Source organism: Chenopodium quinoa, unplaced genomic scaffold (assembly GCF_001683475.1).
Source record: "Chenopodium quinoa cultivar QQ74 unplaced genomic scaffold, ASM168347v1, whole genome shotgun sequence".
In the NCBI taxonomy this organism is placed as follows: Eukaryota; Viridiplantae; Streptophyta; class Magnoliopsida; order Caryophyllales; family Amaranthaceae; genus Chenopodium; species Chenopodium quinoa.
In genome coordinates, this window is record NW_018744502.1 from 7172581 (window position 1) to 7239295 (window position 66715).

Below are 66715 nucleotides of genomic sequence, written 5' to 3' on the forward strand. Positions count from 1 at the left end.
ATATTTTGTTTTTGTATCATCGCTTAAATAATTATCGTAGTTTTTAATTGCAATTAGCATCGTATTTGATACTCATACCATTATGTGTTGTCCAATTTTCTCTAATCTCCATCTTATTACTTATTATAATATTCATCTAAAATATTCTAAAAACCTTTGCTTAACAAAGTTGTAATATATACCTCCGTTACAGGTTACGTGCAACGATTAGACATTTTCCCTCTTTGCTTTATGTCAAATCGTTGCACATGACATATAACGAAGGTAGACGTAGTAATACTTTTATAACATTTAGACGAATTACAACATTTAGACGAATTACAGTTTACTAAGGTGGACTCTTTTGAGTTTGCCTCAAACGGTTTACCAAAGCTTAATTCCGACTACAACTGGATCTAATATAGGTTGCACAACTTAGCTTTTGGTGGATGAGTCTCTCGTTTTCTGTATTTGGTGATCCGTTAAGCGATATCAAATTGCTTATCATTTAAGTTAACTGTTGTTGGCTACTAAGATAGACCGACAATTTAAAAAACACCTAATTCAAATTATTGATCATGGACAATTGTAGAATTGGTCATCAATGTTAATGATAAAAGGGACATTTATTTATACGGTATCTTTGTTGGAGAGTTGTAGGTGTGGACATGATAAAATTGCCAGGACAATGACAAACAATTAAACAACAAATCAATCCACCAATACAGCGGCCACGTGACACGTCTCTAGCTACCTGAAAGCAATTTGGTTGACATATTATACTTTGCTGAACGAGTTGAGGGGATTTGTTTCTTTTTTTAAAAAAATAGAGTCGAGGGGATCGGATCAAACCACGTGGATTAGGCGAAATTGGCGGAGCTTTTATTCCAAGAGGATCATTCAAATCATGATTCATGATGTTTAGGATGCGTCTTGTCTTGTTGATTTTATTTTCACTTATTTTAAGGTTAATAAGTTTAGATAAAATAAGTTTAAATAAGTTATGATAAGGGTTATCAAGTTTAATTTATAATTAAAATAAGTTCTAATAAAGGCTAATAAGATCAGATAAGTAAAAAACAGGTGAATAAAACACACCCATATATATTCAGTGCTTTTTTTTTTTTTTCTTTTTTCTATACCACCTGCTAGTCTGCTACACTCGGAGTCGGATGTTGTTAATTTATAGAAACATTTTTTTTTTACTGAAATTTATAGATACATCTAAATAAACATAAGTATGCCAAATTTTTATTATACTTTGTTAAATATTTGACATTTGGCATCCATAATACTTAATACTACATTTTATTTTTATTTTTTATATAAAATGGAATTTTTCTAATGCTATAACTAAACTTTTGTTTTGTTTTTTTTTTTATCTTTCTTCCAAATAATACTATTGAATTATTCTAATAGCTATAGTAAACCTACTGTTAGTTAGATTTAGAATTTGATTAGTTTTTTAATTAAATTCAGTTTGGCTCAAGTGTTTAAAATGGAGCTCGATTAATGGCTTGGCTCAAGTTCAAAATCTTAAAAGTTTGATTTTGAAATAGGCTCGTTTAGGCCCATAAATACATAATCTATGCCACATAACTTACTTAACTACCTAAGTTTTTGAAAGAACCTGCAGCTTAGCAAATATTATAGAAATCAACCAAAATCAGCATCAGTACAAAGAATCCCCTGTATCTCAAGAGGACACTCCTCAAGCCACACTCAGTACTCACTGAAATTAAAACTTAAGTTTACTAAGCTATGTGCAACGGTGTGTTACCCGATCTTCAGACAAAAGAGAAAGAAACATGCTGGCAGCCACGAGCAAGAAGAAGGATATCCCTCACTACTCCACCAAAGGCACAAGGAGAAGTAGTACCTTTCTTCATATGATGAAAAAGCTTCAAGTTATCGGTTTCAAGAATGAAGTTCCTAAAGCCCGCTTCCATTGCAATTTTCAAGCTCGATCTCATAGCAATTGCTTCACCAACATCAACCTCAACTCTTCCATTCTCTGTCGAGCAGTAGGCTACCATAGCCTCTCCCTCCGCATCCCTTAAGATACCCCCAACACCCGGAAACTGCCCCTGGAAGGCTACATCCGAGTTTAGCTTGTACATACCCGCTGCTGGAGCCTTCCACCTTGAACTGAAACGCTGCTCCTGCTTCCCCATCTCCTCCCTTTCATTCGCCTTCTCAAAGTCCCCCACCATGCCTACAGCTTTATGTAAGATATCGGGTACCCACTTCTCTTGTTTTTCAAAAACCCACACATTCCTCTTGAGCCAAATACCCCAAGCCAAGCTCCAGAAATTGTGCCACCACTTCTTTTCCTTGACTTTTACAAACATAGCATTACACCATCCACGAAAGCCATCAGACTCAACTAAATTTACATCTAAACGCAGGACAGAATGCCTCCAAATTGAGCTTACAGTTGGGCATAGAAGCAGCATATGAACGGTTGTTTCTTCACCCTCCCCACACATTGGGCAAATGTGATCCACACTCAAACCCCTTGCCACCAGCCTACTCAAGACAGGCAGCCCCTCCCTAACACACCTCCACACAAAGAGCTTAATCTTTGGAGGAATACCAGCACTCCAAATACTCTTCCAATTGAAGGAAACACTGCCATTAGATGTAGAAGCTTTACCCCTTACCTCTTCTTCAACAAGCAGATTATATGCGCTTCTTACACTATATAGACCATCCTTCGAATAGTGCCAAGTCCATTCATCTTCTTCTTCAAACATAGCTATGGGAATGCTGCAGATTTTTTCAACTTCACCCTGTGAGAATAAACCAGCAAGCTTGGCCATATTCCACCTAAGTTATAATAGTAGGCTATTATTATTGTGCTTATTAACTTTTTTTAAATGTAAAAAAAAAAAAAAAAATTTAAAAAAAACATTTCTTTAAAAAATTAATTTGAGCAGCCCACGAGTTTTTTTAGTTGATTTTAGCATGACTTGTGTATCATCTCGTTTAGTCTCAAGCCATTCCGTGAAATTTACATAATACACCAGGGTGTACCATGAGCATGGTACACTTTGCCTTCCACGTTGGATTTTACATAAAAAAAAACAAAAAATTTAAAATAAAAACTTCCACAATTCATGCTAGCAGGGGAAAAAAAAGAAAAAAAAAAACTTCCACAATTCATGCATGATTATCTCCCTTGCTGTAACTTCCACAATTTAAATTGCACCAGGTTTTCAACTTTAATTATGGAGAGAGAATGTTTTGTTAATTTCCACCATTTTTAAATTTGAATTTAGAGAGAATTACAATTACAATTTTACAAACAATTATATTGACAACCCAAATTATAGAGAATTTAGCAATATAATGTCCTACCAATCCGAATTTTGCCATGATTCAGATTCGAGATTCGTCAATTATGATCTAGATAATGATGATATTGACAATGGAGGTGAATTTGAAGATATTGTAACCGATGGAGAAGGTAATTTTTTGGTTTTTGTATGATTTTTATTTTTTTAATTTTGGTTATTATGTCAACATAAATTTGTTATTATTATGTTAAGTTTCAAATCAGAATTTCTAATTTTTATTGAATGTTTTAATTCCTTATATTTAAGTATTTATATTATAGAATTTTATATACATTCGATTTTTCGATTTTCGGTTGGAGGTTGATGATGAAGTTCTTTTTAAGTGACCCTTATGTTCTTTGCTATTTTAACAGACTAATCAATAGGTTGTGTACTCTTCAAATTATGTTGGTTGATTGTAGGAGCTGAGTCATGTTCTTTTTAAATTTATATTACTTAAGTCAACGGTTTGTTGTGGTAAAGATTGATGTAGTAACTTTTTAAGGAATAATTTTATAAAATTTGATATAAAATATAATATTAAAGAATTTTTTTTGTTAAACATATAAGACATTTACATTACAGTAGTAATTATATGAACTATTTAGTATACTTATTTATTTTGCATTATTTTATGTTATAATGTACATTCATATGTTATATAACGAACATAGCTTAATTTATTTTTGTAGGTTTTACTGAGGCAAAAGAATCCGAATTGCTTCATAGAAAAGTGAAGTCAGACGAAGAGGCATATGATTTATATAATAGATATGCATTCAAACATGGTTTTGGTACACGTAAAGGAAAGTTGAATACTAGAGAAGACAAGGTTACAATTCGACAGCGATTTTGTCAATGTTCTTATGTTGGGTTCAAGAGGGTTAATAAGCCTGGTGCTGAACCAAAGGTGTATAAAAAAAGAGACTTCCGTACCGGATGCAAAGCCATGATTCAATTTGATGTAGACAAGGATTCTGGTTTGTTTGTTGTAGTTAAGCACCTTATGGAGCATAATCACAGCAGAGTCCCTGTTTCAAAGAGGCATTTGATCAGGTCACATAGAAAGGTTAGGGCACACTCATTAAGTTATTAAAGAACATTGATTTTATATTCAATGTACATTACTTTATTTCATAATGTACATTATATGATAACTAGCTGAACATTATTTGTTTAATTGATTATAGGTCACTGGTGAACAGGTTGCTATGCTTAGTAGTTTAACTGAGAATGGTATAACTATTGCTGAAGTTGTCCGTGTTTTGAAAGGTCAAGCTGGAGGTGAGGCAAATCTTAGTTTTTTGTGTAGAGATGCATATGGTGTTTTAGCTGCGGAGAAGAAAAAAAAAAATTGATGGTTGTGATACAAAGCAATTACTTAGTTACTTTAAAGAACGAAAATCTAAAGAATATGACTTTTATTATGATTTTGATGTTGATGAGAAGGTCATTTGCAATCCTTCTTCTTTCGTGATAGTAGAATGAAGGTTGATTATGAGGCTTTTGGAGACTTATTGGTCCATGATACTACATATCGTACAAATAAATATGCTATGATTTGCGGTCCATTTGTTGGTATGAACCATCATAATAATAATGTTATGTTTGGGATTGGATTTTTGATTAATGAAAAGTGGGAGTCATTTGTGTGGTTGTTCAATACTTTTTTGAAATCTATGAGAGACAAACATCCTGTCACATTAATGACTGATCAAGCTCAAGCAATGGCCAAGGCAATTAAGATTGTCTTTCCAAACACTCGGCATCGATTATGTACTTGGCATATTGGGGAGAATGCAAAGAAAAACATCAAAGGACTTAAAGCAAAGGATGGTTTCAATGACTTATTTGATATTGTTTTAAAGTACACCGATACTATGGCAGAATTTGAGCATTATTGGTCAAGGTAACATTATGCAATTTTTTTTTTCTTATAAAATATTCCGTTACATTTTAGTTGCAATTTTAGGATATAAAATGTGAAATGTAAAATATTATAGTTTTAATGATCTAGCTTTATCAACGATATGTTCTTTTTTTCTCAACGATATGTTCTTTTTCAATACAATGGATATACCTTTTTCCCAATATTGAATGTTGTACGGTTTTAGTCCTATGTGTCCTGTTTAATAAGATTCCATTTATTTTATTCATGTGATAATCACAATAAAATATCCAATCTACCTTACTAAATGAATGTTACTTAGTATAGATCCTATATATTTATTTATTTCAAATTGTAAAATATTTCGTACTATAACATAGTGTAGATTGGGTGAATTTGTTGTGAGAAACTTGTTTCGAACGACGGCTCCTATGCCCTTAGAGCAGAGTGAAGCAGAAATTCCCTCGCCCAGGAGGCTGCGGTCAAGATAAATAATAGTACGCACGTACATTCAAAGTTTTTGAAGCTATAAATTCAAGGAATTAAAAGAAACTTTTAACAAAACCTTGAATTTAAAGAAACCTTCCTTATCGAAGGAGGCAGGAAAGGAACGCCCTCATCCCATTTCCTACCAGAAATGGTAAGGGCGGATAGCAACATTAACCACATTAGCTACATTAAGAAGGAACGCGACCCCCCAACCCCACGGGGGAGAAGTTTACAAAAAATCTATTTAGTAGACTTCATTTCAAAAAGACAGAAGATTCAAGTCTTTTTGAAATCATCGTAAGTGACCATTGAACCATTTCGAGGCTGCCTAATAAGCAGGAACATTCACAACAACAGGTCATAGACTTATAAGTGTGAATGAATGACTCGGAATGACAAGACGACAATGGTTGTGTAGCCGATGCTTTACCGGCCCTTTCAGAATCAACTCACGAATTCACTAAAAGCCCCTCCGAGAACCGCTACCTATTGCAAAGCGGGGGCTTTAGCTTAGGGATTGAGGTAATTCGAAGGCTACACGTGAAAGGATTCTTTAGATGTATGTTTCCCTCCTTGGACATCTGAGAAGGTATACTACTTGACGTAGCAGGACGCGAGGCAAGGCTTATCTGCTCGGGATAGACAACTTTTTACCCTTGCACCCTGTGAAAAGGTTGGTACCCGAAAAAAGACAAGCGTGTAAACGCGTTGATTCGGGGGTTATAAAAGGTCCAACTCGCTGTAACCAGAGGAATTTAAAAATTCGCTCTCGGTTACCGGACTGAAGCCGTAAAACCTAGCTCAAAACACCAAAGCCCCAAAAGGGCCCTTGCGAGCCTTAGCCATTTAGGAAAGGGCTCGTTCCGGGGAGATACTTCGGATGAAGAAGGGGAGACCTTACTTTCACACGCATGAAAGCGAACGACGCGACGGGGGTAACCAAATATAGCAGCTTCCAGTCCCTTATTTTCCTTAAAAAACTGGAAAAAAGGGACAGTTCGAAACAAGTTTCTCACCCGACAAGGCAACTGAGAAAACCGAATTCGCCCCAACCTCGAATTTGGATTTTCGAACCCCAACCCACGGGGGGAGCACAGACACAGCGGAGGAGCGAAGCTACGACTTGTGAGTGAGAAACTTGTTTCGAGACCAAGTAAGCTGTCAGAACCTTCGGTCGGAGCGTAAAGCTGTTTACTAAAACAGTTCAAGCCTTAACCGAGGAAAGTTCGAAAAGCTAAGGAAGCAAGGCAAGCATCAGCTTATATCCTCAAAAACCGTATACTTAAAGAAAGGAATAGATGTTGTAGCTACCGCTTTCTAAGAAGTGAGTGAGACCGGGGCGGGCTCACGAACGTTTAAGTATAAGCTTGAAAGAACTAAGCTTCCTCTTTAAGGGACTAAGCTGGGAGTTTGTTCTGTCTCAATAAGTCGAGGAAGGATTATTTTATGAGCCTCTTCTCATTGGATTTCACGATCCCGGTCGCTTGTTTCTGCCCCCGCTCCTTTCCCGGACTCCAAAAAAGGTAGGGAAAGAGAGCAAGGGGCAGCCTTATTGCAGTTCCTTCCCCCCCGAAGGGGGTCTTCGGGGGGGGGGGGTAATGGTCCGATTAATCGGCACGAAAAATCTAAAATACTGATGCTACGAATTACGGAAAGAAAGTCTCATCCTTCACTCCCTGGGGGAATATTGATGAAGTATACCGTCGTTTCGTTTTCGGGGCATGCGAAGGTGTTCAAGCTTGTAGGAGGGTCACTACTCTTTTACTAGTATAATTTATTTTAAACTATATTTTGTTGAAGTGCTACATGCTCCAGTTTAAAGATTTGTGTACGATCATTGATTATTTAATTCAATACATGTTCACTTAATTAATTTAATTTCTTCTTTTTGTTTTCACTTTATGTTCACTTAATTAACTAGTAATGTACTTTTTAATTTCAGCATGACTCAAAAATACAATTGCAAGGAGAACAAATGGCTTAGCAATTTGTATAATATTAGAGAGATGTGGTGTCCTGCATACTCGAAAGACTACTTTAGTGGTGGCATTCTCTCATCTCAAAGGAGTGAAACAACAAACAAATCGGTTTCTCATAGACTTCATGTCACTCATGGTCTTTGTGATTTCTACAATTCGTTCCTTGAGGTTGTTGATGAGTGGAGGAGAAAAGAAAGCAGTAAAGATTATGATAGTATGACAGGTAATCGACACTTAGTGTGGGCAGATGTGGGATTGTTAGAGCATGCAAGAAAGGTTTATACCATTCAAGTCTATCTACAATTCGAGGATAATTTTGTGAATGGTGTGCCTTGCACTGCAAAGGTAATAGCAATGCAACCTCCTCTTTATGAATATCATGTTGGGCATCCCAAAAAAGATTTGATAATGCATACAGTTACTTTTGATGAATCAACGGTAACAGTTGAATGTACCTGTAAGCACTTTGGCGAAGTGGGGCTACTATGTAAGCACTCACTTCGTGTACTACACTTGAATAACATCACCTACATTCCGAAACGATATATTGTGAAGAGATGGACAAAGGCCGCCATGTGCACTAGGGTTGATGACAATGTTGTTGCTGAATCAGGTATCACTCCTTCTAATGTTTGGAGATTACATTCTATTAGGACCTTTATTAGGCTTGTCGATCGTGGGCAAAATGACATAACTACTCGAACTGTCATTGAAGAAGCTATTGATGATTGTACTAATAGAATCGATCTATTATTGAGAAAGGATGAAGAAGAAACCACACAATGTTCAAACGTCAATGATGAATCAGCTACACAATATAATGGTGACGGCAACCTGTTGGAACCACAAGATAATTTAGAGGAGTGTGTTGAAAGAATAGATGTGGGTGATCAAAAACAGGTTGTGGACGATATTGATGTTAAGGACCCTGTTAAGAGAAGGAAGAAAGGACAAAGAAACACAAGACTAAAGAGCACTCAAGAAAAGATATGTAACAAGCTTAAAGGTCAAAAAATCAAGTCATGGAAAAAAAAGAGTGCTAGAGGGGTTTCTAAAATGAAACAAAAGGCGCAAACTACAATCAAGGTATTGTATATTATTACATAATGTTCTTTTATTCTAAAGTTTATGTTCTTTTATTATGAATGTGCTCTTGTAAATTTGTGAGTTACAAAATGTTCTTTTTCATTCATGTATAAGTTCATTGCAGGGTATACTGGTATTCTTTTTTCGAAATATATCCTCTTATCATTACCTTCTATTCATTTCATTTTATTTATTTGTAGGACTCTATGGCAGTACCTCAAGGAAATATTTTGGCGCATTCATCTGAATTTGGAGGGTCCTTAGAGTACGTTGAGCCAGATGAATACTTTGGAATAAATATTAGTCCTTTCTAAGTTACACACGATAGATAGAGCACTAGTATTGATTTTTTTTTTTTTTAAAAAAAATTTATTTTACATTTTTTTATTTGGTTGCAAAAAATTGGATTGTCATTGACTTTTGAGCATGAGTATTTTATTAATTAAAGATTGCTAAATATTACTATTTTATAATTGCACATTGTACCTATAATACATTTTCCATGGGCCCACTGAAATTTGAAGTGCAATATTATATCAGTAAGAATACATTGATATATATCACTATTTTTGTAAGCAAAATTATCCTTTCTTACTATTTCCATCGACCGTAGTTCATGTTCATGTATTTATTAGTTCATGTTCTTCAATTTCGACCAATATGTTCCTTATCAAAGTACACTATGTACTTTTATCAAAATCATATTCATATGACTTTTATTTTTGTCTGATTTTTTAATACTTTGGTATTGAATTTCACACGTTTTACACCTTGAGGCGTTGTTGATTAAAATATAATGCATAATCTTTTCACAGCAGTTTAACTTATTGTTTAAAGGCATTGGAATGATAATTAAGTATAACACAAAGAATATAAAGTATAATAAAAAAGAATATACTTCACATATAAAAGTACATAGAAGTAATATCATGATTCCAACCAAAAACAACGCATTTCATAAAATAATTAATATGTTTTACATCAATTATACTCCAACTTATTGAATTATATTTCACACTTTAAAATTCCAAGAAAGAGTCACCAACTTCCATTGTCAAAAAGATAAACAAAAACACAAACTAGCCACATTGTTCAAAATAACAAAAAAAAATCAGATATATCATCATCCAATTTGAAAAAAAAAAATAAGATTAAAATATGCTTCTTTGCAAGATGATTGAAATCACCCATTGTTCCAAAGAATGTTTTAAGCCTTTTCAATTAAGAATCTCTTGGCGCGAACACGAACATCTGCATCGAATGGGTTGAGGTTGCTGGTGAGAAGCTCAAAAGTGTATCGTTTTTTCAACGCATCAAACTGAAAAACAAAATTAAAATTTATTAACATAAACAAAAAGTCCTAAAATAGCATCTAGTAAAAATTGAAATTACATAACCTACATTTTGGTAATCTAAACCACACTCCCATGATTTGTTTCCATTATAAGTTTCCATGTGACGCATGGTATATATGCCACAATCAACTTCATTATTCACAGTTTGCCAGGGCGTTGTAAACAACTTCACAGTGTACGATGGCATTTTTTCATGAAGTTTAATATTTTTCCGTCCAAGGTACATTTTAAACGCCTTCAACTGTAAAAAAATATAAAAAAAGCAACAGTTTTTAAAGATTACTGAAAATGTGTCAGAAATAGTCATTAAGCAAAATTTTGGATATATCTTACTATTTGTTCCGGAAAGTCCTTATATTTTTTTGCCATGTCCATACCATCTGGAATTGGACTACTATCAATAATCTCGATTGTTCTTGATTTAGTGTTGACGACCAAAACATAATAATGATCAAACGCGTACACGGAAAAGAAGAATTGAATCATTAAAATATATGAGTTATGGTTTGATATTTTAACAGTACTATAAACAAATATATATATATCAAAAGAACATGCTCCTAAATAAAAAGAACATGCTTTCTAAATGAAAAGAACATGCGTTCTAAATAAAAAAGAACATGCTTTCTAAATGAAAAGAACATACCTTCTAATTAAAGAGAACATGTCTTCTAATTAAAGAGAACATGCGTACTAAATGAAAAGAACATACATTCTAATTAAAGAGAATATGTGTTCTAATTACATAAAACATGCTAGTTGAAAAAAATAATATACATTTTTATAAAAACCTTACCAATTGGAAACCTTTGACTGACTTCATCTTATTATCAACCAACCAATCATCAATTGCTTCCTCAAACTTTTGTTGTTTCAACATAGGAGTGGCAACTTGACTATCATCTTTGTAAGCATCATTCATGCATAAGTAATTCTAAGCAAACATAATAAAAAATTGAATTTAAAAAAAAAATACAACAAAAGAAATTGATCATTACATATGTGGATAAAATAAATCAAAAAATTAATTAACCAATACTTACAAATGCACTATTTGGGAAGAAAATTCTCTTCTCATTTGATACAGAATTTTTATAATTAAGGTTAAACGACCAAGCATCCACAATTTCAATGCATATGCCCACATCATGACCAAGTGATTTGATTATCTCTCTTGATATCATTGTATGACCATCATCATACAATAATTCCCTGAATCATTAAAATAATTTCAATAACTTATAAATTCTAAAAGAAATGCTGATCGAAAATATGATATAGAGGAAAGCTTACTCATCATCCAAATGTTGATCATATGCATATTCCAAAATAGCATTTTGGAGGTCGTCCGATTGTTCTAGTAGATGCGAGTATCTAAAAGAATGTTTTCGGTTTTTTCCTCCACTTGATTGTCCACTCTATCAAACTCTCTATTGCATAAGAAGACCAATCATATTCTGGAATCTTCTTGGTGTCGGTCGTTGTACTCAAAAATCTATTAAAAAAGAACATCATTAACACAAAATAAATGAACAAACCATAGAATTACAAACAACATACAACATGCACGAAAAGAACATACTATGTAATCAAAATGAACATACTATAATAATGAAATTTTCATATTACATGAATTGACAACTAAAACAAGGAAGCTCCTTCGCCAGTCATCATCAAGTGGAGTTGTTTCCAAGCATAGATGTATTGCCAAGTCCGTCAAAGTAGGCACTCGACCTCCATGATAACCCTTGAATTGCCTTACCAATTCATCATACTCCTTTTCACCGGGCTTAGCTTCTACAATTTTTTTTCCTCCTAATGGTACTCCATATACCAGATGGACATCAATTGCCTCGATACTTAAAACCTGATTTCTACCACAAACTATGCACATCTCATTAATCTCCAATTTATCTACCAGCATAGTAGCAAACTCGGGTGAATTCTTTGGTAGATCAAGGTGTAAAAATCCACCAAACCCCATGTTCTTTATTGCTTGCAGCTTATGCACTTGATTTTCTAAAGCAACCACCAAGTTCATTAAGAGTTGTATTGTATGCCTAGGCTTCACAACACCTCTACCAAGAACATTGGATTTGTTCTCCTCATCCTCTTCTTCATCCTCATCTATTTTTGCTTTCTTTTTTCTACAAGTAGGTTTCACTTTTAACACCTCCTTTGGTATAGCAACTAGTGATGATGTCGTACCTGATTGGAAAGATGATTGTGTAACACCTACCATAGTTTTCTCAACAACCTCAAGGCTAGCCACTTCAATTGGTGCCCTCCTCTTCTTTAGCACCAATTTGTTTTCTTTTGGAGCAACATCTTTGAGTGCCTCCCTAGTAGCTGGATTCATTGGATCTGCATCACCTTCTTTTCTTTGTTTAGGATCACCTTTCTTACTGACTAAAAGAACATTGTATAATAATTTAAAGAACATACTTAATATTCATTAAGAACATCATATATAATTCATATGTACTTTGTGATTTGACAAATGTTAATTAAAAAAGTGCATATGAATTATATATGAGAACATATAATTAATAAATAAAGTACATTTTTCATACTTTAATACCTTTTTTTAGTAGCTATTTGCTTAAATCGATAATCTATTTTCTTTTTTGGCAGAGCCTGTTCTTGAGGTTGTGATGCCTTTTCGGATTTGATTGCATTGGGTACAACTTCGTCAACTCTGTATGACAGACTTACAAAATGAGATCTTGAATGAAAAAGGGATATATAGTGGTCATATAAATCTTAGCTTACTAGTTGATTTTTATTTTCAGCTTTAATTTAATAAAGTGATCTCAAAATCAATTCATACAGAACCTATCTCAATCATAACACTAATCACACTAAAATCAGATTTTATGGAATATGGGCATACAAATTCACCACACAAGTAGCTAAATAAGTAATACAGGATCAAAACACAAGGTGTGGACTAAAAGAATGTTTTCCGTGAGTCGTTTCCTTCATTGCTCATTAATATTTATACAAATATACACAGTATAATCTAGGCATAATCCTAGGCAAATATCAAGGAAACTAACTAAAACATATCCTATAAACTAGGAAACAATATATACGTTGACTAAGCTAATTATTTACATAATTATCTTAACACACCCCCGTAGTCAAAGCGGGAGGGCAACGGACGCTGAGACTATCTCAAAAATCTTCAAATAATATACGCGGAAGCCCCTTAGTAAAAATGTCCGCAATTTGATGACGAGTAGGAACATGAAGAACTCGAACATCACCACGCGCAACCTTCTCCCTAACAAAAAGTATATCCATTTCAATGTGTTTAGTTCGTTGATGATGCACTGGATTACCCGAGAGATTTATTGCGCTTACATTGTCACAATAAACTAAGGTAGCCTTCCTTAGTGGACAATGCAACTCAAGTAACAAATTTCGAAGCCAGCAAGCTTCGGACACCACATTTGCAACTCCCCTATACTCGGCCTCGGCACTTGACTTGGAGAGTGTAGGCTGTCGTTTTGATGACCATGATACCAAATTATCCCCTAGATACACACAATAACCCGACGTTGAACGCCTAGTATGGGGGCACCCTCCCCAATCCGCATCAGTGTAGGAGATGAGAGACAAGGTAGAAGAAGGATATAAGTGTAGCCCATGTTCCTTAGTACCTTGAATATAGCGAATGATTCTCTTGAGAGCGGCCATATGACACTCCTTAGGGTCGTGCATATGCAAGCACACCTGCTGGACTACGTATGAGATGTCTGGCCTCGTAAACGTGAGGTATTGCAAAGCCCCTGCCAAGCTGCGATAATGAGTAGGGTTAGCATAGGGAGTACCTGTCGAACCCACCTTCGGCTTAGTGTCAACTGGTGTGGCTGATGGCTTGCAAGATGTCATACCTGCCCTTTCAATTATTTCCTCTGCATACTTACGTTGGGATAGAAAAAGACCCCCTTTGTGCCTAGTAACAGAAATGCCAAGAAAATAATTTAAAGGACCCAAATCCTTCTTAGCAAATTCAGAAGCAAGGAGAGACATAATAGAGCATCGAAGAGCATGAGATGAAGCTGTCAAAATGATGTCATCCACATACAATAATAGATATGCCGTTTGTGACCCCGATCGATAAATAAACAAAGAATTATCAGACTTGCTATTAATGAAACCAATAGATGACACATAATCAGCAAACCTTTTATACCATGCCCGGGGTGCTTGCTTAAGGCCATATAAGGACTTATCCAACAAACACACATAATCTGGATTAGTCTTATCACGAAAACCAACCGGCTGATGCATATAAACCGTCTCCTTTAGCTCACCATGTAAAAAAGCATTTTTTACATCAAGTTGATGAATAGGCCAAGCTTTTGACAAAGCTAGACTAAGAACAGTCCGAATAGTTGCCGGTTTGACCACCGGACTAAAAGTCTCTCCACAATCAATGCCCGCCTGTTGAGTTTTGCCATCACCTACAAGACGGGCCTTATGCCTCTCAAAAGAACCGTCAGATTTCACCTTATGAGTAAAAATCCACATAGAACGAATGACATTAACATTAGGCGGACGGGGCACCAACTCCCACGTCTTATTTTTAATAAGATCATTAAATTCATCATCCATAGCCATTTTCCAATTAGGGTCACGTAAAGCATCTATTGGGTTACAAGGAATAGGAGATTTTGTAACCTTAGAAACAGTAGCAACATTGCAATATTTTTTATTAGGCTTAAAAATACCATGTTGGCTACGAGTGACCATAGTGGGACGAGGAGTGGGCTGAGGAGGGATGGAGATAATGGGTTGGACAGTTGGTGTGGGTGAGATTGGGGGAGGAGTAGTGTTTGGGTTGTTTTGTGGTTGCGGCCCAGCAGAGGGGGGGAGGCCGTGAGATGAGAGGGAGATTGTGGAGCTGTGTGGGCTGGGCTTGTTGGAGCAGTCGGCCCAGCAGAGAGAGGAAAGGAAGGGGCGGCTTGTTCATGTAAGGGAGGTTGGGCCGAGTTACTAGGCCCAGTAGATGAAGCAGCCTGCATATGGTTAATCAGATACGGGGAAAAACCATCATCCAAAAAATCATAAGAAGTAGTAGAGGGAGTATGCAACTTAGCAAATGGAAACACGGTTTCATCAAATAGCACATGACGACATATGATAATTTTGTTTGATGAAAGATCATAACATTTATAGCCTCTATGGTTCGGAGGGAAACCTAAAAATACACAAGGAGTGGATCGGGGTTAGAGTTTATTTATTGTGGTGGAGGGGAATAAAGGAAAACATACACACCCAAAAACTCGTAAGTGAGAATACGAAGGTTCCCTTTGATAAAGAACACTAAGAGGAGACTTGTTGCCTAACAACTTGCTAGGTAAAATGTTATGCAAATAAGTGGCCATTTGTAAAGCATGGTGCCAAAAAGGAGGTAAAGAGGCATGAGAGAGAAGAGTGCGAGTGATATTATTAAGAGATCTCAATTTTCTTTCGGTTTTACCATTTTGTGAAGACGTATGTGGGCAAGAAAGACGGAAAGACAACCCATTTGACTCACAAAATTCCCAAAAAGAACTATTATCATACTCCCGCCCATTGTCACATTGGATGTTTTTTTATAGGACGCTCAAATTGTGTGCGGATGTAGGATTGAAAAGCTAAAAATTTATCATACACATCTGATTTTTTAGCCAAGGGAAAAGTCCACACAAATTTAGTAAAATCATCCAAAACAAGCATGTAATAACGATGTCCCGAAGAACTCAAAACAGGAGATGTCCAAATATCACTATGTATAATATCAAACGGCAAAGTAGTAGAAGACATAGAAGAATAAAAAGGCAATTTAATGTGTTTCCCTAGAACACAAGAATGACAAATGCTAGAACTAGTAGTTCGATTACATTCAATGCTTTTATTACTACGAAGAGTATGTAAAATACTCGACCCGGGATGACCTAAACGATCATGCCAAAGAGAAGGTGCTAAAGCTGCAAAACTCGAAGGTGAAGAATAATTTGTGGAAGTGGTGTTGGTGAGAGGATAAAGATCACCCGTGCTATTACATCTCATTATTGGCCTCCCCGTCCGATAGTCCTTCACAAAGAAACCATAAGGGTCAAACTCAACAGTCACATTATTATCGGTTGTAAATTTCCGAACTGAAATTAGATTTTTAATGAGTTTGGGAGCATGGAGAACATTGTTTAGGGACAAGGGAGGATTAAGGGAAGAGAGAGTAGTATGACCACAACCGTTAATTGGAATAGTATGACCATTACCAACAATAATACCATGATGATTGCTCAAATTAAAATAAGACGAGAGATTACCGTTGGAGGATGTCATATGAGAAGTGGCTCCGGTGTCCATGTACCATGAGGGGTCGAGTTGATTCAACGTCATAGTGTGCATAGCCGCTTCAATGTCGGTTGGAGCGTACTGCATAGGCTGAGTTGAAGCTGCATAGGCTTGTGGACGAGGACCCAATAGACCAGGCTGCTTTGCTTGTGGGCCTTGAGGACGAGCCCAGCCCAGATTGGGGTATGGGCATGGAGGGGTAGCCCATTGAGGCATCCATCCCCAACCCGGGTACTGTGCCCAGCTGTCAGGGAGCCGGAGGAGCCTGCCACTGTTGCTGCTGTTGGCCGGAGTTCCCTCGGCCGCCACCTTTGCCACCGGAGTTGCCACCCTTGCCACCGCCGCCTTTTCCACCGGAATGCTTGCGGTTGCCTGTATTTTTCTGCTTATTGCGGCCACGAGAACCCCCAGCATTATCATGACCATCATCAGAATTATCCCGGGACTGAACCACCATGGCTGACGCAGCCCCTGTTGCGGCTTGCTTTGCGAGACCGACCTCCTCCAGCGTAAGCATCGACCGTGCTTGAGAAAACAGAGGAAGAGGATTGCTCTGGCGAATAAGGGTCGCAACTCCCTTGTAAGCCTCGGTAAGACCCGAAACCAATTGAAGAACCAACCTATTATTGTCCACCGGAGCAGCAACACCGCGCAATTGATCGGAGAGACTCTTGAGATGCTGACAGTAAGCAGAGACGTTTGGAAAATCCTCCATTTTGGTGGTCGAAAATTCCTGTTCAAGGGTCAAAGCACGAGAATTCTGATTATCCTGAAATAAATCACGCAACCTATCCCATGCCTCCATTGCCGTAGCGTCTGGTTCCATGATGGTGAGCAATAGATCGTTGGAGATGGTGGAATAAATCCACGAGAGGACAGCAGCGTCCAGAACAGACCATGTCTCCTTTTCCTCGTCAGTGACAGGGACCTTCGCCTTCTCCTTAGGCGGAGGGATAATATGGTCTAACACCTTGTGAGATCGAGCATGAATTTCAAACAATTCAGCCCAAGTAGAGTACTGTGCGTCCTTCAATTCGAGAACAACAGGGATGTTGTGCTTGATATTGTTGACAGTAAGAGCAGGGTGGAAAGAGGATTTTGATTCCCCCATAGCAGAGAAGAAGAAGAAGAGAAGAAGAGTAATGGCGGAAGATTGATCGCCCTAGACTGCTGATACCATAAAAGAATGTTTTCCGTGAGTCGTTTCCTTCATTGCTCATTAATATTTATACAAATATACACAGTATAATCTAGGCATAATCCAAGGCAAATATCAAGGAAACTAACTAAAACATATCCTATAAACTAGGAAACAATATATACGTTGACTAAGCTAATTACTTACATAATTATCTTAACATGGACTATCTTGATAATGGATTCCAATATCCATATCAAGATCAATCACCGCAATAAAAATTCACTCATCTCAATATATAACTCCATGTCTCCATGGATTAAACGTCACTTTTCATTTCAACTTAAACTCAATTCTTTAATATTTTTTAAATTAGTTTAACTAACCATATCAAGCTTATCCACAACTACACAGAGCAAGAATATCAAAGAACATGTACTCTTCTAAAAAAGAATATTATAACAAGACATAAAACAATATTATAAAAGAACATATACTTTTTCCAAAAAAAAATCATCATCACATTACAAAGAAAAATTAAAGAAAAACAATTAAAGAACATCAACATCTCACAAAGTATACGTACGCCTAACTATAAGGCTTTAGATCATTAGTATTTTAATGACCCTACCAACAACAAAATCCACCATTTCTAATATATTACTGTGAACAAAACAACATGCAAAGTCTAAAAAGTAGGGCTGGCAAACCCTGACCCGACACGAAAACCCGACTTGAACCCAACCCGAAGTTACTGAGAGAGACCCGAACCTGACCTGAACCGAACCCGAACAATCTGAATTCGACCCAATTTGACCCAAATTTCATATTTCTTAATAATATTAAGTTTTACACTATTTTTAATAGTTTCTAAGCATAACCCGAAATCGACCCGTAATCTGACCCGAACCCGACCTGCTGACCCGAATTGTCACCCCTACTAAAAAGTAATAATTTTATCTTACTTGGAACTATCATCCATATTGTTTATGGATATTAAGACTGTCGGGTCCACAATCGGAACTATGTCATCTACACCGACTGCACTTTTGCTACTTTTTTTAAGCAAAAAATTAGCAATAGGTAGCTCGTCCTCATCATCTTCTTGTCCTACACTGATAAACGACCACAAGTATAAAAAACAAACACATCAGATCCAATAACAAAATATAAAAACAATTAAAAAAATAAGGGAAATTCTCACTGGTGAACTCCAATTATTTAATTTTACAAGTGGTAAACATTCTTAAAATTAATTAAATAGAAAGAATAATCAATTGGTAACCTTAATAATGATTTAATCTAATTATTTAACTATAGTTAGGTTTTTTTTTTTTTTTTTGTAACAATAACATTTAACTATAGTTAGTTTTTTTTTCATTTTTTTTAACAATTATACTAAATAAAAAAATAAAAAAATTTAACCACCCCTTCCCCCACCAACTTCCAGCCCCTCCACCTCATCTCGGCGGCCGACACCCTACCCAACCATCGGCGGCCGACGCCCCTTCCCAACCATTGGCACCGACGACTGTACTTTTCTCCTTTTCCCCTAGTTTTTCGGCCCCCCAAACCCAATAACCCATTCGAAACCACCCTAAAAACCCGAAACCACCTGATGCGGTTCCAAGGCATCAATATTGTTATTATAATTATTTTTATTGTTATTTTTAGTTTGTTATTAGATGACCGAGTTTATTAGGATATTTTTGTTAGTTTAATTCGGTTAGTATAAGATAAGCTTAACTTTAAAGATCATATTTGCAAAATATTATCTTTACAAGTTAGAGTTAGTTTCCTAGTTAGATTAGAATTTGTTTTACCGATTTTTAGGCTAATTATTTAGCTTATAAATACGTGATGGTGTTTAACGAAAAGTATGATTGATTGATTTGAAATTTATAAAGTTTTACGTAAGCTTGTGCTTGTGTATTCTTGGCCTAGTTTAGGTTTTAAGCTCGTGTTGCTTAGCGTTTCTTGACCGAGACTCAAGATTCCAAACCTTTCAACTGCGATTGAAGGTTATATCCATCAAAAATCCATATCAAATTCGGTCATCTAATAATAAACTAAAAATAACAATAAAAATAATTATAATAACAATATTGATGCCTTGGAACCGCATCATATGATGCGGTTCCAAGGCATCAATATTGTTATTATAATTATTTTTATTGTTATTTTTAGTTTATTATTAGATGACCGAATTTATTAGGATATTTTGGCTCTTAAATGCTCCAAAAAAAGGTGGGGGAGGGACTAAAATGCTCCAAAAAAAGTTGAGAGGGATTAAAACTTACCCTTATACAATAGTCCAGGGACTGTATTTATGCTTTACTCAAAGTTTCAATCGTTCTTACTTTAATTGACAGAAATTACATTAGAAATTCCCCTTGTGAGGAGATGTTTAATTTTTGGGTTTTTCTACATTATAACCCTTTAACTTTTCGTTTTCTTCGATGTGGCCCCTCTTTTTGAGAAATCTACACTATAACATCAAAATACATTTAGTTTCCACACGGTAACATTGTCGTTAACAATTCCGTTAGTGGGGCCCACTCATCACTAAATAGAATTTTTTTTTTATCAATTTGCGTGTTGAAAATGGTTCCATTAAAGGGTTTGGGGGTATTTTGGCTCTTATAGGGTCCAAATTGAGCTTAGATTTAGCCAAAAAATAATATAAATGCCTCGTTCTGCATATTAAGAAATGTCTCGATTTGCGTGTTTACGTATTTAATTCGCAAAACGAGGCATTTATGTTATTTTTTTGCTAAATCTGAGCTCAATTTGGATCCTTAAGAACTAAAATAGCCCCAAAAACCTATAACGGAACCATTTTCAACACGCAAGTCGATAAAAAAAACATTATTTAGCGGTGAGTGGACCCCACTAACGAAATTTGTTAACGGCAAAATAACCGTGTAAAAACTAAATTTATTTTGAGGTTATAGTGTAGATTTCTCGAAAAAGGGGGCACATCGTAGAAAACGAAAAGTTAGAGGGTTATGTAGAAAAACCTTTAAATTTTTTTACCTTAAAAAAAAATAAAAAAAATAAAAAAAAAAAAAGCTTAAATTGATAGAAACGGTGTAGAAACGGTAATGGGAAGAAAGTTGGAGTATTGATTTCGAATATAATTCTCTTAAGAACAACCTCAAATATGAATATCGAGTAGAAAGATTTAGGGCATATTCAAACTCCTTTTCAACAAATTCAACTCATTCACTCATTAATCATTAGGTAAATTCTTTCATTGCCTACCTCTTTCGAATTCTAATTCTTACGTTGGCTAAGGTATTGTATTACAAGAATGTCAATTTGTGGTTTTGATTATGTTTTATGCCTTTAAATTGCATTCATAGATGTTTAATTTATGCCTAAACTAGTTAATTACTGGTTTTTTTTTTTCCCTGGAATTTGCTAGGTTCTGCTGCTAATACTTAATTGTTAACAATTGATTAAACCCATTATTAGTAATTTGGGTTTTTTCTTTGCAATTGAAACTTAGCTGCTTTTGAATCAGTTAGAGTGTTAGTAATTTAGTGTTTGGTTTGCAATTGAAACAATTCAGATTATTTGAGCTGTAAAATTCATATCGAAAGAGGATTTGAGAGATGATCGATTAGTATTCCTATGTCATGATGTATCTTTTGATTTCTACTTTGTTATCAGTAGTGTAGAGTTGTTTCACTTGTCTGTGCTCGTCATTTATTCAATTCATCATTTTGATATTGATTTTTTTTAGTACTATGTAGGATATATAGCTTTTAATTTTTGTAGTTTAGATGGATAAGAGGAATAAGAATAACTAGTTGTCGTCATTTATGCATAATGGGAAGCAGGTTCCTGTTGGTTACGCAAAGTGCTTCTTGTTCCCATTCTTGCTAATCACTAGGTTCTTGTCAATGTCATCATCAACTCAAGATAAATCTCAATTAGAATTGGACTTAATTGAATACTTTTAATTAGCTTCTGTTAATTCATGTAGCATAATCGTATGAAACCCTCAAACTTTATTATATCAACAGTAGTTTACTAGTGTATGAGTCTAACTTTTCTAAAAGAGTTTACAAATGATGCTAAACTTTTTACAGGTAAAAAATATTAAAATGTTTTGATTGTTGAAGTCATTTCTAGAAGAAAATTTTACGTTTGGAATTGGAAACTTAGGGACTAATTGGTAAATACTTTATCTTATAGGTTTCTTCTCATGGGTTGAACGTTGCAAACTTGACTCTTTCTGCGTCCTTAGTGAGAATAAGGAAGTTTGCTAGTTCAAATTGTTGATAAAAGGAACAACTTGCAATTCCAAGGTATGGTTTCTTCTCATGGACTCATATTTGGTGTGTTTTTGGTTACTTTTTTATTAGTTGAAGCATAGTAATTGATCTGTATGGAGCCACAGCTTACGATCTTTGTATGCATATTGGTGAAAGGTACTCGGAGGAGATAGTGATGACTTTAGCAGGAACTCCAGCATTTCGACCTTCCATTTCTGTCATAAAAGCTTTGGAGCTGAAAAGTTGTTTCGACATTGGCTTCAGATCCTTTGAGCACCTCAAACAAGCCCATGCGCGCCTTTTACGCCTTGGGTTGTGCCAAGAAATTCACCTCCTCGACGCCCTTTTGGGATATTACACTCAATTTGGCAACACCCAATATTCCAAACTTATTTTCGATCGGATCAATGAACACAACATCTATCTCTTTCCTACAATGATTAAACGGTTGGTTTCAAATGACTTGTTTGACGAAGCTATCAAATACTACCAATCTATGCGTTCAAAGAGCTTATTGCCCAATAGATTTACTACTTCATTCACACTGAAAGCTTGTGCTAGGATTTATGACTATCGGTCGGGATTGAAAATCCATAGCCTTGTTGTAAAATTGGGTTTTGATAAAAATATGTATGTTAATACTAGTCTGGTGTCCATGTACTCAAAATGTGGGAGTATATATGATGCTCATAAAGTGTTTGATAATATGCCGGAGAAAGATTTACGCTCTTGGAATGCGATTATTAGTGGATATCTTGATGCTGGAAAATTTTCTGAAGTTTTGAACTTGTTTAGAAGATTTTTGGGAAATGGTTTGAAACCAGATGGTTTTCCTCTTGCTAGGATTCTTTGTGCTTGTGCAGAGTTGGGCGCACTTGAATTAGGTGAGGGGATTCACAGGTATGTTAACTTAAATGGCTTAGGAAAAGATATGGCTCTAAATACCTCGTTGATTAACATGTATGCCAAGTGTGGATGTGTGGACAAAGCACGAGGCATCTTTGATCAAATGCTTAAAAGGGATGTAGTTGCTTGGACTACTATGATTCAAGGGTATGTAGCAAATGGTTTTGCAAAGGAAGCAATAGACATGTTCTTTGAAATGGAGAGAGAGAATGTAAAGCCTGATTGCAATGTCGTTGTTGCCGTGGTACATGCTTGTACAACGCTTGGAGCAATGAATTTGGGAGAGCGGGCAATCAACTCCCTTAAGTGGGAAGAAGTGGTGGCCAACCTTCCTCTTGGAACAGCCGTAATTGACATGTATGCTAAATGTGGGAATTCTAACTCTGCATGGAAAGTTTTTAAAGAGATGAAGGAGAGACATTGCAGTTTGGACTTCTACAATGTCTTTCCTATTCATGAATGGGCATGCTAAAGTTGCATTTGGTCTTTTTGCCCAGATGGTAAAATTTGGTCTTCAACCAAATGGTAGTACTTTCATAGGCCTGCTAAACCTTCATGTCTGTGGTAAATGTCATTCAGCAATCAAGATCATTTCAAGGATTACTAGAAGAGAGATTGTGCTAAGAGACACAAACCTCCATTTCTTTATTGTCGGGACATGTTCGTGTAAAGATTATCGGTAAAGTTTCAATTCACACAGCAAAGTTCTTGGTTGGATGACAATTTAACCAAGACAAACATCATAGCTCTTTCCTCTATGAACTTTACAAATATACGCGGAAGTTTTTACAGATGCAAAAGAAAGAAGGTGATGTTTAGTTGAGTACTTTTTGTGCAGCAAACATTTCTATGGGAAGTCATGCTACTGTATCTCTTGCTTCCCCCTTTTTGTCACTCTAAGCTAAAACCAAAATTCTGATGATTCCAAGGATCATATTCCTTTGTTTCTGTATCTCTTGCTTTCCGTTTTTCCTACATCGATTCTTACTCTGATTTATACTTCACCAAACTTCATGAGTAATGAAGTTGATGATAATGAAGATAGAGCTGAATTATGGATAAGCTTCCTTTAATGTTTTCAGGTTCTCTCTCCCTCTTTTTCTTTTCCAGAATATATTTATATCTGCTGCATTATTTACCAGTGGTGTCTTTGGAATGGGGGATTTAGAGCTCATTTCTCTCACACTTTCACTGTAAATTTGTTAATATAAAAATAGCTAACATGTTTATCAGATGCAACCATTTAATAATTGATTCCTATCAGATCTTAAAAGTTTTGGTAAATCTTTAATTTGAGTTTTTTTTTTTTGGTTTACTTTTGTGAATATGAGACTGAAACCAGCAGGGAATTGGGGCAGATTTTCTCTGGGTTAAAAGAAATTTTGATGATAATATATCTAAGACTTCTTTTATAGATTATTATGGGTTGTATACTTGCTTGTGTTATAGTGTTAGGTGACATGTCTTCAATAATGCATGGGACATATATATGTGTGTGTTTTTAGTCACCTGTTATGCTATGCCAGCAACTGGAGAGAAGTATTGATTCATTCAGAAGATATTCAGTAAGCTATCTTATGAATTCTGAGTAACGGAATCAAGGGAGACCAATGCTAGAGTTTTAATGTCAGATAAATCAAGTAGCGCTTTTTGTGGAGGAAACAAAGACCAATTGAGAGCACATATGGACATATGGTAAGCATGTTGACAGCCACTGGACACAGAGTGCAATGAGTTTTATCATTTTCTCCCCCCACCTTTATTTGATACCTTTCCATTTCCTTTTTCAGATTTAAACAATTGCACTTAATGATTTGAAGGTGGTATGATTTATTAGGAAGCGTTTCTGAACATTGATGCATCAGCTAGTTTCGCCTCTGTCTACTGTGACTAGTATAGCTTATGAATCACATAAAGACCTTACCTGGAGCAACTGATCAAGTATTGGCAATCAACAAGTCAAAAGATTTTGAACATTGAAGATAGTTCTTCGTTCCTGATTCGAGTGGTAGGTTCTTCATTTGATCATTCATTTTCAGATTCTCCAGGTCACAAAATCCCCAACTTTTAACCAGGTATCGACTTCAAATATTTTTGCTAAAAGAAAATTTCTACTGTTAGCAACCTAATATTGTACAAGTAATTTGATTAGATATTTGGGTGTTTAGAGAGCCACAAGGGCAGGTGATGAAAATCGATCTGAAGATCTCTTGGAATCGGGAGAGGAGCTCTAACCACTTGAGCTATCCCTCACTCTCAATTTGATTAGATATTTCCTGAATATAAACATCTTTCAAGGTGAACAACTATTTATGATACTATCGAATGGATTCATAAGCATTCACATAAGAGAAATTCTTTGTCCAATTCTTCTGCTCTTTTTATATGTTTTTTGAGGCGATGTAGTCTTGTTATGCTTCACGATTTGAGGACCTTCGACTGCATGAACTTCAGTATCAGCCTACTCAATGTGTTTCTGCATTCTCGACTATAACTATATTTGATAAGCCAGAATTGGAAGTATGGGAGTTGAACACTGATGATGTGCACAGTGGCTTAGCAGAGTAGCAATTGAAGTAATTTGTATGATTCTATGCACAAAGATATGTAATTATGCAGAGCAGAACAGTTGCTGTTTGTATGAATATTTACAAATATGTTCCACTTCTGTAGGATAAATGTATGAAATATCATCATTTAGACATTGTAACATTGACAAGAAAACACTATTGAAAGTTTGTATGATGTTTTTTTTTTTTAATAATATTGTACTGCTACCCGAAGTTATTTGGTTACCCATAAAATGTCTTCTTTTGTGATGTACATTTAGCCTATTAACTTATTCTTTTCCCACTCTAAAATAACATATAAATTGATTACTCTGTTCGTTTCATTTTTATTTAATCTTAAAAGCGCATCTGGTGAATCTGTGACTATGAACATGCTCAATTAAAAAAATGTGTGAAAATTGATTTTAAAAAAAATTGTTACTTTAAAATTCATTTCAAGACAAATTTTGCACATACATATCCCACGTGATGATCATCCTAATAGTATATCTTTGTAGTGGAAGGTCTATAAAATTTGGCCATAAAAGTCTAAAAAAAAATTATTTTATTAGAATCTATCTTTTTGAACTTATTTTTCTAAGATGAGCCAATAGTCATTTTAAAAGAAATAAAATAGTCATATACTCGTACTTATGAATAGATGGCTCTTTTTTTTAAAAAATAAAAATTCTAGTTTCATCTACTGTATTAATCAAGGCTACAAGCCTACAAGCTACAACAGTTCAAAATCATCAATTAGTATGAAAAAATTTTAAATGAAAATTAAATTCAACCTCTAAATTATCTTTGAGTATTAACTCTTGGAAAAAGTAGTTAAATATACTACAAACTTAATCAAAAAAGCACCAGTGGTCTAGTGGTAGAATAGTACCCTGCCACGGTTCAGACCGGGTTCGATTCCCGGCTGGTGCAACAAATATTTCAATTTATGATGAATGATTTGCGCCCTAATGTGACGTTTGCCCGTCACATTTGAATCTGACTGATCAGCTAAATAATAGCGCATCTGAACTTGAATTTTTGTGTCTATGTTTCCATGCTTGCTCCATAGTTCATATAATCATATGAGTATGTGTCATCCTAAGTCGAAATCTTGAGAGGCTTTCATGTCATATCAATAAGCTTCTTCTACGTAAATGATGTTATCGTCTTTTTTTCTTCTTTGTAGCATACCAGTATTTGCTTGTTACTAGTAGCGAGAAATAAGAAAATGGAGTAAGTGTTTACATATTGTACTTTTTTTTATAACAACTGAGAAAAATAATCATTAGGAAGCGCTCTTTACTAGGGGAATTCCTATATAAGGATGAAATTTCGTGTATGCTTGAACTATTTTGCTTACACTTGCGACTTTGCGAGTTGTGACTTGTGTTACTAGTTAGGATTAGGAAGGAGTATGAGTATATCAATAGTTATACTCTTAACAGTGCTTAAAATATGCTTCCTTGATTCAATTTCTTTCCAAAATTAACGAAAGGTAATTTTACAAACATTTATGAAGATGATAAAATAGAAAAACAGTGCTCGAGCTTCTTTTCTTAGTTTCTCAAGCTTCTGATTTCCATGGCCCCCATCCAGCTTTCGCATTCCATCTCCAAATCTAAAATCCAGAGTTTTTTAAATAATACCAAGTTGGCTTCTCACTTTCCAGCTTCATACTACAAGATCGACGAAAACCTGATGATGCACAACTACTATCAACCTTTAAAATTTTTTATACGAAGTAGAAAATACAACGAAAGTATCTAGAATAAACAGCAATGGCTTAACCCTTTCTACTTTTTCTCAACTACATAAGATATCAGAACACATCTATATATGCCAAGCGTAGAATGGAGTAGTGTACATCAAGAGAGAACAAAAGAATTTACAGACAAGTGATTTCCATAATAAACTTTGCCAACCTCCCTAATAAAGAGGTTTAAGGTCTTGCAGACAGCTCTACTGAGTTTTAATTCACATCAAAATTTAAAATCCGCAGTCTGCACTCGACTGATCCTCCTGCAGGGTGGCTGCCTGACTGGTCTACTGTCATTCGGATAAAACATAAAGATTCATTGATTCCAAATTTGTATACAAGACTGTCCAAGCAGCTCATATCTTCAACCTCCACTAGTCCACGGCTGATAAATGATCAATTCAGAATATGCCAAGGATCCTATATCAGGGGGGTTCACATCAAAATGATACTTATAAATGTAGGTGTCGCTCTGAGGTCTTGTAAATGGTAGTTCGGCTTGTCTGCCAATTTCATTTGTGTTACTAGCAAAAAACCTCACATAACCAAAGCCAGCATTCAATCTAACAAATCCTTATTGTAGCCTGTAGCTTGTCTTGTCTTTCAACTCTACCCCGTATTAATATGGGGAAAAAAAAATATTCAGGAACAATGGGTTGCATCATCTGTGGTAAGACTCCTAGCATTACTCACATAAATCATCTGAATGCCCTAGAGATTACTGAGCTGATTGTAAACAAGCAAGCGTATGATGCCATGTTGTTAGGGTGACTACTTAGAAAGCAGGAGGACTATTGTGTCCTCCTGGTAGGGTCATTGGTTATATGGGAGCAAGTGTATGGTCTATAGACGGCAGATTCTTTCTAAGTGCACATTGCACCATCTGCCTCTCTGTTGTATCAACAGAGGAATTCAGCTACCCACAGTCTCCACCGTGTAGGAAGGCAAAGGATCAAGATCTGAGCCTTGCCCAGTGGGGGTCTTAAGAAGTAAGAACAGAACTGGATGAAATGGAAGATAGTAAAAGATCCTATAGATTTGTTTAACTATGATAGTGATACACCACTCGCCTGAGTGTAATAAACAGGAATTATGGGCAGAATATAAAGAAAACGACAAAAATGATAGATGATATGTGGGTTACAGAACATTATAAGCATTTTCAAGGTTCCAAGAAGCTTGATCCTCTCCCATAAACACTGAAACTGGAACACTCGATAAAATTTTAATACTCTTCCCTCTATTCTCCTATATATATATAGACACGCTGCTCTTTTCTATCCAATTCTCCCAACTTCGTCCTCTAGCTATTTCATAAGAGAATTAAAATATCATATTTTAATGTATCCCTCCCCTACACTCCCTCCATGCATGACATTGAGCAGGACAGGATCATAGAGCATAGAATGTGTTCAGAACTCATTCTTTAGCTTTGTATATACTGTAAGATATTTGAAAATAGTAGTAGAAATAATGTTTTAAAATAGTAGTATAAATAATGTGCAGCAGAAGATTGTTAAAATTAAATTCTAACAAGGATCAATTTCACATCTTCTATTATTCACAATACTTCTTCAGATGATTAAGCTTACGGAAATCTTTAACACATTACTACCAACAAATAATGTGCAGCAGAAGATGGTTAAAATTAAATTCTAACAAGGATCAATCTCACGTCTTCTATCATTCACAAATACTTCTTCAGGTGATTAAGCTTAAGGAAATCTTTAACACATTACTACCAAGAAGATGCGAGTAACATCATTAATCTCAGCTATTAAACAATATTAGAATACATAAAATGTTTAAGAAATTAATTAGTGAAAAAATACATGTAATTGATTAATTAATACCAAGTATAGTATATCATAGAATCATATAGCTGGGATGGTATGGTTGTAACATTGTATTAAGCTCCTAAAGCCAAGATTGTTTACTCAAATAGAATAGGAGGATTCCTCGATATATGATTTCAATTCAGATGGGAATCAATCATTTCTTGGGTCATAATAAAACATCAAAAAGTTTGATAGAGACTTGAACATTCACAGTTTTAGGGTTGGTTCTATACGTCTATGTTTGGCTGGATGTACTCCAAGATCAGGAAAATTTGGTAGTTAAACAGGATAATGAGTTCTCTGCTTGGGTGGAAGCATGCAGTTTCCATGATGAAAGACCTTAATACTTAATAGAGGTGTACAGTGCAAGCTCAGCTGGTTGTGGTGAGGTCACTTGTGCTCTCTTCTCTCTCAATATATAGTGGTTTAAAGAGATAATGGTATGTAACTTATGTCAATCAATGTCCTTTAATACTAGCAGATGGATCCACTAAAAGGTTAACTCTTCATCCAGGCAGCTGTATTGAGGCTTTCGCCATCTTCAGGCAAGCAAAATGGAAGCAGCATCAAAAGCTGGTACAGGAAGTTACAGGAACATCACAAAAGGATTTATCTACCATCTACCTTCTTCCAATCAGTTCTTCAATCTAAATTCTAATGGAGTCCAAAGGAAACAGAAACAGGAGTGCTTTAGATGCTTCCCATTTATCAGAAAATAGCAACGAAGACGAAGAAAGAGAGGTAAAATTTGATGATACTCCAACTTTTCCTCATCACAACCCGTATCTAAACAATTTTCAACTGCTAATACAAACTTATTTAACATACAAAGAAAGAACGTCAAAAAAAATGCACCATGAGCAAAGGTCATATGCTTGTTCTCATGTGGGTCAGTGGATGATCATTGCTTACCACACTAGACATGGTCACTGCTTGAAATTCAGGGTCAAGTAGGTATCTACCTACAAAAACTTTAATTAATCTATACAGATGGGATCAGACTCCTCAATACTGACGGACGAGATTCTTTCAAAAACAAGCCAATCCTAGAATATTGCTTATTAGCTAGAGCTTGTTAAAGCTCCAGCGGAAACGGATCAGTAGCCTATGAGGGAAGCTCGAGCAATTCATCTCCGAGTTCCAAAAGAATTTTATATAAGGAGATGAGCTTTATCACCACGACAAAGTTATTTATAATTCTTCCACCGGAAGATTCAGCCAAAAAAAAAAAAAAAAAAAAAAAAAAAACACACACACCTAGATACTAGGTTCATTTTCAGAATATGCAACATGGCTAAACCAGCTTCTGAAGAATCACACTAATTATATATTAAAAGCTTCCTGCCAACGGGGGCACTTCAGGGCCCAAAGGAGAGCACAAGTGCTCCTAAATTTTAGGTTCAGTACTTCCAACTAACTCCCAAATTTCCAAATTTGTCCTATTGTTGCCCCTTCTACATGTTATCCCTTCTAAGGAAGAGCGCCATAAGGAGAATATCCCAATGCCTCTGAAGGCCTCATCCTTTTTTTTCAAATTTGCTCTACACGCATTCCAATCCCATCCAAGACCGCCATCTGACCTGCTTTCCCCTCTTTTCCTTCATTTTATTTCAGGGTTTGAGGTGAGCGAAGTAGAGGTTAAGTTTGAAGAGAATCCAGGTTTAATGATTTGATTTGAAAAGGTTATATAAGATGACCAAATCAGCTTAAGCAAAAGAAGAGCAAGAAGCCGAAGAAACATGCAATCAATATAAATACAATGAATTAATTTGACATCATGATTAAAATTGCACTAGAAATATATCATACACCAACACCAAAAAAGTGTGCATACAAAGAGTCGTACCACAAAATGAAATATCTCTATCTATAAAGTCTCAACTAGAAGGCCAGTGCCAAAGTAGTTAAAACTCACTTAGTTACCAATGTCCGATAAACTTAGTCATTGTGCTCCACCCATCAATTCATCAGAATCTGAATCACTTGCATTATAGCCTATTTAGACCACAGACAAGAAAACCAAAATAAGGAAAGGGAAAAGATAAGAATGATATAAGTGAGCAAGAACAAGAAACGTCAGGTTTTTTCCAAGGGAATGAAGGACGTTACCAGGGTGCTTTTCGCCCACTCTCCAAACTGATGATCTTACCCTAGAAGCCTTTGACATCCATACTTTTGCCTGAAATCCATAGATAGTGAGACATGATCTCAAACAAATAAGCAACATTATGGCACAAACCAAAGCTATCAAGAAGCAACTTATAAAAAGCACACTAACAAGTACTAGTATCTCACATCAATTCTAGTTGCTTCTACCGTTACAGTTCTTGCTGACAAGGGAGCCTCAAACTGCATGGATATGTATTCCTAGGACGAAAAAAGGACTATGCACCAAAAGAAAAATAATCTTTACAACTTTAAAGCAAGCTATACAAAAAACTAGAACCCTAATATTTAGCCAAATCATTCGCCCAATTCATGTCGGAGCACAATCACTGAATCAAGTATCAGCTAATGCTTCAACAAAGGAGCAAAAGAAGAACTAACATATTTTGATTCCAATTCAAATTAAGGAATCCAACCAAACCCTAGGAATCTAACTGTCATAACACTACCCATTAGAGAACAATCAACCCCAAGCACAAACTGGATCCCACACAACTCAAAAAGCTGTCACAAACCCAGAATTTATCCATTCAATACATAGAATATGCAAACTTGTGCAATCACAATAGTCAACAAACAAATCAATCAACTGACAAAAACACACAATCACATTAAATTCAGCAAAAATAAAATGATGGGCATCCATAAAAATCACCAAATAACACCAAAGTTACAAAATTGAACCAAAATTTTTCCCCAAAATAATAAATTTAAAAATCAAACCTTTAGGGCAAATTCAAATTCACTAATTAACATCACTAATTCATGAAATTAACAAAACCCCACAATCAAACTCATTAAATTAACACAATCTAAAATGATGGGCATCAATAAAACTCTCAAAAAATAAAAAAAGGAAGGACCTTTTGGACATCTTTGGGAACACCATAACCAGAGAAATACATCTGACTAACAAGAACTTGCATATTAGTATCGCCGCCTTTAGCCTCCTTGAGAGTGTCTTGAAACCACCGCATCACACAGTCGGCCACCACCTCCGACAACGGCTGCCGCGCCTCTCTACCGCCGTTGCTGCTACTGCCTCCGTTTTGCATGTCGTTTTATTGCTAATTTTCTGCGTTTTGCTCAATTATTTTCTGATTTTTTTTTTTCCTTACAAAAATGAAAGAGGAGAAAATCAAGGGGGAGAAATGGAAGCAATTGTAGCAAGAGAGATTCTCGTGAGAAGGGTTTTTACAAAATTGAAGTCAATTAGATATGTACGACGTCGTTTTGTATAGCAAAGCAGGGTCACTTTCAGCAGATATCCGGTTGCCAATTGATAAAGTGACAACATTTTGCGGTTATACATCCAACCAGAATTTTTTCCTATGAAAAAAATTTAATTCTTTTTTCTTCAATTTTTTATTTTTTTCATTTAATCAATCAATTAATAACTATACACTAAGCTAACCCTATCGATCAAGATCGAAGGCCCAACATTATTGATAACAATTCTGATCTGAAGTCAACTTCAGAAACAAAAAACCCAAATCTTATAGGGTCAAGTTATCGGTTTTGTAACCGAAAACGTATTGATTCCTATTTGCATCTCACTCCAACAATGTATGGAGCGATTTTTAAGGGACGGACACTACACTACTATTGCTCTTCCAAGAAGGATTTTATTAGCATCCGAGTACTCGATCATCCAAAGAAGATGGATTGTGTTGAAACTCAAGAAGTTTTTACACCAATGGAGGTTAGTCACCCCCCTGTGAATGGGCATGATAGGTGTGAAGCAACTCCAAATTTGGCACAAGAAGATTCGACCATAGGTATGGTTGATCAAGTGTCATCATCGTGTGAAAGTACGTCGGTGCCCCTTCCAGATGCTCCAGTCTACTCCCCGGTGAAGTCTGCTGCAAGCCCCAACAATTCCTCTTCTCAAAATTTGAAGTTATTGGTTTCTTCTTGTCGTTCCAGAGCTAGAAGGCAAAGTCATTCTCTAAGAAGTTTAACTTCCTCTGTTTTTACTAACCCTTTGTTTTGCAGGATGAGTGGCTCAAAAAGGAAAGCGTCTTATCCCACCGAACTTGTATGGCTTCCGAATAGAAAGTTGTTATATGGTTCTACCCCTAATGTTCTAGTGTGTACTTTAGTTTATGATTAATTTAGGGTTTTGCTGTTGTCAAAAAAAATAAAAAAAAATAAAAGACACACCAAAAATTGACATGTGTCATTTTTTTGGTGCATCCCTAAGGGGGTTTTTTTTATTATTTTTATTTTTAAAAAAACAAATATTTTACATAAATATAAGAATTAAAAAAAAATTAATGTATCATATCACAATATATATTGATACCTTTCTTTCAAAAAAAAAAATAAAAATAAAAATAAAAATAAAAAAAACTGATACCAAAAACTTAAGTAAGAAAATAAAATCAAATCAAATTCTTAACTTACATATTATTATATGCAACTCTACCACTTATATAACAATGCTTTTTCAAAAAAAAATAAAAAAAAAATGTATATAATTACGTGTGAAAAGCTTGTTGGGAAAAATAAGAAAAAATATTTTTAGTAGCTGATTATTGAAAAAATATGTTGTATGAGAGAATGAATGATAGTGGGTAAAAAGGAGATCTTATGTATGGGTTAAATACATATTGCTAACATATTCATTTGGTTAACAAGAAAGATATGATATAAATGTATTGGTGAAATATATTGTATATAAATATAAAAATAAATATATGCATATTTTAAAATATTTTTGGAGCTAATATATTTTGGAGCTAAGAAAGTAGTTCAAAGTGTAAAAATCCATAATCTAAGTAGAATTTTATTACTATATTGACCTGTTAATTAGGGTCAGGTCATGAGTCATTTCGGATTGGGTCACTTCAAGTTACGAGTCAAGAAATGTTCAACCCTTGCCCAAAGTTTTGAGTTCGGGTCAACCCAACGGGTTTTGAACATTTATTTAATTTAATTTATTTTTGCTATTTTTTTATTTTTTAATGTAATTAAATCGAATATTTCCACCAACATTATTATTAGTCATTATATGCCCACTAAATCATCACAAAAGAATGTCAAATACTAATGTATCAATTATCTTTTTTAAAATTAGACCTATAAATTAAAAAATTATCTTAAAATTCAATAATAAAAATTGAAAAAAAAAAACTCGGACATCGCACGGGCACACAACTAGTTTGCATATATTTACGGAGTATTTAATATGGAAAGCTATCAATTACTAGCATAATACGAGTACAAAATCAATGAACGATTTCCCATAATATTGTTGAAATAAAAATCAATTCCCATAATACATTGATTTAAAAATAAATTCCCTACATAGTGTCCACGTAGGATCATTTTTTTTTTTTTTTGCTTTTGGTTCAACTTAAAACCGCTAATGGTAATAGCGGTTATAGTTTAAAAGCGCTATTATCGTTAGCTGTTTTAAAAAAGAGACCGCTTCTAACAATAATAGCTCTCTTTGCGTCCTTGGTTAATTCACAAGGGTTAGTCTGCAAGGAAGATTATTTCAAAGAGACCGCCTTTCAATAAGACAGGTCTCTTTGCGTCCTTGTTAATTCTTACCCTACAGCAAGAAGAGAGAGCTGACATTTAAACTTATAAGTTTAAAGAGACCGCCTTTAAATAAAAACAGGTCTCCTTGATTTTATTTTTAAAAAATTGCAAAAGTTGAACCGAAAACCAATCCTACGTGGCACTACTTTGGGAATTTGTTTTTAAAACGAAGCATAATGAGAATTTATTTCTATTTCAACAATATTAAGGGAAATCAATTAACATAGACTATTTACAAAATTAATAACGACAGCTCATGAAATTCTTAGCTAATACATTGTAATTAGGATTAATTTAAGAAGCAATAAATCATTGACCTCCCTTGATGAACAAGTTAAGGATAAGATATACGGAGTATCCTCTTAAATTATGAAAATCTTGACCTTCTATATGTAGAGTTGTAGACTTCTATTGGAAGGGCACGGATTATCTATTTTAATTTGTATTTGCCTTACTTAATTGGTAGATCCCTCTTCCCTCAAAAAAAAAATAAAAAAAGGTTTATCTCTTAATTAATTTTCGATTTGAAGATTATAGAAAAAATAAATAATGAACTGTTATGAATTATAATTACGATAAAATATGGGCCCCTATATAAAAATGTTACTCGGTACAAAAATTAAATTGATTTAGGCGTTAATTACTTGCCTTGACAACGACAAAAAACTAAAACTCAATAAAATTTGGCAGTTCATAATTAAGGGAATAATGAGTATAAATAGTCAAAATAGATAGTGTAATGTACAATCATAGAAATGGATAACTCGAAGACTTGGACATTGACCAAACCTTGACGATATTGACTTGATAGATGTTATATCATTCTGATCATGTTCAATTTATTTGAGTTTGTCATTAATTAACTAATTTAAATTTTACTTATATTCCTAATAAATTTTTATTAGAGCAACTCCAATGATTATGGTTAGGGACTTGCTTGTAATTTCAACAATTCTCTAGCCATTAGCTTGAGACTCAAGCTAGAGCCTGACACCAAGTTTATATGTTTTTTCTTTAAAAAAAAAAACCAATAGAGTCCAATTTTTGGAGCTCCAAAAGAGTCCTTATGGCAACAAGTTTATATGTTTTTTTTTTTTTTAAAAAATAAAAAAGGAGAAACCAAAATTTCCATATTTATAAAATTAAAGCCAACAAACTAATTGGCTAACATGTTGTATTTGATTGGATAACATAATCCTACACCGGAAAGAATAACATTTATCCTTTTTCAAAATAAAAACAAATATTATCATAAGTATTTAACTAATTATTACAATTTTAAAATATATCCGTTTCAATTCAAGATAATTAAGGTAATTTGATTAGCAGTATAAAAAGTGTTTTCCTAAGCCAATTTAACTTAATATAAAAGAATTTTACTTCACCCAAATTGTGTCATCCAAAGCCCTATAAATACATGTGTTCATCCGCCCTAAGGCCATAATCTAAACACACAATATTTCAATCTTTGAAATTCAGAAATTCTCAAAAAAACAATTCGTAGAGTTTGGTAAGCTCTCCTTTTTCTCATTCAATTATGTAATTGCAATTTCTGTTTTTGTTCTTCATCACTTAGAACTTTCAATAATGTCATTAGTTATTACGTAGTGTAGTATTTCCTCTCAATTTTTCGTAAGCATTATGATTTCTTGTTTCAATGTTGTAATTGCGAATTGTAGTTTTTTCTCTCGATCGTTCATAGAAAAACAAAAAATTTATATTTGAGTTTGACCTAAGAAAGACTATTGGTATTTTTTCATGCTATCAAAGTAAGAAAATTTTGATGTAGTACAGTTTATGGTTTGTATACAAGTAAAAGCATGTTCTTGTAACTAATCTTAGTAATCTTGTTTAAATTTGATTTTTTGAAATAGAATAATCATCATAATAGTTGTTTATATGGTACAAACAAAAATTGTATTATGAATTACGTATTTTTTTATATGCAATATTTTTATTTTTATTTTTTTTTATTTTTTTTTTACCTTTAAAGAAACATATATCCATTAAAAAGAATTAGTTTGTTATTAATTAATTATTCTTATTCTTATTGACTTGACCTAATTGAAACTTGAAATTGGACATGCAGTGTTTGACGTATTCATAATTAGAAAGATATATTTTCTTTCTTAGTAAACAATTGTAATTTATAATTATATTTGAGTGATAATTTTCTAGTAATACCTTGTACAATCCAATGAAAAAGCCACTATACTTGGATTTCAAGAGAATACAAGTGGATATGCTACCTCGTACTTAACGGATCCCAAGAATAAATATTACTCCGTAACATTAACATATTTAAGTAATAATTTCGTACTAATTCTTGCTATAATTTGCACTTAACTACCCATCCCACTAATAACTAAGAAACATATGTAACCCAAATAAGTTATTTATTAGATAAAATGCACAGTCATTATTCACTAATTCAATCAGTTTTTAGCATAATCAATTATATTCTACGATTTATTGCTTGATATGTGAATAGTCTCAATATAATTTATATTTTCTAATTCACAAAAGTGAATTAAAGATAATTCAACCTTATTTTTTGTATCATGAAAATCTCTTCTAATTGTGATTTTGATTCAGAGCAAGTACTGAAATTATTACAAAATGGTGAGCCCTAATGCAATCAGAAACACCCTTGGAATTATAGGTATATATATATTCTCTTTTCTACCCTTTTTCCTTCAATTTCATTCAACAATTATACTAATATTACTTGATCTTTTTTACCAAATTTTTTGTGTTTTGCTTAAATCTAACAAAACAACACTATCTACTTTGTATTGCAGGAAACGTCATCTCTTTTGGACTGTTCCTTTCTCCCGTGTAAGTTTTTTTTTTTGTCTATTTTGAATTGTACTGTCTAAAATAATATTCTTTTTTCTAAACATAGATTAGGAAGCTAAAAAAAAAAATACTTCTCACACGTTAACGTTTCAATTTTGAATAATTTTAACTTATTTAATTTTAAAACTTTTATAATTATTATACTCGTATGATATTTATGTGTTTGAATAATCAATTGCAGGCCTACATTTTTGCCTATGCACGGTTATAAACTGTTTATTTTGGTGTTTATATGGTCTTCCCTTCGTCCATCCAAATAACATCCTTGTAACTACTATAAATGACATTGGTTTGGGCATTGAGCTCATCTACCTCGCCATCTTTCTCACTTATGCCTCTAATTCTAAAAGGGTAAAACTTCTTATATCCTTTTTCCGTTTGATTAAAGAACTAGTGATGTGATAATAAAATTCGTACATAGAAATATTTAGTTTATTTCAATAGGGTTGCACTCTTTTGAATATTAATGTATTGTAACATATTTGTATATTGCAGAAATTTATCTCTTTGGTTTTGCTTGGAGAGGTCGTCTTCTTTGGGGTAATATTGCTTTTAACATTGTTGATATTCCACAACACTGATAAGAGGACTATCTTTGTTGGAGCCTTTTGCGTGGTTTTCAATGTTTCAATGTATTTCTCACCATTGACAATCATGGTACGTTTTCTAATCCATCCTTTAACATTTATAATGTTTTCAAACAATTAAATTATTTCAAATATTTTGTAACGTTTATGAAATGATACTAATACACGATTTTTTTAATTATAGAAAAAAGTGGTGAGAACTAAAAGTGTGGAATACATGCCATTCTTTCTAACCCTGGCGGGTTTCTTGAATGGTGTTTGCTGGACCGCCTATGCATTTATCCATATCGACCTTTGGATGGTGTTACGTTACTAGCCTTTTTTTCGCCTTTAATAAATTTTGTAACACCCGTGTTTTTATAAGTGGTAACATTGCAAGTTATGTTCATCTAACAGTCATCAGTCAACAATTCTTGCTATTTTAAGGATTACATGTAATAATAATGCTATCTTAAAAATAACATGCACAATCTTAAGGATTACTCTAGCATAAAAACCTCAAATAATATAGTACGTATTGGTATTTGAGATGTACGTAGTTGTGTATATCAATGGCATACTTATGAATAGTTGCAAAAGTTTTAATGGAAAAATAAAATCAATTTTCATTTATTTGGGCTAGTCAGTCCATATCCCTCCTCTTTATCTTCTTCTCCCCCAAAATTTATACACCCATCTCACACTTTTTTGAATCTTAATCAAAATTTGAATGTCATAGTCTTTATCGTAGATTCATAGAAGCATATGAACTATCATTAATCAGTATTGCTGTTGCAATCAAGTATATTTATGATTTTACTTACAATATTTATGCGTAGTATGTAATTAAATATACAACATTTTGTCGCCTAAAATATTTAAATGCTTGTTCATCCCGAACCGTATATATAAATTGGCGACTTCATTTTGATAATGTTAAACAAAGTAATAATATTAAACATTATCAAAAATAAAGTGCTAGCTTCATTCTGTTGCATACACAAAGCTTGTTACATTGTATAGGCACATTATATTCATAGTTGGTAGATGAGTTTATGCTCAGCTATATCAAAAAAGCACCAGTGGTCTAGTGGTAGAATAGTACCCTGCCACGGTACAGACCCGGGTTCGATTCCCGGCTGGTGCATAAAAGCTATGAGGAGATTTGCGCCGTTAGTGGCAGATTGGGTCCGCCACAATTTGTCTGACCTTCAGATTATACTATAGCGCATCTGAGCTTTGTTTTTTTAAAAAAAAAATTATTTTTGTTATTAAATCTCCATTTATTTATTTTTGGGTCCATTTTTATAAATTGTAATCATGCACTAATGACACTTAGACATATTTATTACTTTGTACTCGTATTTATCTCTTCACTTGTAATTATTGCGAGAAAAAAGTGATCACCAGCTGAAGCATTGGCTCTAATAACACTTGTTGAGTCACACACACTCCACTCCACTCCACATTATACTTCGTATATGATATTGTTCGTTTTGTGCTTAGCATTTGTTTTTTAACATCTTCTCAAAAAGCCTCAAATAATGGAGTGTGCTTCCACTTATTAGGACGAAAGTCCTTTAATCCTTTTTTTTTTTTTTCAAGTGGGACTTGGGATGAATAACCCAACAATCGTTTTCAAATTTTTGAACTAATTTGAAGAGATCACGACATCAGCCTTAAATTGAAGGTATGTATTTTAAGATCCAAAATTATCGAATTTCAAAATTTACTGTAGTACATATAAGTGAAAAGATATGTATCCTCTAAATAGAAAGTATTTATGTACTCCATATTTGTATCTTTATAAAAATTCCCAATTCCTAGCTACTTTGTTGGTTGAAGTCTTTGAAATCATTGGTTTGGTTTCAAAAATTTTAATGCACAGCTAATTTGAAAAATAATACTACCTCCGTTTTCTATTAGTTGACACGTTTTAACTTTAGCATTATTCATGCACCTCCCTTTGACCATGTTTTGTAATTTATATGTGGAAAAAAAATATAGTCAAATGAGATCTTGTTAGATTCATCACAATATATATTTTCAAAATATCAACTTTTTATAATTTTTGTTTATCAGTAATTAAAGTATTAACGATTGAATTTGTGCATTGACAAACGTGACTAAAGAAAAGTCTCAATTAAAAAGAAACGGAGGAAGTATTCAAGGTGTGTTCTCTTCACCTTATAAGATCGGACTTGAACTTATCTAAACTTATTAATTAAACTTATTTGAACTTATTGAACTTATAATACTTTATTAGACCTGATTAAACTCCTTAAAACTTATTGGACCTTATTAGAACTTATTATTAGACTTGATTAGAACTAATTGGAATTTATCAAATCTTATTTAATTATTTAGAACTTATTAGAAATTATTTAACTTATTGACACTTATTAGATTTTATTGAACTTATTAGACCTTATTGAACTTAATAAACCTTATTGTAACTAATTTTCATCAATAAATAATTTAAATTCCTGTTGTAGAATAATAATGATAGGTATGTACTATGTAATATAGATAATACCTAAGTCAGCCTCTGACTTTCATTAATTTGGTCTCTGTCTCATTTACTCAAGATTTGTGAGAATTTATGTTTAAATTGAAGCCACCAAGTTTCTGGTGCGGCCAGCCACACGATGCGACAGGGTGCCAAGTCAGCAAATAATGACAAAGTAACCCCTAAGCAAGTACCCCTCCTACCTGGTAACCCCTGACCCACCTAGTAACCCTTGAACGATTAATTAACCCCATACCAACTAACTCCTTCAACCTAGTAACCCCTCCGACCTAGTAAGTAGTAACCCCCCTATTAACCCACCTAGTAACCCCTCCGACCTAGTAACCCACCTAGTAACCCCTGACCAAGTAACCCCTCTCACCTAATAACCCCTAACATATAGTAATTAAACCCTAATCCTACACCACCTAGTAACCCCTAATCCTACAGCATCTCAAAGCCTTAAACTCCACCACACCACCACCAACTTTCGTACCCACTTCCCCACGCCACTAGCGCAGGCCCCTAACACCACCATCCCCAGTCCCTAACCATGATCCACCTACCTAAACCATTACCCAAACCACACCACCACCATTACCTAAACCACGCCATTACCAACTCCCATACCCATAACCCCGATACACCACCAGCCCCAGCCCCGATACGCCACGCCACCACCACAATTCATCGAACCCACAAACAAACACGGATCCAACCAAACCCACAACCAAACCGCAAAAAATAAAATTAGTAAACATATACCTTAAAATTAACAATGGCTTCGAATTTCACTCCAAATATGGCTATAAAGGCCAAAATCTAGAGTTTTCACGGCTGAATTTGACCTTGAAACGCCAACTACGAAACCACCATAAACCTCCACCACCGACGAACAAACCACGTTAGAGAGAGAAAGTTTGAAAGAGAAAATGAAAGGAGAGATTTGAAAGGAGAGAGAGAGTACAAATCTTGGAGGAGAAAAAGAAAAAAGGAGAGAGAAAGAGAAAAGAGAGGAGAAGAGTTAAAAAAAATTATTGTGGTTGGTTGTACGGTGCGGCCAGCCGCATAAAACTTTGTGAATTGAAGCATGTAATATGAGACAAATTGAATATAGGGTGTGTTCTATTCACCTGTTTTTTTACTTATCCGGTCTTATCTGAGCTTATCTAAACTTACGTGAATTTATCTGAACTTTATACCATAGCTTATTAAAACTTATTGTAGTTGTAATTTGAACTTGAGCAACCCTTATAAAAAATTATTTTTTCTGAACTGAACTTATTTGAACTTAAACTTATTAGACCTGAAATAAGTGAAAATAAGGTGAATATAACAAACCCTTAAATGATAAGATATATAAATCAAATTAACATGTTGTATAATTTAATATTTATTATATTTTTTTTGATAAATTTAATATTTATTATTGATTATATAGCATTAATTTTTTTTTTTAAATGGTAGATTTTCCCTCCAAAGCTACTTTTACAATTATGGAAGGAAATCGCGCACACATCTATGTACTCCCATGGTTTGCATATCACCATGATACATATTACCTTAAAAATACAAATAATAATCAAAGACATAATCAATGTGATAGGTTTCCTTTTTTGTTTTGTTTTTTGTTTTTTATTTTAGAGAAAATGTGATAGTATATATAAAGGTATTATTGTACAATTGTTGTATTATTATTATTAATTACATGGCCTCACTCTAACCGTCCGATAATAACACAACTATTTAATAACCCTTGGATCTCCTCTCTTATCAAAGTGTTCTAAAAAATGAATTAATATTCTCATGCATTATAAAAATAATTTACATAATTTGACAAAGTGAATGAACCTAGTAAATTCATTTATGGTAAAAATCATACCAAAAATGCTATAAAAATGTCAACACTTAGACCCTTTCAAGTATTATACTATCACTGCCACCGATAATTGTTTTGCTGGCGAGAGCATCTCTCTCTGAAAACCCTGTTCAGTTTCGATGGATAAGGGCAAAGGAAAAGAAATTGCTTCTTCCTATGACCTAGAAATCCTGACTTCACACCAGTCGAAGGGAGAGAAAAGCCGTCCACCAAGCCCAATTAACTCCCGATACCCACCACCACGACCACCACCACCTCCACAACCACCAACACCAGCGACGCAAACTTTTTATTGCGTCCAATGCAATGCTAGGTTTGCTTCTCAATATGACTTGCGCGGTCATATGATGTACATCCATACTGAGCCACCACCCAGTGTCTCTACCCAAGAGACATGGCAGGCGGTCCTCCGAGCCCACGACGGTAATCCACCACCACAACTCGTCGAATTGTTCCATATCCAATTAAAGCGTGAGCGTGAAATTGAAGCTGCCAACTTTGTCCAATTGCTACTAGCACCACCAACACCCTCAGTAGGACTCACCCTCGGCGCCTTGCCTACTATCGAGGAGCAACGTCGTAGGGTGGTTGACCTGAACAAGGAGGCATCCGATGAGGAGGATGAGGAGTACAATTAGATCGTTGATCAAATTAAATGGATTTAATTTGCATGGATTGAGAATGTCACTTTGCATGGGAAATCAAAACATTTTTAAAAGTTTATGTTTTGTCACAATTAAATTCAGTGCTCTATAAGTTATGTTGTTATGTTTTATTTTTCTTTGTAGTCGATCTTCCCTACCCATATTATTAATCAGTTTATATGATGTTGTTAAGTTGTTGTCTCATAATTGTCTGAAAAAACAAGAGTTAATTTGAGTAATTTGATTATCCAATGAGCAATTATACAATTAATACACACATTATACAAGTATATTTTTTGCACAAGAATTTTGCGAATTTAAAAGCTTCAAATTGTATTCATCCTTTAATTTGATGCAAGGAGGCCAATGACATATAATACACTTTATGCACGCACACACAAGATATATGAAATAAAGCATAAGTCTTCTCGATTTAATTTTAATGGGTAAGCTTACGATTTCAAATCAGTATTCATACAAAATGAATAAAAATTTAAAATTTTTGGATATATGATTGTATATGTATGATTAAAATAAATTAGATCTAATCTGTATTCAGATATAAAATCTTATGATATGATCATAAACTTAACAGCTGTGGTTATTCCTCATTCAAAGTATGATATTTGCGTCGCTTGGTACTTAAGATTTTATCTAGTTACCAATATAGATTATTAGAATTTTAATTTATGTCTTTGCTATCACTAAGTACAACATTGATGGTGTGTTGCACGTAATTAACGCACCTAACATAGTGTTCATTGATAGCATAATATCCAGTTAGGGAAGATTAATTCATTGTATGGTGTTGATCGATCCTTTGTACTCATGATTGTGTTGAAGTACACAATGGCACCATGATGACATGCACGGTGCATACTTTATTGCACCTATTAAGTTCAAACCTTTGTATATATGTTGATCCTAAGAGATTATAATCGATCTAGATCATGTCACAGGATTTACATTGCACCTTTTAATAAGTTCAAACCTTTGTATATATGTTGATCCTTGAGATTATACTCGATCTAGATCATGTCACATGATTTACATTGCACCTGGTAATAAGTTCAAACCTTTGTATATATGTCGACCCTTCGAGATTATACTTGATCTATCACAAGACTCGCAACATTGGATGATGCTCTGATACCAATGACATGGCCTTTGTAACTTAAGTTACTTAATCCGTATTAGTTATGTTAAAGAAGCGAGTCGTGTAAGATTTCATTTGTGGTATACATCTCCCTTCTTTAAGTCCTAAAAATCTAAAATTGTTCCCCATTTGAGCTTTTATGTCATTTGCTAGGTTGCAAAAGAACGTGTACTGACACTGATACAGATACGAATCCTAAAAAATATTTATCTCAAAATAGGGGACAACACGAGTAAAACATGATAAAATTCATACAATAAGGCCCTGTTCACTTTACCTTAAAAAAATAAGGAAAAATACACATTAATAATCCCAAATATGGGCGATTTACTTTAAATAATCCCAACTAAGGTTTATTATCTAATAATCCTAACAATGGGAGTAGTTTGCCAACAATAGTCCCAATGACTGGTAACCTGCTGAAAGAGATTTTTTTTAGCCACGTGTCAACGTATCATTGGTACAAAATAAAAAAAATAGAAAAAAAAGTAAAAAAAAAATTCCCAACCACCCCACAAACTCTAACCTTGCCGGAATCCGGCCAGCCACCAACTTACAACCATCCGAAACTACCTCTCAGCCAACTCCCGACTAGAGGTGACAATCTCAGACACGACACAACAACACGACCGAAATCGGCACAACACGAAGTTACCAAGAGAAAACACGAAGCCCACACGACACGAAATCAACCCGAACACGACTCGTTTAGAAAAAGTAGTCAAACTATAGAATTATCTTACATTTTACAAAGTTTTTTGATAAATTTTATAAATAACACGAAATTGACACGAGACCAAACACGAACTCGACACGACTTTTTGCCAGCACTACTCACGACAACCGAAACCACCACACATCCAACTCCTGACCACCGAAACCACCTCCCATCCAATCTCCGGCCACCGAGAGACCCTCCTGGCCCATCCAACCCCCGACCATCGAAACCACCTCCCATCCAACCCCCGACCACCGAAACAACCTCCCAGCCAAACCCCCGACCACCGAAACCGCACCTGACACCGCCACCCCAGTCCCCAAAACAACTACGAAGTCCAATGAAACCACAGCCACACCCACTGCAAAACCCTAAATTCGACGATAATTGGCTGGTCGCACCCCTTGTCCACCGAAACTCGACAGCCGGCCTTCTAGAAGGCCAACTAACCTAGCCCCGACCCCCGTAACCGCCTACCCAGCCACCATGATCCCAAAAACCACCAACATGCGCGCGATGACTTTAGGTGGTTTTGGGAGTCAAGGTTGCTGAATTGGTGGTTTTGTGCTCGGGGATGGGTCAAAGGTGGTTGGCCATTTGGTTTCGATGGGTAAGACGGGTGGTTGGCCGGATTCCGACAAGGCTAGGGGTGGGGGTTAGGGTTTGACGGTGGGGATAGGTGGCTGGGATTTTTTTTTATTTTTATTTTTGATGTTAAATTATTTTTAAAAATTTTGGACTAATCACGTGTCGACACGAGTCATGGTACCCTGCTATAGCAGTTATAGAGGAGAGAGAATATAAAATTAATAAAATACTATGTATGATCTAGGTTAGGTCCACTGGGTGAAAGAAATGAATTAAATATTGTAAAAAATTTCCAAATAAGAAAATGGGGCAAATATTTAAAAACGGTCGAAATAGAAAAGTGAGGCAAGTATATAAAAAAGAAGGGAGTATTATTTAAATAAGTGGAAAAAAAATGATAAACATGACCTTACTTAAGAATGTCCAAGACGTATCGTCGCGTATCAAACTAGTATAGGCTACATCACATGTACTCCCTCTGTCCCTAATTTAAAAGTCCATTTCTCTTTATTATGTTAGTAATAAATGTTAAAAATAGGCTTCTAAAAACCTTATAGTACAATAGTTTACAATGGCGTTAATATGTATTTATTGGTAGTTACTTGGGGCCTTTTCACTTCAGTTTAATAATCAATTCAGTAAATGTGAACAGACCCTAAGTGGACATTGGTAGATTAATGGCATTAATCTAAAACATTAGAGATGTCCCATTGCATTACTGTTGCCCTAGTCCGATTCTTAAAAAGTTGCTTCATGCGCTTATATCTAACCAGCAAGGCAGAAAATCAGAATATAACAAACTTACAAGCCATGAACAAAAAATCAATGAACATACCCAATAACTTGGTCTAAAAAAAACATAATCTCTAAGAGAGCAGAGAATGATTCTATATCAAATAGATTCATTGATGCACAACACCAACTAAAAAGGACCAGAATGAATCGCATGTTTTAAATTCTATGTATGACGACAATAGTCACAGATAATAAAATGATCATTAAGCTACAACCAAAAAGTCTGGTATAGATCAATCATATAGGAAGGCAAATATCTAAGCTTGAAGTTTCTCTTGTGCGATAGCAGTAGCACTTGTTAGGAAAGCCTGTCCAGCACGGCGGTTTGATAGAGGTCCATGGCAACCAAGAAGCTGCAAGGCACAAAATACATTAGACAGCACCGTAAATCACTACTGATTGTTACTAATAATAAGTGATCTACAGCAATGATGAAGGCAGGAGTAAAAACTCCACATGCACAGGAAATTGACAAAGCTAATTTGCTAATGAACAGATTTGTTTACGGCATATGCAAATTGGAATATTAACATAGGCAAAAGCAGAAGAATATTCCAAAAATATGCCCACACAGGCAAATAACACAAGGCAAGTAAATTCCGGAAGATAAAGAGCACCAGGATGATTGGTATCAAGTACTGGTACTAAGCAAAGTTTTACACGCTCAATCACGATAATACAGAGAAATCTTCACAATTCGTCAATAATAATGCATATAACGAAAATCCCAAACATGCATAAACCAACAGTTAAGAAGCACAACAAACAGAACACGTTGATAATGCAGTGACTGTTAATACAAATTACAGTGTAATCAAATAACATACTACATATAAGAGATCCAACTACTACTTCCATTCACAAAATGAAATCAATATTAGCCAGTGTCATCAGGTTAGCAGAGCACAAAATCCTAAATTTAACCATCATATACAATTAAAAGGAAAAAAAAATTAACATACCTTGGCATTGACACCATCTTGTACAATCCTGTTCTCAGATTTGTACTTCAAATAATCAGCACGGTTATACTTGGTAAAGCCCCTGATTAATAGAGTTAAGGAAATCAGTACTGGGAAACATGATACTCGTAATTCAAAGTTCAGACTAGCATCAACCACTACTCTCAAGATTCAAAGACTACCAGCTAAATTAACCACCAGTATTGCATAAAAACTGATCAAATAATGTAGAGTGTATAACTAATATGTTAAAACGATTAAAGCTTCCTATGAATATTTTATAACATTTGTTACCAACAATGAGCATGGTTGAACCAAAAAAAAGAAGTCCCAAGTAAAAAGCAGGTACTCGTACTCTAACCCAGAGACTACACATCCCAATTTGCAAATAAATAAGTGTTGAAACCTTAATAAAAAAGACAAGCAGTAAACATACCATTTCCTGCTGATAATGATCTTTTGACGACCAGGGAACTTGAACTTAGCACGACGAAGAGCTTCCTGAGCATGATGGCTGTTAGTGTCCTTGCAACGAACGGAGAGGAGGACCTGACCAATTGCAACACGAGCACAAACACCCTGAGGTTTGCCAAAAGCACCCCTCATACCAGTTTGGAGCCTATCAGCTCCAGCACACGAAAGCATCTTGTTGATACGAAGCACATGGAACGGGTGAACCCTAACCCTTAGATGGAAAGCATCCTTTCCGGCAAACTTAGTCATGTACTTGTTGCAAGCAATACGGGCAGCTTCCAACGCCTCACTTGACACATTTTCCTTCTCCCAACTGACAAGGTGCACACAGAAGGGGAATTCATCGACACCTTTCTTCTTCATACCGACATCGTAAATCCTGATTTTAGGATCAGGAACACCACGGCAAAACCGGGATTTAGGGTATGGCTTGTTCTTAATCTGACGATAACATCTTGCCGGTCCTAAATTGAATCCATTTACAACAATCACGTTTCAGTTTCTTCGGCACAAAAAAAAAAACTCCATTTATCACAACAATTTTCACTTTATCTAAGAGAAAATCCCTCATTTGAGCATATTGCATATTACTATCGAATCAACAAAAGCGAAATTAAGTTAACGCAACACATCTTAAACAATGATTAAAAATAAAATTTGCATCAATCTCATTGTCATTTGTTCATAAATTAATCAAACATACATGAACACAAATTCATCGGAACTACCACAAATTATCAGTATTTATTAAAAATAAATTGATCGAATCGAAACAAAAATGGGAAAAGTTACAGACTTTATAGCGAATAATCACTCAAAATGATCATATAAACACAAAAAATCAAGCAAAAACTAGCAGAAAAAACAGCGGAATTCAATTATTGTCCCCAATTCGGCGAAGAAACTGAATTCACAAAATCGATTGAACAAACAAAAACAAAATTGACAACTAACTAACAGTACAATCGAAACACTAATCCAGAATAATTAAACAAAGATGAAGAACATACTTCTTCCCATGGCGGCGAAACTTGAAGAAAATCTGAGCTCCGAAAATCGAAAACCCTAAGACGAGGAACAAGAAGAAGTAAAGTGGGTTTATAAATAAATAGAGAGAGAAAAAACGGGTTGCCCTGTTTGTTGGGCCGGTCAGGGGTATTACGATTTATGACGTTTGTGCTGGCGTTGGAAGTGTTAGATTGCCCATTTACGGCATCTTTTTTCAACAGTTTGGTCCAGTCTATGATCTACGGCCCAATTATTAATTATAATCAATGTCTAATGCTATGCTATATTTCTGTTCACATGATAGTTTTTTATTAATAAATTGAATTATTTCTTATAAAATTAAACTATTTTTGTTGAATTTATATCTTTTAATAATTGATTGTAATATGATAAATATAGTAATTTTTTTTTCCTTAAAAACAAATAAAAAAATATTGTAATTTTTGTAAAGTGAATGTAATAGGGCCTCAGGCGCTAATGATATTGTTGACATTTTTATTTTATTTTATTTTGACGGGATGGTTGACACGTTTTTATTTTTATTTTTTTAATTTAGTGATTAATTTAGGTAAGACAAGAATAGAAATGGGCTATTTATCCTCGATTTCTCGAAAAAGAATGATACAACATACAAAAATGGAATAAACAGAATTGGAAAGCTATCTCTTTCCTACAAAAGGGAAAAATGAATGATGGGGGTGGGGGATTATGCAGTGTTCAATACTTCATAGTTGATACACGAACCCAAAATGATTGGACAAAAATCAACGTTAATATACATCAATCTGATTGCAGACTCCTATTGCCAAAATTTGAAACATTGATACAAATTAATATGAACATTGAATGGTGCAGCAAGGCAGGCTGGAGATGCGCTTGCACGCAGAACCCCAGGCTGCTCGTGTATGTATATGATAATGTATCTATAAGATGGGAGGGGAAAACAAAAGAAAAAATCACTATACATATATCTATGTAGGGTAAGGGACGAACTACAACCACCCTTGAATCTATGTACTTCGTACTAAAGGTTGATACAGTCTCATCTAGCATATTGACAATGGTAAGTGGGATGTGGTTGTATCAACTATCACTCCAACTATCTTCATCACCGTCTTCATCACTTCCAGCCATTGCCTGTTTCAAAATTTGTCAGTTTAACAGTGAAAGAAGTGCAAGAACTCTGAAATATAGATGGGCCTGACTGCAAAACAATGATTCTACAAATATTTTTGGAGCATGGACAAACCTGACGAATAGTGCTTGCTTTTTCCAGAATGGCAGCAACCTTCAAATTTGTTCTTGGACCTTGAATATTGGGTCTAGCTGCAACTGCTGGTTTCAAATTGAACGACTGAAAGGAAGAAAATAAAAGTCAGCTGCTAGTTTTAGAGTATTTAGACAATGTTCAGGATGCTTAACACCCATGAACATTAGGAAAGGCAATGTTTAGGCTTTAGGATAAGTAACACCATGAACATTAAGAAATGCAATCTGAGGGCAAACCTTATTTCTTATTTGTTCAAATAATGAGTCTCTCTCTTCTGCTTTTGGTTCAGCCGGAGGGTGTGACCTTTCAGTTACCTTCCTTAGCAACATTCGTGGGGATTCTGTTTCTTCAGTTTTCAGTTCAAGCTCTTCTCTAACCCTTTCCCGGACCTTCCTCAACTGCGCCATTGGTGAATTAATTTCTTCAACTTTAGGCTCAACCTCTTGTTGAGACTTTACCCCTACCTTTCTTAGCTGCAACTGTTCCAATAGAAATTCTCTCTCTTCAGATTTTGGATCAACTGGTGATTTAACCCTGTCTCCAACTTTTCTTAACTGCAACTGTTCTGGTAAAAATTCCTCTTCAGCTTTTGTGTCAACTGGAGGTTTTACCCTTTCTCCCACCTTTCTCAGTTGCAACTGTTCCAAATATTCTCCTCCTTCCTCTTTTGACTCCACTGGTGGCTTGACCCTCTCCACTTTTCTCAACTGCATTTGCTCCAGAATAGACTCTCCTTCTTCGGGTTTTGATTCCAATGGTGGCTTTGTCCTCTCAACCTTTCTCAACTACATAAACATAAGAGATATAAGAACGCAGCATTCTAAGTGTATGTGTGTGTGTGTGTGTGTGTATGAAGCATTTGCAAGATAAAACTATAGAATCTAAGATAACACCGATTCCAGGACTGACCTTGCTTTTGTCAATGGAAACAACCTCAACAATGAGAGGATTTCTAGGTCTTGGAAGCTTCTTCTGGAGAGTTCCATTAATATTGCCATCAGCATAAGATGGAATCTCATCATATTCACTCGACCATGTTCTTCCCGCCTCAGGAGCCACCAAACCTGGGGGTGCTTGATCCACAAGGGGCTGAGAGTAAGAATTTGCTACTTCCTCCGACACTTGTGGACTGTGTCCAACCAGCTCATTTTGAATAGAAGTTTCAGTATCCACTTTTGTTTCTAGTGTAGATGAATTTTCAGAAAAGTGGCCAATTAATGATCCGGATTCAGGGGGATCCACATTAGGCTGACGGGAATCTTCAGAAATCTGAGTGCCATTCAATGACGTTGAGGCAGAAGAGACCGTAATAGGTACATGGTCTTGTCTTCCAACTTCACCTGTTTTAGCGTGGGCAGAATCTTCAGAAACCATAAATGGATTTGACGGTGTATATATTCCTTGCTGTGTTACATAAGCATCCAGATTTGTGGATACAGAAGGGACTGTGGATGGTATATTGTCTTGTCTTCCAACTGCACTAGTGTTAATCTGGAATAAACCTTCAGAAACTCCAACAGGCATTGGCAGGGCAAAGACTCCTTGCTGTGCCACATAACCATCTGAATACCCCAGATGTCCCTCATTTGTGAGAGACCGGGAATTGATTTCAGTTCTGTAATTGCTAGTTGGTAGGACCAATGACTGAAGAGGAGAAAACGCATAATGCACTGCTGGTGGAGCCAAAGGCAGGATTGTCGGTGGGATTGAAGTAAGTGTATTATTCCCTGCTGCGAGGGTCACTGGTTGGAAAGAAGCTATTGTGTGGTGCACTGCTGGTAGGGGTATTGGTTGTACTGGAGCAAGGGAATGGTGCATAGTTGGCAGACCCATTGGTTGAACTTGGACTGGAACACGTGTATGTTGCACCACTGGCCTCCCCGCTGGAGCAGCAGCAGAATTTTGGAACTTGCCCAGTCTCCATTGCATAGGAGGCAAAGGAGGCAGAGATGGTGGCTCTAGGTTGATTCGAGGGGGCTGACCAGAGTTCTCCAACTGTGAGGCTTGGTCACCACTACTTAGCATGCCATTATTGCCATGCACCAATACATTGGAGGTGTCCAGCATATACTCAGCTGATTGCGGTGAAATTTTTGATAGTGTAGGTTGGTCATCATGTAAACCAGGAACAGCTATGCTTGATTCTCTCTCAACATATTGGGGTTCAAAGAGAGCATGGCCAAGTGAATCCAGGTCCTTCGCTTCTGCAGCTGAGTTCTCACTACTCTTGACATCTTCAGGCAGTGAACCATCATGTAAGGTGGGAGAATCAGCAGAAGATATGTTGCACATGTTGGCATTGGAAGTTACAGAAGCATCTTGAACAGGATCAATTTGCCTTCTTTGCTCTACCTCATCATTTTGATGAAATTGCTTGGTGACTAAAAGAGGGGGCTCATGGAGCTTCTCAGGAAGTAGTGACAAAGTCGACCCATTTTGATGATAATCATCCACGACATCAACTTGTTCGGAACCATCAGCAACAGTTTCTATATGATCCACCTTCCCCACATGACGATTGGAATGTGACTCATCCTCAGATGCCACTACATTAGAATCATTATGTTCACAGGGTATGTTAAGGGGGGATGCATCAGGAGAAAAGATCTTGTCCTTGTCACCATGCGGATCAACGGGAGCATGATCAACGTTGGCTTCACCAAGAATAATTGCTGCTTGAGATTCACGATCATCCACAACAGTATCTGACTCAAAGGCTTGTGATTTATCTGGATTCCCATCAACAGAAATAGAGTATCCAGTATCATTACCAGAATATACCTCACAAGCTTCATCTGGGCAAAGCTCCAGTAGAGTACTATCAGTTGCCTCTAAGGGCATTTTCAGCCATTCGCATTGCTTTTCCAGAGGATCTAGAACAGGGGATGGCTTTCCCACCTTGAAAGAGTCCTGCAAGATATTATCAGCGGACCAAGAAATCTCACTATTTGAGTCATCCCTGGAAGACACAACAGCTGCATCAGCTTCAAAAGAGCCACAATTAGCGAGTTTAGCTGCCTCAGTAATCTCACCAGGTGGAAATTCTCGTGCGCTAGTGTGTAGCTGATTGGACATGCCAGGCAAGTTTTCAGCTCGGCAACCATGCAGAGCAAAAGATACTATTTCTTTACTCACAGCAATATCATCTTCCATACTAGTATCTTCCCAGGAACATGGAAGATTTTCCGCAGAAGAACCAAGAGATGCATGGCCGGAATTCTTTGTTCCAGGGAGCAGCTCGTGAAAACCAAAACTCGCAGTAGAATCTGTGGCAGAGCATAAATCTTTTGAGTTTTTTCCAGTTGATGGAGTACAATCTTCTTCATGGGCCATAATGATGGACTTAGTTTTTTCTTGATACATAGGAACGGAAACAGGAGAGTGTTTACCAGATGATCCAATGTCTGAACAAGCATTTAATTCTGCTGCTCCGAAATCCATATCGTGTCCTTCGACCAATGAACCAGCCGCATCATGGGAGTCTGTTTCAGGCAAATGTACCAAGCCATCCGAGTTATTTAACAAACCCCCTGATGCCTCACAATGTACACTACAATGCGGACCATCCTTATCATGAACTGAAGGTTCCACACTGACAAAATGCCCACTATCCTCAGAAGTGTCAGAAAATGTTCTATGGGAATGCAAGATATCAATTTGATTTGTACGTCCTTGATCCATTTCTCCCAAATCAACATCAAGATTTGCAGAGACTTCTGATTCTGGGCATGGCAAGGGATCATCTACTAAATTAGCTTTCACATCTACAGGAAGAATCTTCTTATTAGAATCAGCAAGAGAAGAAGTATTCAAAGCTTCACCAGACTCCTCCTCACTCTTCAATATGTCATCAACTGCGGCATGAGCAATACTGGCTGCTGCATGCATTTCTCTTTCTTTTCTGAGAATCTCCTCGTATGTGGAATGATGGTCAAATAACATATTGTCAGAATCCGAGTTAGAAGCTTGGATAGTAGCAACTGCTACATCAAGATCAGTTGTAGTCTCCATCAAAGTGTTCACACTATTTGAGCATGAACTTTCCCTGTCCTTGGATAAACGATCGCCATCTTCAGATGTGATGGAGTTTCCAATTGATTGTGAATCCAAGGATACACAACGGAGCTCCCGCCGTTTTTCGCTTCCATCAGAATCTTCCATAACGGGTTCCACATTCAAATAGTGTGGATTTTTCTTACAATCAGAATCTGTCTCAAATTCAGACTCCATATTAGCAAGAGCGTCCACATAATTATCAATCTCACTAGCAACATCATCAATATCACAAGCACCATCAGCACTGCCTTCTGACATGCTTTCTCTATCAGCAATTTCTTCACTACTCACCACCTTCGAAATTTTTGATAAGTTACTATCATGACTTTCATGATAGAGTCCAGGTACTTCCGCACGTTTATTGTCACTCAATGTATTCAACTTGTCCTGATTAAAACCACCCATTGATGATTTGGCCACAATTTCCCTGCCTTCAGGTGAGGAGCAAAAGCTTCTGTCAGTGTCTATTGATTCTTTGACAGGACTAATTGCACCAATTTCCACAATTTCAAGACCTGTTTCACAAACAGTATCTGACTTCCATGTCAATGCTAGAGGGTCAATACATATTTCATGAAGAATTTTTTGCTCCTGTGGACTAGTATCCAAAAACTTTTCCATGTAACTTTTCACATTATCCTGCTCGAAAAGAGATCCAGTAAACTGCCTCTTCTTCAATTTTACACGACGCGCTGGATCATTAATACCACTCTCAATACGCTCTTCCAGAAACAGCTGATGCAGTCTGCACTAGCAAAATTCATATGTTAACGTTTATCAGTTAGCAATCTTTAAAGTATGTAAGAAAAAGAATTGAAACATCGAAATAAACGAAGGCTTCATACTTGGCATGTGATGACGGATAGGATTCTGGAGTATCTCCGTTTCTCCATCGCGGTCCTCTCTTCTGAAACACGGCCAAAAAGACAACATTAGGACAGAATTTTACATATACATGGAGTTCACAAGCTTGGAAATAAAAATTTACGTTACAGTCTCAAAGTAGTAGTAATAAAACTACACATCCAAACAGAAGAGAAACCAAAGATTAATCAAGTTAAGTATAAACCAATACAGTCAAGGTGGTGCTGAAAAAAGTCTTTAGAAGCTAGAAGGTATATGCCAAGGGGCAAAACCTAACACAGCAGCAAACTGCCCATTTTCAAAATTATATCTCAAATCAATATTCAAAATAGAGAAAGTTGCCAGCATGCCACCATTTTTTTGTACTCGCAGATTATCGAATTCCAAGAGAGTCAACAATAAACTAATAACATAAACCCAAATTAGGTCAAACATATAAGAGAAGAGCGCCAAGTAATATTAAGCACCAATACTTCATAATAGATATCAATAGCAACTGGAGCTATTAATAGGTACAAGTCGTAATATGCTAATGACACAGGTCTATTGATAACAAGTAGTAACATTAAACACCAAGTTTTATAGCAAACAGAATGATCACTAGCAGTGCACACCAACCCATTCGGTCATATCAATATTTATCCCCTTCCGACCACCAGGCACAGAACTACACAACTATTTTAGAATGATACTATATATAACATAAATATAAAGAGGTGTAAGTGCAACAGAGGAGCTGTAAGTGAAACGGATACACTAATTTACCCACCCAGTTCACTTTTGTCTCCCTTTAGCAGGAACTGGCAACTGATATTGCATATAAAGTCAACATCCTTTCATTACCATGCTGTAAATATATATTTCTAGGCCTTTGTCATCACCATAAGCCACAACTCAGATCACTTGTTATTGTTATCGTTGCAGCTACTCTAATTTATAAACACACACGCACACGCACACACACACACATGCATCACACGGGCACACGCATGCACACACACAAACACGCACGCGTGTGCGCGCACCACACACACACAGTCTCTCTCTCTCTCTCTCTCTCTCTCTCTCTCTCTCTCTCTCTCTCTCTCTCTCTCTCTCACACACACACACACACACACACACACAAGCCACATAAGAAGTTTCTTAGCATATTAGCGTGTATCATTGTACCTTTACTCTTCGAGTTTTCTTATCCCTCTGTCCTAATTTTCTACCAGTCAAAGATGCTGATTCCATCTTAAAGAATGATGGGTCAGTGAAGCGCTTCAAACACGCACCGGCACCCGCAACATCAAACCTGCAACATATTAAGCCATCAACATCATCAACTAATAACATATCATTCTGTGTGGAGATACATAGTTATCAAAATAAAAGAAACCTACTTGTCAAGAAGGAAGAGACGAGGAGGACCCCTACACTCCTCGTAAGAATCCATAACAAATCGAGGTAAGTCTTCTCGAGTAACCACACTCTGATCCATACGGAGATTAGGATGCCAGTCAACGCCTGCCACATACATATGTTAAAGTGCAGGACAAAAGCCCATGCAATAACTGTTATCAGAGAATTAACAGCTTTCACTACTCTAAAATCCAAGGGAAGTTTCACTGTTAAAAGTTTTTTAAACAACAAATTCAGATTAAAATTTGTAAATCCTCTGTATATAAGATACACTAATTTCATCCTGCGGGTTGAAAATGCCTAAGTAAACGTTGTACAATCCAGACCGGATTGCCAGAAGACAGCATATAGGCATCCAAATTATCAAAAAATGAACCGAATTCAGGCCTACAGGACAAGATTTACCAAAGTGATGCAAGAAAAGAAATGAGCGAAACCTTTTTTTTTTTGTGAGTTACAACTTACAATACTTGCAAAAGGTTGAAACAAATGGGGTAGAGCTTTTAAAATATTATCAAACCATGGTATCTTTAATCAGGCCATCAGCCCAACAAGGCAACAACATATAATAAAGTGAGTAGAGCAGGCCCTTGACCGACCACGAAATAAAAATTTCCTTTAGACCCTTGATTGTCAAACAAAGAGTGTTAAACCTGACACTAATTGTATATTCATCAAACAAATTTACTACTAAGTTAAACAACAATAAAAACAGGCATCTTCCATAAGAAATGCACGCTTGATAAAATTCCCACCTGTGTTGTAGAGAAACGCTGTATGGCTAGTTTGGGAGAGGAGTGTCCTTTCAATTGAAGGAAATTCAGCTTCCAGTTGCTGGACACGAACTATCAGACCATGACCTCTAGCAGAGGTAGCCATAACTTCTTCATGCAAGTCATGGAATATTTCAGCAGCAAACCTTTTTAAATCAGAAGACACAAGTAATCAGGGAAACATCTCTTGCAGCAAATTATGAGAACAATAAATTTGATACATAAAGATGTTGTTTGGTTTGTATAAACATGGGAATTAGGAGAGTTCTTAGGAATTGCAAAATGCGTAAGTTGTTTGTTTGAATAAAATTTGGTGAAATGGGGGAAGTAGAGCTTCCTAGGAATTTTTAGTTCCCACAAAATGTAGAAATTTACTTACTAGTCCCCACTAGGTAAGTTGAAATTTCTATGGGAATTTATTTCCCTCATTACTAACCAAACTGCTTTAAGAAATTCCCATGAATTTGATTGTGGAATTTAATTCCCATAAATTAGAAGTTCATGGGAATTTTCATTTCCTATGTTAACCAAACGACCACAAAATTCAAAGATTGACCCCTCAAAGGGAAAAGGAATAAAATGAAAATCTTCCTAGATGTAGATGCATCACACGATCCTTTATCTCTAAACTATTACTCGTAACTCTTTATATGGTCATTGATCTGTGTTTGTTCCAAAATGTCATGGGGAATCATGGTTTGACATTTGGACTTTCCGTTATGCAGATGTATTGGGAGCTCAATGCCTTATATTCTCTCAGTAAGATTGGTTAATTATAATCTCATATAAGACAAAACAGTTCCACAATGATTAATGTTGTGGACAGGCAGAAAAACAAAAGACAGAGTTTAAATGATGTTCCCCTAGCTTGATAGCACATTTTTAATGTTGTCCAACAAAGAAAGCATGTAACTTTGAAAAACATAAATCAATTAATCTTTCTCAACAGTCAATGTAGGCTTATAAATATTATTTATCAGACAGCAATATTCTCTAATAGCCGAAGAAGGAAAGGTTGCATCTCAAGGTTTCAAACTACACATCAAGACATATTCAAGTCTATACTGACAATCTTTGCAAGGTTTAACAAACAAATCATTGCATCCTTCAAATCTTTACACCAATGCCCTTTAGCTAATTTATTAACCTACCATTGTCATTCAAGTTGATCAACATTAATATGATAATATCCTCTAATAGCTAATGGCACAAGATGAGAAAGGTCATTTTCAAACCGTATACATCCAACTTTTAATTGCCATTCTATATACTTGGGACAAAATCATCACATACTTCTCATCTTTTCACCGAGGTACAAAACCTTTCGTTTACTTATCTATTGTTGTCATTAAGCTTGTTCAACAACATTAATTTCTGAAACTGAGTATTTATTGGCATTTTTTTAGCCCACTAAGAAATTAGGATGCAAATAACCACAGCCTTCAAATTGCTTCACTTGGGCACTTGGGTGTGTTTGGCTTACATCTTCCCATAAAACATTTACTATAATGTCTACACACTTAAAGAACCCTAATCCAAAAGAACTGTTAATGCTAAATTGGCAACAACCAGAGTATACAGCTTACAACCACATCATGATGACTAGGAATGTCTTAGTATGCAAAATCACAATAGAAAGTATATATCATAACTATATTTAGACGGCCTACTGGGATTAATAAGGTTAAGCGTGTAATACACTTAGGAGAATAAAGCTTCATAGGAACTCTACAAAAACAGAGAGGATTACAGTAATTAGGAATTTAGGAGCAAGAACTTTGGCCAGAGTACAATGAGTAGCGTAATTCAACATCTCCTCCTCATTGGCTCATTGGATTATGAAATTTTCCAAGATGATCTTTTGTTCTTTTTTTTAATAATTTTTCTATTCTATAGCTTCCCACGGCTGTTTAGACCTTTGCCTGCCTCTAGATTTCCAGCCTGCTTCATGCTTGCTTTTCTGCACCTTTTAATTTCATATTTTAAGCATTTATTGGTTCTTAGCCAGATGAAAGGAGATTCTTTCTCTAAAAGTCTATCAGATTTAGATAAAACAAAAGCTCATATGGAGCTTAATCATATTATTGATCCATGTCGTTACAGTAAGGATGCAAATCAACATCAAGTTAGCTATTAGTCATTTTTTTTTCTAGGGGTGCTAAAGTAAAGGACCTTTATTATTCCCTTCAAAATTACTTGAGCTAAGCCTTTTTCCCATTCCAGAATAGGCCGCCCCTTCGTCATATGCTACAGGTATCATAGTTAAAATGTAGCTCAAGTTTACTCCCTATTGGCCACAAAATCCCCCACCTTGGATCACTTATCCTAGAAAAAAACAACAAAGCATTGTGTAATGCCCAGTCCGCTACTCGGGACCAAATCAAACAGCCAACCACTAATCGGTTCCAATAAAATCCAACAGGTAGCAAACAATTTCAAAACGTACAACACATACCCCCTTCGGCCCTTCCCCATGTTTCCTTTCGTTTTCTAATTCAGGAAATAAGGCAAGAGTTTGATGAAATTATCATTTCTCGCTTAACATCACAATCAACAAATCTGATAAGCATCAAATTCACATAATATCTTCCTGCAATTTAATATCACTAACAATAAAATCTAAACACTTCCATTAACAGCCAAAAAAAAGTGAAAATAAATACTTCAAATTCAAACAACATCTAATTCAGGCAAAATTCCGCAAAATTTGCATTTTAAGTCATTTTAAGTCAATGTAAAGCTTAATCCAAAAATCAAAAATAAAAAGTGAAATTAAATACTTGAAAACCAAACAATATCTAATTCAGGAAATTCCGCAAAAATTGCATTATGAGTCAATGTTAAGCATAATCTTAATTAATCCAGCTGAAGCAGATCTCAACAATTGATTAAATTCAAATTCACGCCATAACAAACAATTTTCACCAAATCAATCAAAAATTGAAACCCTAATCACATTCAAAAATTGAAAAGAACATACTCAGCTAAGTCACCGAGCTGGCGAAGAACACCAACAAGACCAGCCATGGCAACACCTTCAAGCAGAGCTTCAGAATCATCTTTATCAGCAACTTTATACAACTCTGGATCCGCTAAACTATACTCATTCCTAATTTGATGCCTATTTAAAGGCATTATATCGCTCAATTTCTTCAATTGCAAACCCTAATTTCCTCTGCAACTTCGTCTTCGTCTTCTTCGATGAAATTGATGGTAGGATTTGGAAGAATTTGTCACATTTCAAGGATTCAACCATGAAAAAGCTTTGCCACCTAAAAATGGCAGCGAAAATAAATAAATTTATAAAAGTGAAGAGGAGAGAGAAAGTGGCTGAAAATGGAAGACTGAGAAAGAGTGACAGTAAAAAGGAGGAAGAGAAAAAGCCAGGAAGAATTTATTGTTGTTTGATTTTATTTTTTGAGGAATTTAATTTTTTTGCAGGAAATGGTCCATTATATTTTTGGGAGAATAAATGAAAACAGTAAAATGTCGTGGATATATAATGTGACCCAATTTACTATTCCGTACTTGTGTAGTTAAATAGGCGCGCATCTTGCCGTTTTATTTGCTTTCTTTCTTTCGCACTTGGTATCGCTATCGGTCACCGATACTTCTTCGGTCTTTCCGTCTTCAAATAAAAGTTTATCCCGTGTATTGTGTATATTATGGAGAACTCACATATGATGTACGGAGTATGTATTATGATGAATTTTTTTATATATATAAATATCATTGACATGTTTTCTTTTTTGTTATGATTAAAGATTTGTTCTCATTTACTGAAGTACATTGAGCTGATTGGAGCTAAAATGAACTGACCTGAGTAGAGCTGAAATGAATATTTTATAAGAGAAGCAAATTAAGAGCTAAACTGAACTTATTGGTGCTGAACTGAACAGAACTTAAGATGAAGTGAACATGTCCTATTGTATTGTATGAGTTAAAAGTTAAAATATACCAACTAAAACTACAAAAATGAAGTATTAGGCAATATGAGTACGGGATATATCATTAGTTGATATAAAATACTCATATGACTATATGAGATTATTGTTCACACATACTTTCTCGATTTTCATTCTTCATTAATGTGTAACTATACAAGCTATCTGATGATGAAATATTACAACTTTTTATAAAACACCCAAAGTAACAAGTGTTCGCAATTTTAATAATGGAGAAAGATATTGTAGTGTTATTGATGATGAGGTAGTAATGCATGCATAAATAAGATTATTGATAACAAGATTGTACCATAATTTCATGGCCTCAAGATCATGACTTGGGAGGGGCAACTCTTACAAAGTTACTTCCTCTATCCACTACTCCGTACTCCGGTGTTTTTTTTTTTTTTTTTTTTTTTTTTTTTGCTATAGTAGTTTGCTCATTTATGACTTGATAACTTATTTTTTATTTTTATCAATAATTGGTTATCAATAATTGGTTACTCCACTTGTGAAAATCAATTTGTATTCAATAAAATTCAATAAATTAAACAAAAATAATAATGATATGCATTTTCTACATCTCCCTTAATTTAAAAAGTTGAAAAGTTTAACATTTTCTATTTTTCCGTTGCAAAATACGGAGTATGAAGTAAAAAATACCGACCTGTAAAAAAACAAAATATGGAGTACGTATTTACATTTCACACTTTCACATGTCAAATACGAAGATACTACGATTACCGAGGTAATAGTTTTACCGAGTACTTCGTATTTTAAGATAAACGGGGCCCACTTGCCACAACTAAAAGATTTGTGGAAAACGCCAAAATATCGATTTTGACATTTGCAAACCGCCACAATTTTCTATTCCTTCTCCACAAAAATACACCGTAGGTACTACTACTGGATTTTGTACCATACGAAAATAGTAGGACTACAATGATTTTTTATTTTTTGGGGTCATAAATATTTGTCTCACTATATAATAATTACATAAAATAAAATTGTATTACTTGGTTCACTCCTCAAATGTTAAACTAGTATGAAATGTCACATGAGACATGCACCATATTTTGTAGTGAATTGATTTTGCAACTATTGTTGCATTTGATGGAGATGAAAATATGTCGTTGGTTCTTGAAATATTTGGAGCAATGTTTTATGATAGGGTTTTTTCTTATGTTAGTAATTATATTTTCTAAACTTTTTTCGTGACAAATTGGATATTTCAAGTAATTATATGTTAGTAAAGGTTTATCGTATTTGGATACCTTTTAGACAATAAACGAAGAGTGAAATATTTGGATAAAATCAATTATAAATATAAAGATAATTTTCTTTCATACTTTTAAAAGTTTTCACAATCCGGAGGAATTTAATCCTTTATTGACAGTTATATGAGCGTTAGAGCATGTACAACTACCCTTTCCTCTTCACTTGAACTATGAAGCATGCTTATTTGACTGATTTGAGGATGTTGTATTAATGTACGTATAAGAATTGAGGTGAAGATTGTATAAGGATAGAAGACGACCTAGTTGATGGAATAACAACTAACCCTAAAAGGCCGGTTAAATATTATTTGAAAGGGCCCATTTTACATCCATAATTTCAAGCCTAACGAACTCTAGCTCACGTGAGGGCCGGGGGTCCGGGGGCATTATAAAGTATAACATATTATCTTTGGTCTCAACCATCAACTTAAGTTTTCAATTGAATTGGTCCTTTAACAGTTACCTTCCAAAACGAAAGTAATTGTTCTTTAGTTACTACGTACTACTAGGTGTAGTGTATGCATACTTCCTTATTTGATCACCACTGCACCTAATTATTAATCAAACTCATCACCAAATTCTTTAGCTTGTCGTATTATCGAGTCCAAACATGTCCTAAATACAACTTATATTATATTTGGATTAGAACCTAACTATATACAAATACATATCGTAATATTTTTCATATTCCATATTAATTAATTTACAAATTACAAGTATACAACCGCACCCTTAAAGTATAAATAATTATAAAAATATTGTACGTTAGCTTCGAAGGCTAGGCTTTGTTACGATGCTGTTCACCAAAACAATGCTCCAGAAGGCACCATGCAACAACGTGTAGTAGACAGTCTGCCTTCTGTTGCAAACATAGCAATGTTGAAGGTGCATGTTTGATACTTGGATAATTTAATTTGGCATAATTGTCACTGTCTTCTACCCATTTTTTAAGATGCATGTTGCATTGGATGCTTGGTTTAACTAACACTAGCACGGCACAACTAAGGAAAATCGTACCATTTGAATCCAAATTGATTCCTAAATAATAAGTCATACATATGGTATTTGATTGATTGGGGATCGTCGTTATTTGAAATTGAGTTTTAAAACGCAACATACGTATACAATTGTCATACATTCAACAATTTATAAAAATCAACGCCACGCCTATTTCAATGCAATGGAAAAAAAAGTTCAAATGAAAGTTTAGACAATGACTATATTTTATAATGATTTATAATAGAAGTTTGGTAATTTCTATAGTATTATGTACAAGCTAAGCTAATTTTTAAGGAGTTAGGGTCTGTTCTCATTGACTGAACTTAGCTGAACTGAACTGAACTGAACTGAACTGAGCTGAACTGAACTGAACTGAGTTGTACGTACTGAACTGAACTGAACTGCTATATTTTAGAATGATTTATAATAGAAGTTTGGTAATTTCTATAGTATTATGTACAAGCTAAGCTAATTTTTAAGGAGTTAGGCCTGAACTCAGCTGAACTGAACTTAACTGAACTGAACTGAGCTGAACTGAACTGAACTGAGCTGTACTGAATTGAACTGAACTGAAATGAATATTTTATAAGAGAAGAAAATTAGGAGCTGAACTGAACTGAACTGAGCTGAACTGAACTGGATTTCAACGTAAGAGAACATGTCCTTAGTTTGTTGTTCATCTAAAATGTCTTTTATATATATATATATATATATATATATATATATATATATATATATATATATATATATATATATATATATATATATAATCTTATCTTTTAAAATGTTTGTTGTACTTTGTATACTAGACACTATATTAGCACTCGTGTGATGCACGAATTAGAATAAAAAATTCAATATAATATGAAATAATTAATTCACAAAATGTGGGTTTTTGGAAAGAGAAATATCACTAATACGCTTTTGGTTAATTGATGTTCACACTTTAATAATTTTGGAGGGAAAAATTTATATGAGAAATTGACATGTGTACAGTAATAATGTAAGCGGTTTTTATTTTAGTTATTGTTATAGATAGATTGGAATAAACATGTATCGCGTGTGTAAATCTTGTTAACATATAACCTAAAAACCGATTGACTTACACTATACACTACCCATAGTAATACAACTAGTACCATGTATTTATAAGATCTTCCTACATACACGCATGACGCATGCATGAATGCATGATGATATGACCTTATTAGGTGTTTCCCTTTTCATTTTTTCGAAACTTTTTTTTATTGTAGCAAAAACTCAATAATTAAGCAAATTGGGAGCCATAATAAAGTGACAAACAATTTACTTATTTTAATTAATCAACACAACAATTTCCAAATTATTCTTCATCAAAATTATAACATAAATAAGTTTCATTAGATAATAAATATAGATAGCAAGCAAGGAAGAGTAGTGGATCTCTAATCATGCAATCTTTGCTTAAAAGCTTTGACTGATTGGTGGAAACATGCTTTCAGATGTTTTACTCCTAGTCTATAGTATGCCCACTATATATTTTGCTGTCTATCATAAATTTACATTTGTATTGAAAACCTCAAGTTCAACAACTGCACGAACTATATATTAAATACATATATTCATAAACTAATTAATTCACATTAAATTATTAGTAACTAAGGTTAGTTATGGTGGTAGGAATGATTGCTTGTTATGGTCAAAACTACCACCACCTAGCCCGTTAAGTTGGTAGTTCTGTTACCTTATATAACTAATCTAAGCAGCAGCAGGTATTAGGAGAACCAATGTTAATACTTTGTATTCAATCTGTCTTATATATATTTACGTCACAAAATAATTTTGGATGTTTCAATATTTGTAATATTTTACTGATTTCAAAATATAATTTTACGTTAATGGATTATGTTGAAATAAAAAATAGAGAGATGAGAGAAGTAAAGAAGAACATTTTATTATTATTCAATCCACTAAAAAACGTACTACATTGCAACATATATATAGTGCAAATTAGAATTAAATTAGATGTAAGAAACATGATCTCTTGATCATTAAATCATGCTAACATTAACCCACGCACTATACCATATGAAGGATTTATGTCTTCGTCTGTGCAATTATTAGATATATAAATGGATCAAATTATGGATATAATTAAGTTCGTTCATTTGAGTCGTCATTATATCATAGCTAGAGGTACTAATGATCTTTGGGCTAGTAAAATAGGCCAAAGCCCAATTGGACGGATCCTATAAGGTAACACAAAGGGCCTAGATCGAGCACGAGATGGCGAGACCAATGATGGGCCTCATCCCCTAAGATGGTCGGCCATATGGAGTAGTGTGGAGGGTTTTGGGCTTCGTAACCTAGTCTAAATATAATATGATTATAAATAGACTAGTTGCCTACGGTTTTGGACATGCAATTCAATGATCAATAAGATCAAACCCGATTTAGAAAACACAAAACCAAGCCCCGCAAATCTAGCTATCTCTCTCTCTCTCGGCTCTTCCTCCTCCCTTTGCGCCAGTAGTGGTGGTTCGTGGCGATGATGGTTTGTGGTGATCGGTTTAGTCCATTAAAGGTGGTGATCGTGGTTTTCCCCTTCACTCGACCAATCTAGTATTGGTGGACGGCTCGTTCGAATCCCGTGGACTAAGTAGAGGAGCAACGCTTGGGGCTTTATTCTCTCCCTAATTTGCCGATCAAATAGCTTTGTGGAATTCACGTTTCAAAGGTATGATTATGTGTCTTGTGTGTTATGCATGCAATCTTGGGATAGGTGCTTATGAATATGATTCATGTTTTTCTGCATATGGTACCTATAAACTCCTAAACCTACTGACCTATTACTCATAAGACTCCACTAGCACAAACTAATCACTTTTTTTTAAACCACACAAACTAAATCACTTAGTAAATCATAATCCTTTGCATTAGGATCGGAGTTAACTAACCACTTATAACTTAAAGCAAATATTACAACACACTCCCTTTCTTTAAATTGGATTACAATGACTATCTATTCTTCACATTTGACCTAACAAAAAATTACTTTTGCTTTTACACCAATTTGTAATGCACATTATATTACCGGTTTACCACCCACACAAATATGTTGGTGCGTATTATTACCAATGCCTTACTTTCGAAGCAATTCTCTCCGCACAACTGCACTTGTTGAGCATAACTACAACATTTGTTTTCTGGAATTTGTGAAGCACTTCATTTCTAGGAAGTTATATAATGCATAACAGTTATGCAACTAATTTTACATAAAAAAACCTTTTCACCTCTCAATAGTACTATTGAAACTGTTCAGCAGTACTACTAACATG

The 66715-nt window shown here is 35.1% G+C and overlaps 6 protein-coding genes, 2 non-coding genes and 2 pseudogenes across 11 annotated transcripts in view; 6 read left to right on the forward strand and 4 right to left on the reverse strand.

The window, feature by feature from the left end:
• Positions 1–75, forward strand: part of LOC110698113 (PLAT domain-containing protein 3-like) — a 1054-nt gene extending 979 nt beyond the window's left edge. The window contains exon 2 of the mRNA XM_021875515.1: positions 1–75. This exon is cut by the window's left edge and continues 551 nt beyond it. The gene's annotated coding sequence lies outside the window, so the exon portion shown is untranslated.
• A 3255-nt stretch (positions 76–3330) lies between these two features.
• LOC110698262 (protein FAR1-RELATED SEQUENCE 9-like) lies at positions 3331–9073 on the forward strand. The gene is made up of 7 exons (XM_021875659.1): positions 3331–3448; positions 4010–4386; positions 4508–4601; positions 4767–5226; positions 7637–8759; positions 8884–8892; positions 8960–9073. Exons 1-7 carry the CDS (start codon positions 3331–3333, stop codon positions 9071–9073), a joined length of 2295 nt encoding a protein of 764 aa, XP_021731351.1.
• Positions 9074–16712: 7639 nt separating this feature from the next.
• Positions 16713–17576, reverse strand: LOC110698263. Its single transcript, XM_021875660.1, has one exon. It carries the CDS (start codon positions 17574–17576, stop codon positions 16713–16715), a length of 864 nt encoding a protein of 287 aa, XP_021731352.1.
• A 2993-nt stretch (positions 17577–20569) lies between these two features.
• LOC110698114 lies at positions 20570–23879 on the forward strand (annotated as a pseudogene).
• Positions 23880–26204: 2325 nt separating this feature from the next.
• TRNAG-GCC lies at positions 26205–26274 on the forward strand. The gene has a single exon. It is a non-coding gene; the product is annotated as a tRNA-Gly (tRNA).
• Positions 26275–26774: 500 nt separating this feature from the next.
• On the reverse strand, positions 26775–32308 carry LOC110698115. 4 transcript variants are annotated; one of them, XM_021875521.1, is made up of 4 exons: positions 31968–32308; positions 31048–31117; positions 30854–30933; positions 26775–27020 (listed from the first exon to the last, which is right to left on the reverse strand). In XM_021875521.1, exons 1-3 carry the CDS (start codon positions 32157–32159, stop codon positions 30881–30883), a joined length of 315 nt encoding a protein of 104 aa, XP_021731213.1. In that variant the 5' UTR covers positions 32160–32308; the 3' UTR covers positions 26775–27020; positions 30854–30880. The 4 variants fall into 4 exon arrangements, with proteins under 4 accessions (XP_021731213.1, XP_021731211.1, XP_021731212.1 ...); XM_021875519.1 differs by having other exon boundaries at positions 26775–27039; XM_021875520.1 differs by having other exon boundaries at positions 26775–27053.
• A 4964-nt stretch (positions 32309–37272) lies between these two features.
• LOC110698264 lies at positions 37273–38415 on the forward strand (annotated as a pseudogene).
• A 739-nt stretch (positions 38416–39154) lies between these two features.
• TRNAG-GCC lies at positions 39155–39225 on the forward strand. The gene has a single exon. It is a non-coding gene; the product is annotated as a tRNA-Gly (tRNA).
• A 7158-nt stretch (positions 39226–46383) lies between these two features.
• Positions 46384–48968, reverse strand: LOC110698116 (60S ribosomal protein L10-like). The gene is made up of 4 exons (XM_021875522.1): positions 48814–48968; positions 47766–48267; positions 47330–47411; positions 46384–46720 (listed from the first exon to the last, which is right to left on the reverse strand). The coding sequence occupies exons 1-4, from the start codon at positions 48821–48823 to the stop codon at positions 46625–46627; spliced, it is 690 nt and encodes a 229-aa protein (XP_021731214.1). The 5' UTR covers positions 48824–48968; the 3' UTR covers positions 46384–46624.
• A 533-nt stretch (positions 48969–49501) lies between these two features.
• LOC110698117 (protein SCAR2-like) lies at positions 49502–60745 on the reverse strand. Its single transcript, XM_021875523.1, has 9 exons — positions 60159–60745; positions 57161–57324; positions 56387–56510; positions 56172–56298; positions 54983–55044; positions 50991–54882; positions 50318–50866; positions 50061–50165; positions 49502–49948 (listed from the first exon to the last, which is right to left on the reverse strand). Exons 1-9 carry the CDS (start codon positions 60311–60313, stop codon positions 49895–49897), a joined length of 5232 nt encoding a protein of 1743 aa, XP_021731215.1. The 5' UTR covers positions 60314–60745; the 3' UTR covers positions 49502–49894.
• Between the last annotated feature and the right edge of the window lie 5970 nt (positions 60746–66715).

What these genes read in the sequence shown, in the direction of transcription:
- LOC110698263 (XM_021875660.1), bottom strand. Translation starts at nt 17,576, where the DNA reads ATGGGGGAATCAAAATCCTCTTTCCACCCTGCTCTTACTGTCAACAAT.
- LOC110698262 (XM_021875659.1), top strand. Translation starts at nt 3,331, where the DNA reads ATGTCCTACCAATCCGAATTTTGCCATGATTCAGATTCGAGATTCGTC. An exon ending in TGATCAGGTCACATAGAAAG is followed by an intron (nt 4,387 to 4,507) that starts GTTAGGGCACAC and finishes AATTGATTATAG; the next exon opens with GTCACTGGTGAACAGGTTGC. An exon ending in TTTGAGCATTATTGGTCAAG is followed by an intron (nt 5,227 to 7,636) that starts GTAACATTATGC and finishes TTTTAATTTCAG; the next exon opens with CATGACTCAAAAATACAATT.
- LOC110698117 (XM_021875523.1), bottom strand. Translation starts at nt 60,313, where the DNA reads ATGCCTTTAAATAGGCATCAAATTAGGAATGAGTATAGTTTAGCGGAT. An exon ending in AGCGTTTCTCTACAACACAG is followed by an intron (nt 56,511 to 57,160) that starts GTGGGAATTTTA and finishes TGTATGTGGCAG; the next exon opens with GCGTTGACTGGCATCCTAAT. An exon ending in AAGCAAGCACTATTCGTCAG is followed by an intron (nt 49,949 to 50,060) that starts GTTTGTCCATGC and finishes ATTTTGAAACAG; the next exon opens with GCAATGGCTGGAAGTGATGA.
- LOC110698115 (XM_021875521.1), bottom strand. Translation starts at nt 32,159, where the DNA reads ATGCAAAACGGAGGCAGTAGCAGCAACGGCGGTAGAGAGGCGCGGCAG. An exon ending in TTCCCAAAGATGTCCAAAAG is followed by an intron (nt 31,118 to 31,967) that starts GTCCTTCCTTTT and finishes TATGGATTTCAG; the next exon opens with GCAAAAGTATGGATGTCAAA. An exon ending in AGTGGGCGAAAAGCACCCTG is followed by an intron (nt 30,934 to 31,047) that starts GTAACGTCCTTC and finishes TGGTCTAAATAG; the next exon opens with GCTATAATGCAAGTGATTCA.
- LOC110698116 (XM_021875522.1), bottom strand. An exon ending in ATCATTATCAGCAGGAAATG is followed by an intron (nt 47,412 to 47,765) that starts GTATGTTTACTG and finishes TCTATTAATCAG; the next exon opens with GGGCTTTACCAAGTATAACC. An exon ending in AAGATGGTGTCAATGCCAAG is followed by an intron (nt 46,721 to 47,329) that starts GTATGTTAATTT and finishes TGTGCCTTGCAG; the next exon opens with CTTCTTGGTTGCCATGGACC.